The 72,089-nt window shown below is 42.9% G+C and overlaps 2 pseudogenes; one reads left to right on the forward strand and one right to left on the reverse strand.

Moving 5' to 3' along the window:
* Positions 1-26,178: 26,178 nt before the first annotated feature.
* Positions 26,179-26,298, reverse strand: LOC134930673 (5S ribosomal RNA; annotated as a pseudogene).
* A 3,282-nt stretch (positions 26,299-29,580) lies between these two features.
* Positions 29,581-29,700, forward strand: LOC134929947 (5S ribosomal RNA; annotated as a pseudogene).
* Positions 29,701-72,089: the final 42,389 nt, after the last annotated feature.

Consider the following 72,089-nt stretch of genomic DNA (forward strand, 5'->3'; position numbering starts at 1 on the left):
TGTGGATGGATGGACAGTTAGGTCAGCTCAGCACTGGAATGGAGTCAGCACAAATGTCAAAGACACACAGCTCTCTCTGGCATCTGCTATGAAATGATGCCTGCACTGGAGGCACTTATATTGAATTAAAAACCTGCGAGATCCGACACTGGAATGATGATGTTTTGAAATGTTTTTGAATCTGAGCCTGGCAGGAAAACCCGAGTTGGGGCTCAGATTCCCACAGATCTCTGAAGTTCGGGTGGGCTTGGTTTTCGGAAAACCATGCCCGCTCATTTCTAACCTGATGGCAGAGCCGTAACTAGGTGTGTGCATAGTGTGCCTCTGTACATAGCACTACAGGATAGGAGGCGCTGTTGGCAGCACTTGTCAATTAAAATTCTAAAAAAGAAGCGCTTGTAAACTAATTATGAACGTTCATAATTAGTTTACATAATTAGTTTACAAGCGCTTCGTTTTTAGAATTTTACTGCATTTGTTTTATTGAAGCCGCTGACACATATACAAGCGCAGTGTGAATTGTATATTTAAAACAGCACTTGTTAATTATCTGTCCTAATTATTTTCACTTGTAGCTTACCCCCTTTTTGAAGCCCAGCATCTTCTGACCGCCCCTGTCTCCTTCCTCCACTCCTTTCGTCACTAATACCTATACAACATTCATGGATTTGACTTGAGAGCTCTTTGTTATTTAGTCACACTGTCCTTTAGTACATTGTAAGATGCTGACATACCCAGGATAAGTACCCACTGCATGTGGCTTTGCAGTCAGACACATTATTCATTGAGCTATCTGCTTTTACATAGAAAGCTAAGAGAATTCTAGCTATTTGAAATTTTCAAGTACTTAAGTTATCAATGTAACCGTCAAGATTTAAAAAAATTATTAGCAGCTTAGCAGCTCTTCCAACACACCCATGAGGTGGTTGCCCAATGTTATTTTTTTGGGGGGTGATGTCGCCAGTAGCCCTAATCCCCAGCTTTCCTTTCTGTTTAAGTATATTGGTTTATATTCTTTCTGTACAGAGTAACTACTAGCTGCTTTTACATGTAATCCAAAAATGTTAGCTTTATTTTTACACTGCAATTTACTGTAGATTTCAGTTTCAACACCCCCCATCCAAGGTGCTTGAACACAAATTTATCCTCCTTTTCAAAAAGGAGGTGTGTCAGGGACCACCAGAGGCGGGGTGGGGAATGTAACAAAAAGAAGAGGCAGAAAACCGAAAAACTAAACATAGTGTTTAATTTATCTACACATGTACTTAGTGCTGGTCAGCGGTGAGGTTACTTTCGGTCAACCGCTAACCACAAAGTTCCCACCATTGGTTACAATGGAGCGCATAGGCGCTACATTGTATCACTGCCGTGTGCTGCCTGACAGACACTACAGAAACACACAGCCAATCAGGAGGGTGCCACGACGTGGCGCTCCCTGATTGGCTGAAGGAACCCTCTTAGACAGAAGTCAGGGGGGGTTCCTGGCAGTCGGGGAAAGGGGTCCCATGTGAAAACATGGGGCCCCTTTCAGTGCGTGGTCGGGTGTGCGTTTTTTTATTTTGCAAAGTACGTGGATTACAAAAAGAACAGAAGAGGACCGATCTACACTGGATTATGTGAGTATAATTTTTCCCACAGGTACCCCATGGATTCTACATGGAGAAGAGGACCGACCCTCGTGTGAACATAGGTAAGTATGTATGTTTGGAGGTGTGGATGTATGTAATAAACTATTACTTTCAAGGTGTGTGTGTCTTGTTTTTATTGGGGTATTTTTTTAGTAGTAGTACTACAGGTACCAGCGGGCCCGGTTTTCCTCCGCATGCTGGTACTTGTGGTTCTCCAAGTACCAGCTTGCGGGGGAGGCTTGCTGGGACTTGTAGTACTGCTACTAAAAACAATATTCACATTTTGACAAAAAGGCTATCAGCCCCCCATCCGCCGCCCTTGGATGGGGGGGACAGCCTCAGCTTCACCCCTGGCCCTTGGGTGGCTGGAGGGGGGGACCCCTTGATTTAGGGGTTCCCACTCCTCCAGGGTACCCCGGCCAGGGGTAACTAGTTGGGTATGTAATGCCAGGGCCGCAGGGACCAATATAAAAGTGTCCCCCGGCTGTGGCATTATGTACCTGGCTAGTGGAGCCCGGTGCTGGTTTCAAAAATACGGGGGACCCCTACGCTTTTTGTCCCCCATATTTTTGGAACCAGGACCAGGCGCAGAGCCCGGTGCTGTTTGATTAAATATGGGGGAACCCCTGTCATTTTCCCCCCCATATTTTTTCAACCAGGACCAGCTCAAAGAGCCCGAGGCTGGTTTTGCTTAGGAGGGGGGACCCTACAAAAATTTTTTCAACAAATTTAACACTTCCCACCCCCCCTTCCACTGATAAACATGCACGGATCTCATGGATCCGTGCATGCCTATCAGAACACGGTAAAAAAAAGCAGGTCTGTTTTATTTTAGCACTTTTTTACGATTTGTATTTTTTCACGGCAGTGTTTGGCTATTGCCGACAGTGTTTGTGAATTACACTTTTTTGTAAATTACCGAGTTCTACCAAATTACAGGCGTATTTGACCGATGGTGTATTCATTCGTAATTTTTTTCTTTGAGTTCCAAAAAAATACGAAAGCCCTCATCACTGCCATGATTTGAGTTTAGTAAATTCCCGAGATGACACTTTGAAGAAAAAATACCATCTCGGTCAAAATCGGGAGCTTAGTAAATTTCCCTATTGGTTTGTCTATTTAGGAGGCACAAGTATTATTTATATATTTTTTAAAATATATATATATTTTTAAATGGAATGGGTTAAAAATCAGAAAAAAATGTGTGGGGTCCCCCCTCCTAAGCATAACCAGCCTCGGGCTCTTTGAGCCGGTCCTGGTTGCAAAAATACGGGGGAAAAATGACAGGGGATCCCCCGTATTTTAACAACCAGCACCGGGCTCTGCGCCTGGTCCTGGTGCAAAAAACACTGGGGACAAAAAGAGTAGGGGTCCCCCGTATTTTTTGTACCAGCACCGGGCTCCACTAGCTGGACAGATAATGCCACAGCCAGGGGACACTTTTATACCGCTCCCTGCGGCCGTGGCATTAAATACCCAACTAGTCACCCCTGGCCGGGGTACCCTGGAGGAGTGGGGACCCCTTCAATCAAGGGGTCCCCCCCAGCCACCCAAGGGCCAGGGGTGAAGCCCGAGGCTGCCCCCCCCATCCAAGGGCTGCGGATGGGGGGCTGATAGCCTTGTTGAAAATGAAAGAATATTGTTTTTTGCAGAAGAACTACAAGTCCCAGCAAGCCTCCCCGCAAACTGGTACTTGGAGAACCACAAGTACCAGCATGCAGGAGGAAAACGGGCCCGCTGGTACCTGTAGTTCTTCTGAAAAAAAATACCCAAATAAAAACAGGACACGCACACCGTGAAAATACAACTTTATTTCACACATGCCGACACATACATACTTACCTATGTTGACACGCCGACTGCCACGTCTCCAATGTCGAAGAATCCGGGGTACCTGAAAATAAAATTATACTCACCTAAATCCAGTGTCCTGTGATATTTGTGATCCACGTACTTGGCAAAAAAAAAAAAAAAGGCATACCCGATCCACACGGACTGAAAGGGGTCCCATGTTTACACATGGGACCCCTTTCCCCGAATGCTGAGACCCCCCCCGTGACTCCTGTCACAGAGGGTCCCTTCAGGAAATCAGGTAGCGCCACGTCGTGGCACTCTCCTGATTCCCTATGCGCGTCTGAGCTGGCAGACAGCGCATCGCACAGCACCTCCATTAGTTTCAATGGTGGGAACTTTGCGGTCAGCGGTGGGGTTACCCGCGGTCAGCGGCTGACTGCGGGTGACCTCACCGCTGACCGCAAAGTTCCCACCATTGATGATAATGGAGGGGGCTGTGCGATGCGCGTCTGACAGCTCAGACGCGCATACAGCCAATCAGGAGAGTGCCACGACGTGGCGCTCCCTGATTGGCTGAAGGGACCTTCTGTGACAGGAGTCACGGGGGGTCTCTGCATTCGGGGAAAGGGGTCCCATGTATAAACATGGGACCCCTTTCAGTCCGTGTGGATCGGGTATGCGTTTTTTTTTTGCCAAGTACGTGGATTACAAATATCACAGGACACTGGATTTAGGTGAGTATAATTTTATTTTCAGGTACCCCGGATTCTTCGACATTGGAGACGTGGCAGTCGGCGTGTCAACATAGGTAAGTATTTATGTGTCGGCATGTGTGAAATAAAGTTGTATTTTCACGGTGTGCGTGTCCTGTTTTTATTTGGATATTTTTTTTGCAGAAGAACTACAGGTACCAGCGGGCCCGTTACCCCCCTGCATGCTGGTACTTGTGGTTCTCCAAGTACCAGCTTGCGAGGGAGGCTTGCTGGGACTTGTAGTTCTTCTGCAAAAAACAATATTCTTTCATTTTCAACAAGGCTCTCAGCCCACCATCCGCAGCCCTTGGATGGGGGGGGGCAGCCTCGGGCTTCACCCCTGGCCCTTGGGTGGTGGGGGGGACACCCCTTGATTGAAGGGGTCCCCACTCCTCCAGGGTACCCCGGCAAGGGGTGACTAGTTGGGTATTTAATGCCACGGCCGCAGGGAGCGGTATAAAAGTGTCCCCTAGCTGGTACAAAAAATACGGGGGACCCCTACTCTTTTTGTCCCCCATATTTTTTGCACCAGGACCAGGCGCAGAGCCCGGTGCTGGTTGTTAAAATACGGGGGATCCCCTGTCATTTTTCCCCCCGTATTTTTGCAACCAGGACCGGCTCAAAGAGCCCGAGGCTGGTTATGCTTAGGAGGGGGGACCCCACGCAATTTTTTTTCGGGTTTTTTACCGTTTTTGTACCACCTGAAAAGTCGATTCAAAATCCGTCAATTGGTCCATTTTTCGACAGCGGGACTGTGGAATCCGTTTTTTATTGAATATGTCGAATTCCGGCACCCGCCGGCCGGAATTCGACGGTCGAATTGTGTCAAATTTAAAAACGGGCGAAAAATTGCCGCAATTCGCCCGGAATTGCATATACCCCATAGTGGTGCAAAGATTCCAATCAGACACAATCTGACTTGCACAAGTGCCTTTATCATATACTTCATCACATGTCCTTGTTGATTATATTATATCGGGATGACCAAGAGACCCTTCAGGGAGAGAATGGCCAATCACCGATATTCAATAAGATGTGCTATTGATACTAGAGAAATAGATAAGCCGGTGGCTAAACATTTCGTTCAGCATGGCCATCAAGTCTCGTCCTTGCATTGCATGATTATTGATCATGTACCTAAACCACTGGGAGGTGGGGATCGAGTTCTAACTCTTAAAAAAACTCGAGTTTAGATGGATTAATAGACTGGAGACTGTCGCTCCACGCAGCCTTAATGAGAATAATCCTCTCATTATTTTTATCTAGATAGGAAGTGCGATAACTAGGTTCTATTGGGAACCTCTATCCACTGGAGGGCTTGTTCATGCATTTTTCCCAATTTTTGTGAGAAGTACTATGTGGTTAAATAAGATTTTGTTTAACAAAAAGATCTCCTACGAAGGGTATTTTCTATTTATCTACTTTTGTAGAATTTTTTTATGTATTTGTTGTATTGTGATTCAGTATCTTTAATATGTGTACTGTATTGATCAGCATGATGAGTTCCTTCCAGGTTCCCTGCTTAGCTATAGCTATTGGGACAGACATTAACTGACAGGCCGCTGTGATAAGAGTGTTTAGTGTATCAAACTTACATATAAATCTATATAAAATGTTATATTCTACATCCACTGATCACATGACACTTTCTGATGCTATACACACCAATTTAGCTTTTTAATTACACTCTATATAGGTGGTATTGTTAATGAGTATCATTTATTAATATCGATGTTGTATTGATTGATACACGGGTCATAGGTATCATTGGGCTTATTATGACATCACTAATGGTAGAGTTATTATAATATATCAGCAGGGGTGATGTGGCATCAGATTGTGGTCATGTATGGGTGCTGGCATTGTTAGGTGATGGGATGCAAGCTCCGCATTCAGTGGAACGCATAGTCCCATATCCGCTGACGTACTTCCAGTTGACGGTCTGTATTGATACTGCACTCACAGCCCAATATGCTATTTCTGGTGTGACAGTGAGTGGTGCTGTTACTGGGCATGGACATGTTCAGCTATTTTTATAGATGGATTTAGTGTGTATATTGTTGTATTGACAGGAGCGCGGTGAAACGCACATTTCCTGTTTCCTTATGTGGCCGGCTACGCACTTCCGGCCAACAGCTAACGCTCTATGATGAAGCTCTACACGTCAGGTGTATATCCATATCAGTGCAGACACAGGTGTTTCATTATGTGTGTTATCTATTAATTATGTTACTAAGAGTGTTATAGTGCTTATATGTAAATAGCATGTATGATTGGCTGTGTTGTGCTGTCGATTTAATGCCTGTCCCAATGACATCTTATTCTATAATGTTTTTGCTATGGAGTGTTTTATTCCTGATGTTGTTGAAGTGGTAATTGTAATTAAGCTCATTAAGCAATTGTTGTATGCTTTATAATGGAGCCTGGAGGCTTTGTCAGTATGCCTACAACCTGCATGCTGTGAGGATGTCTCATGTGTCTGTCTTGAAAATGACCCTATAGGGTCGAAATGTCGACATATATTTGCTGATGCTGATGTCTGAATAAAATGTAGAAAATATCTATTGGATGGTGAGTGCCTTCTGTTTAGTCTGTGGACTTTTAAAACCTGTACTATTTGGTAAACCCTCCAGCATTACCTTAAGGAGCACCCCTGAGATGACCTACAATTGGATGTGAGTGTGGACACCTATATGGAAATATAATATATAGATAGATAGATAGATAGATAGATAGATAGATAGATAGATAGATAGATAGAGATATGCAACTAAACTTATCATCCACTCACTGGTCATCTCATGACTCGACTACTGCAATGTTCTCCTCACTGGCTTCACTTGCTCCCATCTTGCTCCCCTCCAATCTGTCCTCAACTCCACAGCTAGGCTTATCTCCCTCTCCCGTTGCTCCATATCTGCCACTCCCTTTCAACAAAATCTGCACTGGTTCCCATTCACCTACAGAATCGTCTTCAAACTCCTCACCCTCACATCTCTAATTCCACTGCTCCCTACATCTCCAACCTCCTCTCCCTTCATACTCCCTCCCGCCCCCTATGGTCGGCCAATGGCTGTCGCCTCTCCTCTGCCCTGGTCACTGCTTCCCATGCTCGAGTTCAAGATTTTGCCCGTGCTGCACCCCCTCAGTGGAATGCGCTCCCACGCTCCATTAGACTCTCCCCAACCTTGCTTAGCTTCAAACGGGCACTAAAACCCACCTATTCGTCAAAGTGTACCCTTCCGATGCATGACCTAGTCCTGAGGCTGCTCCTCCATCCCCCTGCCTCATGCCTTGAACATCTCTGCTTTGCTTATGTGCTTACATTCTGCCATCAGGCTACCTACGGCTTGCTTGCACCTCATGTCATCTTTCTGTCGCCCCTTTCCCACTAAATTGTTAGCTCTTCAGAGCAGGGCCCTCTTTCCTCCTGTTCTCAAAGCCCTCTTCTCGACAAATTTTACTTACAGCTCTCTCCTACTCAGCGACCATCTTTACCTGCTTTTTCTTCTGCTGGTAATGGCTCATCTCTATCTATGGCCCCAAGTAGTACAATGATTACTCCCTCGCTACTTACATATTAGCTGTATTATGTTTTGTGAATTGCGGTGCTCTTTGTTACCTGTACTCTATTTTTGTTATTTATTTACTGTAATGCTAAGTTTTGTCTCCCTGTACTGTCCTTTGTACAGCGTTGCGAAAAACTTGTAGCGCCTTATAAATAAAATGTAATAATAATAATAATATACACAAACATATATATGTATAATATATATATTTTTTGATCTTACAACAGAGAAAAAAGGGAACAAGCTTACTGTTATGTACTTTTTATGTTTAGATTGGGGCTTCTGCTTCTGTTTGGGGCCCTTCAGATAAGATGGCACCTTTTGTGGCACACAAGACAAACGCTGTTCATCTGTAGCCATTGTGTCAGGCAAAGGACATGGAAGGGATGGTGGCAAGATGATACAGCCATATCCATTCCAACTTCAATGTCAGACATGGAGATTGTATAGTTCTCTATATCCTCTCCTTCTGCAACAGTGCATCTGCTGTAGGTGGAAATACTGGGTAGAATGGGCCCCAGGATGTTTGCCAGCCTCAGGAGTATGTCCCACATTGTTACTGGCACTGGGCTCATTTCTTCCTCTTTCTGATGATGGTCCAGCACTTTCTCTTCCCGTTGATGGTGCCATTCTTCCTGATGAGTGGCCAGCTCTTCCTCTTCCAGATGATGGTCCAACTGTTCCTCTTCCCGATGTTGGTCCACCATTGGATGGTGGACAAATCCTATGAGTGCCGCAGCCTCTCTCTTCTCTCTATATAGCATACTGTACACCAGAGTCAACACTGACGAAAATGAAATATCATTAAACCGTTTGCTAAACACTGCATTGTGATATTTGTTATGAGCCTGTGAATGCCGCACATAGGGTATACTGTTTATCCACATAGGTATGTGAGGGCACCTGGCCCATAATCTCAGTATATGGACTTTCAATCCTCTTACAAGTACTGTATATGTATATACACTATATATATATATATATATATATATATATATACAACAATATACTTGTCTTGCGCACAGATGAAAGCAGCACTGTGGGAGAGATCTCTGTTGTAAGACCTCAAATACACATAGAAAAAACAAAAATTCCGAAGTGCGCTATATTCATTGGATATTAAATCTTTAAATCTTCCAAAATAACGGACCTAATTGGTGCTGACTGTAGATTGAAGATATCTTTGTACAGTTCATTCTCCTGGGATCCTAGAACAGATATCATCTCACCAGAAAAATCACCCAAACAGAAGGCGACAAAGGCCAATAAGGAACAGATGTAATTGGTTACCACCAACCACCCTAGTGTGTGAGCTCAGTGGTGGAGGTTCCTGTGGAAGAAATATGGGTCCAATCACCCAATACCCTATGCGTTTCATCCTTTGCACAAGACTTCTTAAGGGGTAAAATCTTAGAAAAATAAAAGGATGTCATATAACTTTGTCATTATTCTATTTAGATTTAAAGTTGAGGTTATAAAATAAGTCTGATATATACCACATTTAAAAAAAAAATGTGTGTAACAATAGACTCCACTGGCCAAAGAAATGTCCTTAGGCAAATCAATAGGGCCTAGAACTAGAGACAAGAAAGGAGGGAGGGTGGATGAACTAAGTTGTTGATGCTCTATGGTAGAGTTTTGGGGTTCTATATAAAGAAGGCTTTAATACCTACCACAAATTGCACCTATTAAAGGGTAAGAATAGGATAATCCCTAGTAGGAACCACTGGTCAGACACGTGCCTTAGCGGATCAGTGAGTATCTATACATTAGACTGCTCCATCAAAACCATAATACATAACTTGATGGCCAATGTATATGTGTATACAGGTATATACAAGAGATCACATATAAACAAACATACATTACTAAGGTTGTACCAAAATATTGTAGAATACATTTGCATAATTTAAGACAGTAAAGACCAAATTAAGGAATTCCAAACAGAAAAAAATGCTTACATAGGATCCTTCTGAGGACATATACTTCAGCAGAGCTCCTACTCCTTCAGTTGCTGCAGTGGAAATGATCAAATCATCCCTTGGCAGAGATTTATACCCATTGGGATATGACATCATTTCCTATGTGAAGTGTGGTTGACCAGGACTGTTAAGTTAATAAACAACTCAGCTGAAATAATTTTTTTAAGTATTGAAACTCACTTATAGGTTGGCATAAAGCCGCTGAATTGTGGGGATATTTTGTAGCTATTTATTTTTAAACTAGGGCTACAAACAGAATGGGAGTGCATAACCACCCGCCAATGCTGTTTCCGATATTGTTATCAGGTGCAACGCACCTTTTCTTGCTGTATGACCTACATTCTCTTGAGATGCAGCTCATGGACAGATATCCTGACATTTTCCTTTAGAATATTTTGGTATAATTCAGAATTCATTGTCCCATCAATGATGGCAAGTTTTCCTGGGCCAGATGCAGCAAAATAGGCCCAAACGATGATTCCACCATCACCGTGTTTCACAGATGGTATGAGGATTTTATGCTGGAATGCTCTCCTTTCTCCAAACACCACTAGGTAGCTGCAGCTATTTCTCACATAGGTAGCCAGGCAGCCCTACAGCTTCCCGTCCCTAGATACATTCCACCCCTCCCAGCTTCCCCTTCTGTGTCTGCAGCATCTGAAGAGCTGCAGTGTTTGGGCAGGAGGAGGCTGATGGAAGCTGCTGCTCCGGAGCAATGTAAGTATGACCTAGCGCACACACGCACCCCTCCCCTCCCCTAGTGTATTGTGTGCAGGGGCTCTGCCTGGAGTAATGTGTAAAAGGGGGCTCTGCCTGGTGTAATGTGTAAAAGGGTGCTCTCTCTAGCATAATGTGTAAAAGGGGGCTCAACTTGAGTAATGTGTAAAAAGGGGGCTCCACCTGGAATAATGTGTAAAAGGGGCTCTACCTGAGTAATGTGTAAAAAGGGTCTCTACCTGGAATAATGTGTAAAAGGGGCTCTACCTGGCGTAATGTATATAAGTGGCATTACTGTGTGGCATAATTTTAATAATGGAGACTGCTGTGTGGTGTAATATGATTTGGTATTATTTTGTGACCACACCGCTTCCCCATGAAGCCATGCCCTATATTTTTGCTGCACTGTCCCTGTTTTAGAAGGATGGTTGTGCTGCGCTGGTTTCTAGATTGGTGACATAAAAATATGAGGTTACTGCAGGAAAGATTAATGTATAGGATAAAAAGTTTCTAATGGGGAGAGGCTAAAAAAGTTAATCCTACTACCGGTAAACGGAGATGTGGACACAAAACATGTAGTAGACCAATAAACAAAGTGGCAACAAAAACAAAGAGAACACACAAAAGTTCTGAGTTGCCCCAATGCACAAGTCTTTAAGTGGTGATAAATCGGATTCCCAATTTGCAGTGGATGCGTAAACTGTGACTTATTCCTTTTATCATTACCAAGGGATCCTGCCATGTGAAGTTACTGATGGGTTTTAGGTTTAAAATCCTTGCATAAGGTTAGTTCAAATTGCCCTCTTCAAGTTTAATGAGACATAATATATATCCGTGCTCCCTGGGATTATCTCCCTAGGTAGAGACAGGCAAGTCCTACCTGATGCGAATCCTATACATTTATTTTTAATAATCTTTAGGGATGAGCGGGTTCGGTTCCCAGGGAACTGAACCCACCCGAACATTGTGATCTGAGCCGGGATTCGAGTCTGGCTTGGGACTTCTCGCCTTTCTCGGATTCCAAAACTAGGCCGAACGTCATCTTCCTGCTGTTGGAGTCTTGCAGGTATTGGATTCTATGTAAGTCCCATGAATCGACGCCATCTTCACTTCGGCTGTGGAGAGTGTACTGGATGGACGTGTCTGTCTCCAGTACTTTGTTGTCTGGCATGGCGGGGGACAGGTGCCCTGTCTGCTGTATCTGAAAGGGGTGCCCTGTCTGCTGTATCTTAAAGGGGTGCTTTCTCTGTCTGCTGTATCTGAAAAAAGGGGTTCTCTGTTGTATCTGAAAAAGGGGTGCTCTCTTTCTGTCTGCTGTATCTGAAAGGGGTGCTCTCTGTCTGCTGTGTCTGAAAAAGGGGTGCTTTTGCTGTCTGCTGTATCTGAAAAAGAGTGCTCTCTCTGCTGTATATGAAAAAGGGGTGCTCTTTGTCTGTTGTATCTGAAAAAGGGGTGCTCTTGCTATCTGCTGGATCTGATAAAGGGATGCTCTCTATGTCTGCTGCATCTGAAAAAGGAGTGCTCTCTCGGTCGTCTGTATCTAAAAAAGGGATGATCTCTCTGTCTGCTGTGTCTGAAAGGGGTGATATCTCTATCTGCTGTATCTGAAAAAGTGGTGATCTCTCTGCTGTATCTGAAAGGGGTGCTCTCTGTATGCTGCATCTGAAAAAGGGGTGCTCTTTCTGTCTGCTGTATCTGAAAGGGGTGCTTTCTGTCTGTTGTATCTGAAAAGGGGCGCTCTCTCTGCCTGCTGGATCTGAAAGTTGTGCTCTCTATTTCTGCTGTATCTAAAAAAAGGTGTGCTCTTTCTGATGTATCTGAAAGGGTTGCTTTGTCTGCTGTACCTGAAAAAGAGGTGCTCTCTCTGTCTGCTGTATCTGAAAAGGGATGCTCTCTCTTTGTTTGCTGTATCTTAAAGGGGTTCTCTCTCTGTCTGCTGTATCTGAAAAAGGGGTGCTCTCTTTGCCTGCTGTATCTGAAAAGGGGTGATGTGTCCATCCATTCAGGGGCTCTGCCCCAGCATAAAATTAAAATAATAAAGCTAAAAACCAAAAGCCTAAGGTTATAAAAAAAAAATTTTTTTTGTTTGTGCTGTACCCCAGTGTACTATAACATTTTTATTGTATTTTCATAAGTACTTTTACACTGTTGGTCAGACCTCAGTATATTATTTCCTACTTATAAATGTATTGTGCGACGCTGTCAGTGAAGGTCACCTACAGTGTGTAATTATATATATTTCTGACTCATTTGTGTGACACTGACACCGCCAGTGTGTGATATAAAAAAAAGGTCTACATATTTCTGACTCATTTGTGTGACACTGTCGGTGAACTTAAACACAGTGTGTAATTATTGTATATATTTCTGACTCAGTTGTGTGATGCTGTCGGCAAAGCCAACCACAGTGTGTAATTATTATATATATTTCTGACTCATTTGTGCAACACTTTGGTGAAGTCAACTGCAGTGTGTAATTATTATATATATTTCTGACTCATTTGTGCAACGCTGAAACCACTGGTGTGTGCTATAAAAAATACTTCTACATATTTCTGACTTATTTGTGCGACGCTGTCGTTGAAAGTCAACCACAATGTGTAATTGTTATATATATTTCTGACTCATTTGTGCAACACAGTAACTGCCAGTGTGTGATATAAAAAATACTTCTACATATTTCTGACTCATTCTGCAATGCTGTAGTTGAAGGTCAACTGCAGTGTGTAATTATTATATATATTAGTGTGAAATTATTATATACAGTATATTTCTGACTCGTTCGTGTGACACTGTAACCGCAGTGTGTGATATAAAAAATAATGTTAGGGGGGCGTGGCTTGGACGCTATCCTGACTAGTCACGCTGGGCTGGAGCTCCTAACTATAAGTCCTCTAAAACAGCCAAAATCTCCCTTTATCAGCTTCTGCTGGCTCCTGATCCCCCCCAGTGAGCTGCTGCCTGCTGGGGGCTGCCCGGAGTGACCTCAGGTAACGCTGGGAGCTGATTTCTGCAGTTCCGAGATCGGGGCCTACACATCCTCCAGAAGCCGGGGCCACGATTTTGGAGACAGCCCGGCGCCGAGCTCCGGGACCCGCTCGCGGCCGCGGCGGGACCCGGCGGACCTCCTGTGGGCTCAGAACACCCAGCCTGATCGGCGGAGACCCTCCCCAGACCCTCAGGTACCTTCCAAATAACGTTGGCTCCCTCCCTGTGCATGTTAAAGCCAGTGATAGTGGAGTCCCTGGCCTGATGATTCTGGCGGCGGCCATCTTGGATTTCTCCTAACAGCTCCTGAGATCACAAGCAGCATAATCCAGAGTTACTACATAGCTGCTCTGTGACATCCTCTGAGCCCACTTATCCTGCATGCTATATAGCTGTATTCACCTCTACCTATTGAAGACATATAATAAGCTGCTGACTGCAGCCTCTGCAATACGCTCTGCAATTTAATTGTGCCTTACCATACTAATCTGTCACTACTCTCAGCCCTGCCTGGAGACTTCCTACCATCATTACCGAGCTTGAAGCAACCCTCGTCTCTATACTCATACAGCCCGGCAAGATGTGACCCCTAATATGCGCTATCTCCGCCCAGAGTCTTACCGTTTAACATGGGAATACGTCTGAAAAACAGCATCCTGTCTACTTTATAACACATCAGCCTAGAGGGACCCAGCTGCTGCATTATCCTCAGAACATTTATTTTTCTCAATTCTTTTTTTTCTTTTCCCTTTATCTCACTATGGCACCTAAAAAAGCAAAGGGCACGCTACCTCCTCAGGTATCTCTCCCGATTCGGAAACAGAATCAGGCGTCCCCGCCGCCTCGAAGAGTGTCGGCCCCCTCCATGAAAAGTCCGAACGCATCCGATCTGCCCAGTTCGCTCTCAATGTCGGGCGTAGACCCGAGCTCTGACGCTCCCCTTACCGTGAAGACCCTTTGCCAAGTCCTGTCGGCCTTCAAATCGGACTTAACTCGCGACCTCACAGCTGCCATACGGGAAGTTAAGGAGGAGCTGACAGCCATTGGTGATAGAACCGACACTCTAGAACGTAAACTGGAAGAATTGGTGACGTCACATAATGAGCTCATAACAGCTCACGACCAACAACAAAACGAGTTGGACATGGTTAAAAACAAAATGGCAGATATGGAAGACCGCTCCAGACGGAACAATATTAAAATACGTGGAATACCCGATTCGGTTGATAACTCCGATCTGACGAAATACGCAATGGCCCTGTTCCGTAAACTACTACCTGAAGCATCTGATGCGGAGCTGCTTATTGACAGAATTCATCGCCTTCCTAAACCTCGGTTTCTCTCCAGCTCCTTACCTAGAGATACACTACTCCGGGTGCACTTCTTCACCGTTAAGGAACGTATTCTCCAAGCTACTCGAGATGCAGAGAACTCTGATACCCTAGGAGGCTTGCAACTGTTTCCGGATTTTTCCGCAATCACCCTTTCTAAAAGATGCAGTCTAGCCCCGATTACCACCGCCCTCCAAGCCCAAGATATCCGTTATCGGTGGGGCTTCCCAGTGAAGCTGATTGTATTCTATGATAGCTCTACGTTTATTATATCAGAACTGGAAGCCGGAGTGAAGCTGCTTGAAGACTGGGACATCTCAGTGAAACTACCAGCCTCACATGAGAGACGTCCTCCTCCTCGCTCGGAATGGTCCACTGAGTGATCATAATACATAATTAATGTATTGTTCTAACATGCCTTGTCGTATTTTGTTAGACTTACCGTCTATATTATATTCTGTCTATTGTAGCCCTTACGGCTCTCGAACCCCTCTAGGTGAGATACACCGTGTTCCCACTAATTCATATAGCGCATACTCTTCTACTTAAATGTGGTCGCTCAACTCTCGCCCCAGTTTACCTGTTTACCTGTTTACTGGCCTGTCTTTCTAGTATTCGCTAAATGCAGCAGACGGCGGCCTTCCCGCTGGCAAGATACGCCAGTACACTTGTGATATATTTGTGTTATTCTGATAGGTATTTATACCCCACGTTCCACATATGTTTAGATGGAGATGTGCAGTTATTCCCCTTATATATTAGCTGTTTGTTCTCTTACTGACTCTGGGCGGATTGAAGAGTCCGCCTACCCCTCGTTTCTCTACTGCATTAATTTTTCCCCTGCAGTAGCTATGCAGACCCGATGTACTGGGTCGATTTACTTTTCTTTCCCTTTTGCTTTCCTATATCTATGCATATCGCCCCGTTTCCTTGATTTTTGTATTCCCCCCCTCCCCCCCCCCCCCATCCGGATGGGATGCCGTCACTTGCATGATATTCTAACTGAATAAGTTTGGTTGGTATTCTCTCATTGAACGTTAAGGGCTTAAACTCCCCTAATAAACGTAGATTAGCTCTATCCTCCTTCCATAAGTATAAAGCCGATATAGTCGCCCTACAAGAGACTCACTTTTCCTCACATAACCCCCCTGTATTGAAGGATCATAGGTTCACTACTGGCTTCTTTGCTAACGGACCCTTTAAAAGAAATGGAGTAGCTCTGCTGTTTAGAGAGGGTGTCCCCTTTATTCTCCACTCACAAATTGCAGACAAAGCAGGCCGGTACTTAATTCTCACAGGTATTTTGGAGGGTAAATCCGTCACAATAGTATCTCTGTACGCACCGAACTCGAATCAAGTGGCCTTTATTCGGAAGCTATGCTTACTTATCCAGAAGGTCCGGGTCGGCTCCCTAATCCTCCTAGGAGACTTTAACTTAGTACCAGACCCCAAACTGGATAAATCGTCCCAGCCCTCTTCAACTACACCTAAAACTCGCTCTGGCCCCTCACTAGCGCTGCGCAATGTGGTAGCGGAATTTGACTTATATGACATTTGGCGAATCAGCAACCCCTCAGGCAGAGACTACACGTTCTTTTCAAGCAGTTCACAATTCATACTCACGAATTGACCTCGTGTTATGCGATAAATGGACCTTGCAGGAATCTGGCGGGGTGGATATCCTACCTATCACCTGGTCCGACCATGCTCCGTTATTTTGGAAGTGGCACATTGGACCTGCCCCCGCTCCCCCCAGACCATGGCGACTATCTCCCCATCTGTTACATGACGCGTTGGCCAAAAAGATTATCTCAGACAGCCTATCCCTATATACAGATACCAATTCCCCTTCGGACACATCATTACCAAATTACTGGTGTGCGTTAAAAGCGGTTGTCCGTGGCTCTGCTATTCAGGCTGGAGCAACGCTTAAAAAGCAAGCCAAAAGACTCCAACTAGACTTGGAACAAAGACTTAAAATAGCTGAAGACAGAATAAGTTACGCCCCTCTCGACTTTTACGTAAGGAACTTGCTGACATCCGCAGCCAATTACAAAAACTCTTGGTTTTTAGAACCCAAATAGCTCTCAATAGACTACGGCAGAAATTCTATTTAGTAGGTAACAGACCCGGTAAAATGCTAGCCCGCAGACTTCGTGCCCAACAAGCTCGTAGCAGAATTAAATTCATCCTTTCCCCTACAGGCTCTAAGCTTGCTAACCCATTAGATATTGCTAAACAATTCGCAGACTATTATACTAAACTGTATAACTTACATTCTGACCCCCTTACATCCCAACCTACCCCCGACACTATTCAAACATTCCTTTCTTCTATCAATCTCCCTACCCTAACCCACGACCAACTAGACGCCTTAAATGCTCCTTGGACCGTAACGGAGGTCGAATCCACTATTAAAGCTCTCCCTAAGAATAAAGCCCCAGGCCCCGATGGGTTTATTAACGACTTCTACGCTTCCTTTGCAGACCGCCTCTCCCCCACTTTGACCGCTCTGTTTAATGAGATAACTAATACTGCTACCTTCCCTAAAGAAATGCTGGAGGCTCAGGTAGTAGCTATCCCCAAGCCTGGGAAAGACCCTGCCCACTGTCAAAACTACAGACCAATCGCATTACTTAATAGTGATGTCAAGATATATGCTAAATTGATAGCATCCCGACTTAGTGTTTATCTACCGCTATTGATTCACCCCAATCAAGCTGGGTTTATGCCTGGCAGACAGGCCTCTGACAATACCCGCAGAGTTTTTAACCTGATAGATAGGGCCCCTGGCACAGAGGGATTCTTACTACTCTCATTGGATGCTGAGAAGGCGTTCGACAGACTGAATTGGCTATATATGCGTACTGTTTTGGTTAAATTTGGTTTCTCGGCCCAGATTCTGGCGTCAATCTTAGCATTATATACCCTACCGTCAGCTAGAGTTTTTAGTAATGGATTTCTGTCGGATGCCTTCCCAATCACTAATGGTACCCGCCAGGGCTGCCCTCTCTCACCGTTGATATATGCTCTTGGTATTGAACCCCTGGCAGCTAAAATTAGAGCAGATGCTGCATTCCCAGGCCTGACCCATGGCGGACTCTACCATAAATTGTGTCTCTTTGCCGACGACGTTCTCCTCTTCGTATCTCAACCCTCCTCCTCTCTCCCGAAACTACATTCCATACTACACGACTTCAGTGAGGCATCATACTACAAACTGAATACAACGAAAACCGAAGCCTTGCCGGTCCAATTACCCGATACACTCACGGCCGCTTTACGTTCTCAATATCCATACAATTGGAAACTCAACTCACTTACATACCTCGGGATACATATCCCCCCTACCTCCTCGGCTGTGTTCGATTTAAATCTCCCCCCCCTGATACTCACTCTCCAGACCCTGACATCCTCATGGTTGCTGTATGAGATATCCTGGCTGGGACGTTTATCTGCCTTTAAAATGTCCTTACTACCCAAACTCATGTATTTATTTCGCACTATACCTTATTCTTTTCCCAAACCGTACCTCGATAAATGCAAAGTAGTTCTGACGAAATACCTATGGAAATCGCACCCCCCAAAACTGGCACACGCTAGAATGATTCTTCCCCGACATAGAGGAGGCCTTGCATTGCCTGACCTAAGTATGTACCAGGAAGCATGTGTGCTTGCCCAATTGAAATCTTGGAACATATCCAATCCCGCTCCCCTCTGGGCTCACATTGAGGAGGTCGGGTGCATAGGATACCCCTTAGCAGATTTGCTATGGACTCCTAAGGTCCTCCGTCCAAATGGTTTGAATGTTCTTCCCTCTACGGCTTCTTCCTTACGAATATGGGAAAATTTGATGAGTAAACTTCCTAGCATTACTACCCCCCACACGACCCTTTCACTTAAAGCAGTGAGTAAGTTAATTCCCAACTTACATATCTCTACGTGGACTGCTTGTAATATTCATACCCTTGGAGACTTATTGGACGGAACTACCTTCCTTACATTCGCCCAATTGCACGATAAATTCTCCCTCCCAAGTGCTGAACTGTTTCACTACTTCCACATCAGACACTGGTTCCAAAGCCTACCTACAGTACAAACTCCCCCCAGCTCTCTGGCTCAGTCTATCCGATCCCGCATAGTATTATCTTCATCAACTAAAGATATAACTTATTGGTACAACACACTCATCTCATTAGTCCCATACCAAAAGTCTAATGCTCAGAGGCGCTGGGAGGGAGACTTGGGTATTCCCATAGCAGAGGCACAATGGGAGAAATTATACCGTTTAACATTTCGCATGTCTCGCTGTTTAAATCATTCAGAAATGCATGTTAAACTACTGAATAGATTATATCTGACCCCAGACAGACTGCACACCTTCTGGCCCTCCTGCTCACCACTATGCTGGAGAAATTGCGGAGAGATAGGGCATGTATACCATATTTTCTGGCCATGTCACCTTCTCCAAACTTTCATTGGCAGAAGTATTTACGCTAATAAATAAAGTTCTAGGCCTATCTTTAAGCCCATCCCCAGATCTGGCTCTCCTACATATGTATCCCCTGGAGGTATCATCCTCCCAGGGGTACTTGTTGGGACACATCTGTATAGCAGCAAGGGCAACCCTGGCCCAAGCCTGGAAGCAGGTGGCGGTCCCACCTGTTCTAAAGGTGTTTCATAAAGTTAATTTTCATTATACTATGGAAACCGAATGTATGCCTTATTCCTCCTCTGCTTCCTCTCCCATGGTGAAATGGTTCCATTGGCATGAATACGTCACGGAGGGGGAGGGCTCCACCTTCATATCACACCCGGGGCTGTCGTCCCCTATACAATTCAGTCTGAATGAGGAACCTTCTACTTCCTGAGTGCTCTATCTCCCATACTTTCCCCTCTGGTCCTTTTTACTAGACATTACATTTATGATGTTATCAACCGATTCCCACCGGTTTCTAGAGATGGAGTAGAGAATCCATATTGAACTACCTATGCGCATTTCAAACTGTTAACATGTCTAGGATACCTGTATACCTACTTAGTGTTATGCTATCTGTTCTATATGTCAGTTGCATTTTATTGACGTGTACATCCCTCCCCACCCTGGTTTTTTTTCTGTACCCCGCTCCTTTTTTTTATTCCCTTTTTGCATTCAATATAAAATTCAATAAAAACTATTGATGTTAAAAAAAAAAAAAAATAATGTTAAGATTTTTATTTCAATTAATATTTTGTGCTGTGTCATCCCAGTATATATCCAGGGACTGCAGCTACTCCATCCATCTAGGGGTGTTCTGTCAGTCCACCCAAAATAAAAGACATTCTTTTTTTTAGATTTTGTGCTGTATCCTCCCAGTATACATCCAGGCATGCTCCATCCATTTCAAGGTGATGTGTCCATAGCTCATATTCTTATGTTATACTTATTGTCCTATTTTAATAATTCTTCCTATCACCACATTGTGATTCATTCATATTAATATTATTAATAATAATTATAAATTAACTAAACGTTAATGAAATTAATATAAATAAACTCTCTACACTTGTATAGCGAACCTTCTGCATATCAAATATGTCTTTGAGGAACAGAAGAATTTGATCAAAAATAAATTCAAATCATGATTACAGCATCTAAAATATTGTATTTTTTTATTCTTCTTTGCCTTAATTATCTTTTTGTGAACTGAAATCTTGAGCTTTGCCTAATGCATCGTTTTTTAAAAAAACATTCTTTTTTTCTAAATATTTTGTGCTGTGTCCGTCCTCCCAGTATATACAGTACATCCAAGGTCTGCTGCTGCTCCGTTCAGCTACCTCGGTGCAACCTTGTGGCCTAAACTGGATAAAAACAATATTGTGAACTGTGAGGTATTCAGAATAGACTGGAAATGAGTGGAAATTAATGTTATTGACTGTAATAATACTGTAGGAACACAAAACCAATACAGATCCAAAACATGAAAAAAGAGATCCAGATCCAAAACCAAAACACAAAACCCAAAAAAATGGCCTGGCACACACCCCTAATAATCTTAAGTGATTACCCTCATTATATTCCACTGTGTCCTTTAACAATTAGACATAGTTTTTTTATACCAGTTATCTTTTTCAATAAAATAATAAGTTTAACCCTCCATGAACATGGGTCTAACTTTACTTCATATATTGAGGTAGTGCGGGAATATCCCACTGTCCCGGTTTTAGTTATAAGGGGAAGGGGGATGGGGTGGGGGGTGGCACCAATTTTCTTTCTGGCACAGGGCACCAACATATCTAGTTACGGCTCTGCCTGATGGCATGTGGTGAGGTCTGATAACATTTGGTGAGGTCTTTTAGGCTTTTATGAAGCAGATGTTAAACTACTGTAAGTTTGGAAACTGGCAGAAAGCATATTAGAGAGGTTTGATGAGCATGTTGAGGAGGTTTGATGGACATAAAGAGGCATATGAGGATGCCAGAAGATATGTGGTGAGGTCTGATAATATTTAGTGAGGACTTTTAGTCATTTAAGGAGCAAATGTAAAACTAACTGTGGGAACAGCCAGCAATTAGAGAGGTGTGATACTGTGATGGGCATGTGTAGAGGTGTGATGGGCATGAGGAGAGGTGTGATGGGCATGTGGGAGGTGTGATGGGCGTGTGGAGAGGTCTAATGGTCATGTGGTGAGGTGTGATGGGCATGTGAGGAGGTCTGATGGGCATGTGGCGAGGTGTGAGGCATGTTGAAAGATCTGGAGGGCGTGTGTAGAGGTGCGATGGGTATGTGGGGAGGTGTGATGGGCATGTGGAGAGGTCTGGTGGGCATGTAAGGGGCATGTGGGGATGTCTGATGGCATGTAGGGAAGTCAGAGAATTGACAAAAGTCCCACTGAGTTAAAAAGGTAAATGAATAAACATTTGCATTGTTATGTCTTAAGATATTATGGATTGTTTATTTACAATGTGTATATTAAAGCTACAGTATATAGGTTTTTTATTTAATTGACAGTGAATTACAAAGAGCACATATGGTATACAGATATGCCCAGCCTCATCTTACACGTGACTGCGACTATTTGCCTCAATGCAGGTGTGATAATCATGCCCACGAATGGGCACGTGCATCGCATTTGCACCAACATCCCATAGGGGATACATGGTGCATAATTATGGCAACTAAGCATGCGGCTGCGAATAGCCGCAATGCATGCTGGAATGTGCTCCCATCGCCGCAAAGATGAGGGTGGACATATCTGTATTATGCAGGTCTTTACAGAGAATATTTCAATCATTGACATAAATCCCTGTCATAGTGCAGCTTACAATCTATATTCCCTATCTCACGGGCCACTTTCCCATTAGGTTTAAAAAAAATGTAGAAGCCAATTAACCAGCTGTGCTGCCCGTATTTGTGTGGATAAACCTGGCTTGTTGCAGTGTCTACAGATATTCTGTGGCTCTTTGCCTCTGGCTAGTTGGTCTTTCCTGGTCTAGACAACATTTATAAAATAAAACTCAGTGCACTGTATTGTATTTACTGTGTTAAATAAGTAAATACAGCATATGGTACACAATATTTATTACAACCAGTCTAGTGAAAAATGTTTATTGTATGTGCTTGCTTGGCTAACGAAGTAAGGCTGTACTTAAGACACCGCCACATACTGGAAGTCCAAGCATAGGGACACAGAAATGTAAATAAAGGTAGAACAGAGAAAAATGTCCCAGAGAAGAGCAACATTTTTAAAACCGTAAAACAAAAACTCCATAACCCCACTGTAATAGAAAATGATTTACAAAATTCTGACATGTCACATAATGACTGCAAAATTTTGCACGTTTCACTCTTTTTTTTTTTTTAAAGAAAATTTTTTTTTTTTTTTTTACAGAAGGGAAGGAGGTATGAAGCTACCTTCTGTAAAGAAAAAAGGACTTGGGAAAAGAAAAAATTCTAAAAGCATTAGTATAATAGAAAATATAGCTCATACTCAGTTACCCAAGTAGCAACTGTTAGTCAATTTTATCAATAATAAAGACTTTCTGTCATTTCAAAAAGATTCAGATATCGTTTTATGCACGTTTTGGTCTTCAGTGTTCAGACCTGCTTTTTGCATCGATCTCTGAGCCTGGGTGGCAGGTTTTACAAGTACAGATTTTTGCGTAACTCCAGAAGTGTAGCCTAAGCATTTTGGGCATCAGAGCAATATTTTGTTTTTTTCCCAATGTTCCTTGAGAAATACCTCTCTGCAACAGTTGCTAATTTTATACCCCATTACCCATTGTAAGGCTACCAGTACACATTATGCCACATTATTGTGCCCCAGTGCATATTACCGGTATATAACATTGTAATGCCCTCCAGTTCATTTTATAACACATCACAGTAAGTAGGTCCATGTGCATAACTAGATATATTGAAGGCCACAAAGCAAAATTTTGTAAGGGCAATTATGCACTAGCCATTGGTGAAAATGTTTATAACACTCAGTGGAGCCAAGAGGGGGTATGGGTAGATACAAATTACCTGGGCCAGAGTTACTGGAGGGACCTGGAGGGGTGGTGGGGGGGAGGGTGGTGGTGGTCTTTGCTCTCTAGTGGCCAGTGTCATCTTCCCAAATATCACTAGGAAGGTGGCGCTGGCTGGGGAGGAGGGACCGCTTCCAAATCAAGTAAGGTAAGAATTGGGTGCCCTTCCCCATGCCCCCTTCCGCCCACCCACGTTAAAATGATGCCCCCTTGTGGAGCGCGTGGGAAGCGGCCCCACAATTATTTAATAATTAAAATATTTTTATATTAAAGGGTATAGTCAGGCCCACTTTTTTAAGGCATGCCCCACCCGTTTACCAGGGCCTAGTGTGGCTCTCTACACCCCTGATAAAACATGGAACTTTGACAGGGAAGGTGGGACCCTCTCAGCTCTGGGCCCCATAGCAGTTGCACCCTTTAGGTATGTCCTTCCTATTCATACAGAACTTGGTATGATATGTTTTTCTGTGAAATTGGGCATTTCGGTGTGGCAATAAACCAGGTGCATGGAACCTCCCTGTCTTGTGGGAGTGTCATTGGAGTGTCATAGGTATGCATTAATGCTCAGGATGATTCTAAGTTGTGCATATGGGAAAAGGAAGCATGTTTTTGCCAGAACTCTTGCACCTAACTTGGGGCTGGTGTAAGTGCTTATACTAATGGCTGCCACAAAATCAGTGGACAATCCGGGTTTTCACTTGCCGAGGCACAAACCCCTGCATTAACCCTAAAGATTCTAGCGATAACACAAGGTAGTATATCAGGCTCCCACAGCTGCCTGCAACTACAGCCACTTTGCTTGCGATTCAGGTGAACCCCACAGTGCAGAATAGCTTTCCATGGAATAGTCAAGCTAAAATGAACATGATGATTGTATTAGTGCAATACCACACCTTAGCATAAATGTTCTTGTCCTCTGTGAAGCTCAATTTGAAAGACATTTTACATGACTTAGCTCATTTCCAGGAAGGGGAAGCCAGCTGGGCAATGCGGGGAGTCATTGAGCAAGGAAGAGAGAGGGGTTGGGCAGGGTGGTGCTACAATCGAGTCCCATTCACTTGGGAAATGGAAGGCATCAAGCGGCATTGATGGGCTGCAAGTAGACTTACCTACTTTTCCAGGGGTCTGAGAGAGTTACACAGGATTAGGGAGCTGAATGGAATGTCATAAATCAGACATCAAATAGCCTTATCTTGGGAACACTTTATACATACTGTACAGTACTTGCATAATACTGTAAGTATAAAGTGTTGCCAAGTGTAAGGCTAATTGATGTCTAATTTATGCTTTTGTAGACAAATAATTAGTCACTAAACTTCATAATGTGACAGAATCCTCATTTCCAGATGTTTTACCTAATGTGACATTTGTGTTTTCCACTGAAGAAAACCTTACATATGAGGATTTTGCACAATGAGTGTGGTCTGTTTTTGTGTATATATAAATGACAAATTGAGCAAGTCCAAAATATAATATGGCTTTAATATTTACTGTAATTTTATTTTTGAATTTGAATATACTGTATATTGTATATTATTGGAATATTATATAACACTGCGTTGACATGACTGTATTTTCTTAAAACATCTCCACCTCTCAGTACTCAGAGTACTGTGAAACCACCTTGTCTGCAAGCTTACGTTTTGCTTGCCACTTCCTCTTCTTAGTATATTTTTATTAGAAACCAGAATATTCCTCAACTGTGCAGTTTGCTGGTCTGACAGAGTGCGTGACTGTCTAATTATGTTTAATAGTCGTATTTTTCATTGGATGATCAGTGTTTGGCTTGGAGTCAGCACGAGGAACAGATGTAATCTGAAACAGAGCAATGTTTACCTCTTGTTTAACAGATATGCCGAGCATGTTTAAACCCAGAGGGAGGGAAAATAAACACTTGAAATGAAGGTACCTGTGTGCACTTCACTCTCCAGGCTGCCTCTTTGGTCTGTGTCCAAACTCTGAAAGCTTTAACTTCAGGCTTTCAAAAGTATCTTGCCTGTGCTGTGTAGATTTAAGAGTTTTGTATAACATGTCACTAATGAATTATGCATACAGCGGGAAAAAAATCTAAAATATAACTATTAATGAAATGCATGGATGGTGAAATTCTTGTGAAATGTTCTGACTTGGTAAATCAGCAGCTTCCAATCTACCACATTTAATGATTATATGTCACACTGTAGATGTTCTGATCAAATTTCACAAGAACTACTGTATTAGAACCTATTTGACAGAAAAGGTGATTCATGAGGGTGCAGTAGCTCAGAATTCAGCATGTAACTCTCCATCAAGCCACGAGTTATAAGGATGAAACTTCTGCATTTAAAAATTGAAGCTATAGGTTTCAAATTTATGCAAAATGAAAGCTTACAAGTAGAGATGTGTGAACAAAATAGAAAGAGGAAAGAAGACTCTTGTGTGGGCGCACTCGTTATTATAATGATAGTGAAAATGTATAATGAATGGTGATTTAAAACTAAATTTTATTAAGTACGTAAAATAATGTAGTATCCTACAATTACACAAAAATGATTAGTTTAAAATATAAAATTAAATATGTTCTGGTAAACTATATGTGTTATAGATTGATGAGACACTGCAGACACTGACAGTACTGCAGTATTATCCCATCACACCAGCCCAAGCAATGCTTGTGTTTAATGAAACCACAATGGGTTAAAGTCACAAAAGTCAAAATTTAGGACCTTTGGTGTCCAAAAACCATTATCCTAGTCATTATGTATTTCACATAGGAGAGCCCTTAAAATGAATATGACTGGTCTTGGGCCTATACCCAAAATGAGGTTAGGTACAATCTAAAGAATCCAGGCACAAGTTTAGAATTAGATGGGAAGGAAGAGGCAGTGGTGAGCCTGCTGTTAGTGTGAAATCAGGAAAATATTGGTGTTAAATTACTACATGTAGTATTCCCTGGGGGGTCACCCTTCCAGGTACTAACCAGGCCCAACATCGTTTAGCTTCCAAGATCAGACGAGATTGGGCATATACGATGTGGTACGGTAGTACTGTAGATCAAATAAACCATATCCTGCAACACTAATGAGAGTGCACCTAAAATACTGTCTCAAGCTGTACCTGAGAAAGCAGATGAACAGAATGAATGGATCTGCTGTCCGTGTTAGACAAAGGATTCCCTGAATCGCGGATGAGAGTCCACAGAGTGGGAAAAAAGTGGTGCCAGAATCCTGGATGTATGGAGAAGTACCATGAGTAAATTGGATAGGCTAATACACATTATGTAAGACCAAAACAAAAAACTGCAACAAACGAGCGCCTAATCATCAAAATAAAAAGTGAAAACCAATACGTGTTTCATAGAATTAAATAATCACAATTTTATGTTCCTGATAGTCTGCGCTTGCCGGAATACTATGTGTAGTATTGTGGTGATAGCATAGAAAAAGAACAAACGGCTGCGCTGAATATCAGGAACGAAACATAATGTACAGAGAGCCAACGTAAAAAATAACAATGTTTATTAATAAAACATATAAAAAGATTAATTATCAAATAACCGGTGAATAATATATATAAATATATATAAGAACAATCACTAGACGTGAACTAGTGGTATATTGTAATAACTCAGCTTATTGGGGTGAAAAGTTCCGTGATTCACTTGTTAGATAGTTGATAAATACCAGGTGTGTTGGTAGGATCCTAATGAATTAAAAGTCCCTCAGTTGAAATTGATATTCAATACCTTTCCAAAATGGGCTGGTAAGAGCCGAGCGTCCTCGGCTTCAATGTCCTGCAATGCCCATATACGCTGTGCAGCGGAAAGGAATGGACCGTCTCTCTCACAACCCGGTCGTGGCGGCGTGTGCGCTGAAGCCGCTGATGTCGGATGCTGTAGACGGAGGGTGCAGCGGGGACCAAGGAACACCTGGAAGATTTCACCTGAGCTGAGTGTGGATAGGGGCGGGTCCTGATGCGTTTCGTCACGTTCACGTGACTTTCTCGAAGGTAGATACCTGCCTCCTAGGTCATCCGGTATTTAAAGGCTGAGTTGATTAGTGTGGACAGGTGAATGTCATCAGCAATGTTAAAAGCAATAAAAATGCATAAAACGAAGGCTCTCATGTACTAACACATAACATTATATATAGTTGGCAGAAATGACTAGAGAAAGATACATTTATAATAGACTTATTGGTGTCAGAGAAAGGTGTAAATTTAATGTGGTTATACTTTATATTGTAGTAAATAGTAAGCCATTGCAGATCATGGTTTCAGTTCAGGTGTCATGACAGGTGTATTGATTCACCACAAATTAGATCACCTAATAGCTTCACCTATAATGAGTAGCAGACATTTATCACAAGGTTCACTGGACAAATATTATTATCCGTGTATATACTAGTGGTGCCGTTTTAGGTTAAGAGAAGTTTAATCAAAGGTAAAAAAGTATATCTATTTATATAAATCACCTCTGCATAAAAAATCGGACCAAGAGGGAAAACTTTTTAAATGTTGGTATAGACATGATTCGAACTCTAGGATTCAAAACTAATGCTGGTCTGTCCTCTAACCTGATGCGCCACTGAGTCTGATGATTATATAGAGGACAGACTGAGAGATAAACACAGTAATTAGCTTGTTTCAATATATTGTAACAAGGGTAAGAGTAGTCTAACAAATGGATATCTCATATAGAAGGACATATTCCTAATTCTATAGATGAATCTGATTAGTGATTAGAACATCCTTTGTATGCAACATCGTTATTAGATATAGTAAAAATATCTTCTTTGTTGTGTTATGATAAAACTAAAAAATAAAAGATAAATATAAACAAAAGAAAAAGGAAAAAATATATAAACAAAAAATGAGAAAAAAAGAAGAACAGTCCTACATCAACTATCTAACAAGTGAATCACGGAACTTTTCTCCCCAATAAGCTGAGTTATTACAATATACCACTAGTTCACGTCTAGTGATTGTTCTTATATATATTTATATATATTATTCACCGGTTATTTGATAATTAATATTTTTATATGTTTTATTAATAAACATTGTTATTTTTTACGTTGGCTCTCTGTACATTATGTTTCGTTCCTGATATTCAGCGCAGCCGTTTGTTCTTTTTTTAATACACATTATGTGTCTCAGGTAATCCAAGAGCAATTAGTGAGATAAGGTTATATACCAATCGCTTTCACAAAGGACTCACATGTGCAAGGTATCAGATTTATATACACTTATACCTGCAAACTACACGTGCTCAGAAAATATACACATGCTCAAAAGAAATACATACAAAAAGGGCATAATCCCACAGGGCATATATATAAAATTATAGCATGCTTATCTCTGCATTTGAGATGATAAATAAGGGAAAATAATGATGTAAACCTGGCTGAAAATGGGCAGAATTGCCCTGAAAAAAGGGGTAAACTTATGCATATAATAACGGTACTGCTGTTATATTAATTACCATTATAGAATGTAAATACCAGCTGGATTGCGGTAATAATGAACATAACAGTCTGAAAATAACAGGAAAAGATAACAGTTACCACCCAGGTCCCTGAGTGGTGTCTATAGCAGAAGTCCCTCTGGATGATAGGGAGAAATAGAATCCACATCTATGAAATAAAGGATGTTAGGTCCATATTGTGAAGGAAGACGCGTTTCCCCGTTCAGCCGGGCTTGTTCACTTCCAATTGCACTGTGGCAAACACAATCTGGGATTTAAATATGGTGTCTCACTATTATTAACCAATCAGTGAGGTCGGAGGCTGGGTGCCTGTATCCACTGGCGTAAGTGACCATGCTCACCTCCGTCAGTTTGCTAGGTAACCAGTATTATATCAGATTCAGATATCAGATATCTGATATAATACTGGTTACCAAGCCCTGTGGGATTATGCCCTTTTTGTATGTATTTCTTTTGAACATGTGTATATTTTCTGAGCATGTGTAGTTTGCAGGTATAAGCGTATATAAATCTGATACCTTGCACATGTGAGTCCTTTGTGAAAGGAATTGGTATTTAACCTTATCTCACTAATTGCTCTTGGAAAAAAACTGAGACACATAATGTGTATTAGCCTATCCAATTTACTCATGGTACTTCTCCATACATCCAGGATTCTGGCACCACTTTTTTCCCACTCTGTGGACTCTCATCTGCGATTCAGGGAATCCTCTGTCTAACATGGACAGCAGATCCACACCTCACAAATCTGTGATTCATTCTGTTCATCTCCTTTCTCGGGCACAGCCTGAGACAGTATTTTAGGTGCACTCTCATTAGTGTTGCAGGATATGGTTTCTTTTATCTACAGTACTACCATACCACATTGTATACACCCAATCTCGTCTGATCTTGGAAGCTAAACGGTGTTGGGCCTGGTTAGTACCTGGAAGGGTGACCCCCCAGGGAATACTACGTGTAGTAGTTTAACACCAATATTTTCCTGATGTCACACTAATAGCAGGCACACCACTGCCTCTTCCTTCCCATCTAATTCTAAACTTGTGCCTGGATTCTTTAGATTGTACCTAACCTCATTTTGGGTATAGGCCCAAGACCAGTCATATTCATTTTAAGGGCTCTCCTATGTGAAATACATAATGACTAGGATAATGGTTTTTGGACACCAAAGGTCCTAAATTTTGACTTTTGTGACTTTAACCCATTGTGGTTTCATTAAACACAAGCATTGCTTGGGCTGGTGTGATGGGATAATACTGCAGCACTGTCAGTGTCTGCAGTGTCTCATCAATCTATAACACATATAGTTTACCAGAACATATTTAATTTTATATTTTAAACTAATCTTTTTTGTATAATTGTGGGATACTACATTATTTTACGTACTTAATAAAATGTAGTTTTAAATCACCATTCATTATACATTTTCACTATCAATAACGAGTGCGCCCACACAAGAGTCTTCTTTCCTCTTTCTATTTTGTTCTCAACTACAGTACTGACTCTGGGTGCAACACCAGTAGGATTTAATTAGAGCGCTTATACTCCCCAGAGATTACCCAATTCTGGTTCTCAAATTAACCTTGCATTACCTTTAAAAGACTTGTGCGGAATCATCAACCTCAAGTAGAGATGTGTGCCGGACCATTGTTGCTAGTTTTAGTTTTGGTTGTACTTTGTCTCTGGTTTTTGGTTTTGGATTTCGGCCGTGATTGGTTTTGGTTTTGCCTTTTTCCAAAAATTTCCAAAAAAAGAGCTAAAATCACATAATTTGGGCCTATATTTTGTTCCTAGATTATTTTTAACCTCAATAACATTAATATCTACTCATTTTCTGATAATTTTGACCACCTCACAGCTCACAATATTGTTTTATCTGCTTTAGGCTAAAGGTTGCAGCAGGCTGGCTGGTAATTAAACAACAGAGAAGTGACACAAATACACGGCAGTTTATGGCACATCTAAGAAACATTGCCCCACAGCAGTGGCAGAAATGAAAAGTGGTGCAAGATGGAGTTGTCCTTTGGTTCTTCCATCCACCCTTATGTTGGATATTAAAAAGGACAAACACAGTTTTACAGACCAAGAAATTCAGTGACAGGGACTGCCACTTTTGTTGCTGAAGTGCTTGGTTTGTTTGGGCCCCCCCCAAACTACCTCCGGTCACTAATGAGATTGTTGATGAGGGTATTAATCACTATACATTATAATCTTGTAAAATAAATTTCATGAACTCGCCGCATATGACGTAACATGGAGGAGGTGCATGGATGGCTAATGTCCTTACCTCTACAAACTTTGGCCTCACAAATAGAGCAGATTCCTTCACAAGCATTGTCTGGATTTGGGTAAATATAATTCCACATCCAAGAGGTGTCTTTTTTGGTCTTATGCCCAGGCATCACAATGGCTTTCTTCTTATCATAGGTAAGAACTTGACAATGCTGATTTATATACAGGAATGAAAGCTATACCTTAAACACACTTTACGTACACTTTACCATGGAGCCGCTGCGGCCGCTGTACTTAACACACACACTCTGCACACTTTGTACGCTATTAGCATACAAAGTCCCGTACTGCGTACGGACTTCGCGTACAAACGCTGCACTGATGGTACAAAGTACACACAGCGCGTACACACCCAATGAATGCACTTTAAACCTTATGCAGCAATGCAGTGTGATGCTATTACACTTTAAACCTTATGCAGCAATGCAGTGTGATGCTATTACACTTTAAACCTTATGCAGCAATGCAGTGTGATGCTATTACACTTTAAACCTTATGCAGCAATGCAGTGTGATGCTATTACACTTTAAACCTTATGCATCAATGCAGTGTGATGCTATTACACTTTAAACCTTAGCAGGGAAAGAAATACACGACACCAGTCTGTAGTTAAACCACTGGGTTCCGACACCACAGCGTATTATTGCTGAAAGGGGGTTACAATACAAACAATACAATACAATATAACAGAGTAAATGGCTACAGTCAATGTTACATACGTGAGTGGATTCGCTTGCGCAACCCGGTCCGGTCCTCGGTCATCTGATAGATAACGTTGTGAGCCTTGTGTCTGACCAGGCCTGCTGCAGGCTCTCTTTATTCACTTCATCCAAAACATAACACAATGGATACTGTAATCTCTTTGTCCATTGGACACAGGGATGGTCATTTACAGTACAGGAGAGGTCATAGGTCTGTTTGAATAGGTGGGCAATGTCTATTTTCACTGCTCTTGTGGGTGGTCTCCTCTGGATTCCTGCCACATACATACTGTACAGTAAATACAGTTTATATCTATATTCTGCTCTTGCACATAACTATCCGCAGGAGCATGCAATCTTCCTCAACCCAACACCGGAATGTTTCCCTTAAAATACCCTACAGCTGGATACCAAACACCACCTTGTAACCTTGTTCTGTTCCCTCCTATCCTGTAAAGGTGAATCCCTTTGTTCTGTTACCATTTAAACTGCTGTTAATTTCTGATGTGGTGCAAGGAGACTATGTGTACATTGTGCACTATTTGGATTAAATATGTAATGTGTTTTGATAGCCTTGCATGCGCTCACAAACTCCACCGTAAATACTCATACCACGCGCTAATGCGCAGGACCGCGGGAGTGACCATATGCAAATTGCGAATATGCACACGCACAGCAGAGCAAGTACGCGCACGGAGGCCACTTGTGTGTAGTTTGTACATGATGTGTGTACTGCAATATTTTTTGACTTTGACAAACTGCTTACACAAACAACATCATCAACATCTTCATCTTCAGTGTCAGATAACAGTAGTACACATATATCTCTCTCATCCTGTTCCACTTTCACATAAGAATCTAATTCTATTATGTCCTCATCACCATCTTCACTTGTACTGCTACACACATGTACAGATTGTACAGAAATTGTGGAAGAAGGAGAAAGAAGGCTTCTCTATGAAGACATTGTGAGAAATGTCAGACTCACACATAGCTAACGTGGACACTCCTAAACTCTCCTCGGGTATGTAAGATGGTTCTGAACATATAGTTTGTTTTACTGCCTTAGTGATTTTCATTTTTTTAACACCTCTTCTAGACTCTGAGTAAAAAATGATTGCATCTTCATGAGAGGCAGAAGAAGATGCATCACTGACAGTTGCAGAACCACCACTCAGAAAAAAAGGCAAAGGCCTGAGTCTTTAATTGCCACGGCGTGTGTTGAATTGCATGCTGGCAATTCTAGGTTTTTCTGCACCAAACTTTACCTTTATTAGTCTTTTTTTAACTACTGTATATTTTATTTTAGATGCCCTGATGTAGACCCGCTATGCCCTTGAGCATTGGATTTAGTAGATGACTTTGAAACATAAGGGTAGCCCCTTGAGATCCACCTAACAGAGAGCAATGTGACTTCTCTTCTGGATTTCAATAAACAATTTAAATCACCCATAGGCCACTGACCATTTTGTAACATCCACACCACACATCTGGTATATATAGTAATAATTCAACTCTCCCCCTTCCACTGCATTCCCCTTGTTTCTCCTCTCTTCACTTTTTACCATTCTTATCCCCCTCCCCCATTTTCTTTATCCCTACTTCCCTTTTCAGTCATATCTCTCTGAGCCCCAGAGCTGTGCTGTATCACATCATATATACTGTTTACTTTTGGGAATCTGGACACCCCAAGATATAGCAGCACCTATGTTATACACCTTTCTCTCTTGAGGTGAGCACAGTACACAACTTTTTAATGACATGGAGTTGTAACTAAATTAATTTAACAAAGAGGCAAATTCAACAAAACTTTTTAAGCTGTCACTAATTAATACTTAATTAATACTTAAAGGACCCAAACAATTAATAAATATATTTATAGGATACAATTATGACATTAATTTAATATTGTGGACATTAATATTAAAAAAAAATAGTTTTATAACATGAACAATGCAATATTAAATAATTATACAGCGGACCATAATATTTATAAATGAAATAGTAGGCAATAATATATATATGTTTTACTTTTTCTTTATTGGAATACAGACAGTTCTTAAAAAATAAAAAATAAAATAAAATAATTAGTAATAATAATAATAATAATAATAATAATAATAATACAGCAATAGCCATATGGCAATAATCAATAGACAACAAACGAATCAGTAAAATTTCAATATCTGAAAAAAAATAGCAAAAATAATATATTGCACACACTATATAACTAAAAGTCAAAAACAGAAAAAAGCATGTGGCTCTGAAAGTGCAGGAGTCAAAAATGTCCAGACCTGAATTAAAGAGTCTACATACAGAATGTTGGACCTGTAAAACAATAAGAGAGTCTTCTAATAAATTCCTTCTATAAATAAAAACAATTATAAATTTGCATCCTCAAAGTAGTTGGCAGAGCATTTATAAATAATATTTTTATGTTAATTACAACCATATAAATTAATTAATGAATGAGAAACTAAATATATTTCACACTTGTGGCGGTTTTAGTACCAGATACATGTGCCTCTATCTTTAATTAATGATAAAAATCATAGGACAGAAAGAAATTGAACATACCATATTAGGAAAGTGTGTATAATCAGTATTAATGTGAATTGAATGTGCTTGGCAATCTCTAATAGGATGAGGCCCTACACAGTCCAAGAACATAAGCAGTATCATTCTATTCATTTATTGGCTTTGTTTGCAGAAAGGCATACATAACATATTACCTCCCTTTTATCTACTTGTCACATACGGTATGCTTCCCCTTTGTTTACAAATAATGTGGGAGCATATTACAATGGAACTCATGAGCAGGGCCCTCTTCCCTCATATACGTTTGCTTCCCTTATGGATACCATCATCTCCTCCCCAATGGGTTTGGCCTCCCCGCTGCTTATTTGGGTATTATGACCACTAATGGAATGTTGTTTATTAACCTTGTAGTCCATGTTCTGCAATGTTTTGTACTGTAATGTTGTATTGTATTCATGCTGTTTCCGTTTCTGTACTTAGTAAGGTACTGGTGCCATATAGACAAAGGATGATAATAATAATAATAATAATAATAATAATAATGTTACATATGCCCACTCCACTCTCTACTTGTCACATATACTCTACCTCCATTTATTATTGCAGATTACTTACTGCTGATGAAACCCCTTAAAGGGGGCTCTGGTCTCCACAACAGCTGTACTGCTTCATGTGGACAGGAACACTATAAGAGTGACTCCAACTGCCAATATCATCAGTGCTACAGTATGTCTGGTTCATCAGTATCATGGAGCAGCAGCGTGAGCATTTGCTGCTTAGCGCCGTGTAGCACTCTGACTCTTCCCCTACCATACCTGGGTAAGAACTGTTGCAAATGATATGTGTGCAGCTGTTGATATTGCAGAGTTATAAGGCACACACCAACGGATGACTTGAACGTTGAACAACCCAGTTACTTATCCAGTGGAGTTGGTTTATCGATAGATGGCAGGTACAGTTGTACTCACTGTTACATGTACATTGGTGATGGAGTGGAGCTTGAGTGAGTTGACTATAATTTTTCCTAAAATGTCCCAAATATTACTTAAACGTCTTCGGATGACTTTCTAAGCAATTGTATTAAGTCTGGATTATGATACTGTATATGATTATTCAAGCACACACCCCATTTATAGATATATATCATATTTACAGGGTTATTATTCATATGTTATGCAAAACGTTGTTAACATTCTTTTGTGCTCTTTTGGCTCTGTAACCAGTCTGCCAGCCTAAGCTTCCTACCCTAACGAACAGGCGCTGACTGATCCCCAACGTAAGCAGCAGGATGTTTAATTGTTGCCCCATGCAGTAGACCAGACCTAGAGAAGATATTAAGGCCAGGGCCAGCCTCTCATAGCATAAGTCTGGTATGCCCAGGGACATAGCCAGAAAATTAAGAGCCCCATAACTACATTTTGAAGGGGTCACAGCCTCAGTGCTTCTAGGAGACACCTGTTTCTGCAGCAGTTTTTATGCCCTATAGAAGTGCCCTAATCAATGTTATACCACGTTGTAGTGCCTTAGTTGAGGTTAAGCCCCATATTATTTCCCTAGTTAACTTTTTGCCTCTCATGTTTCACTGTATTTGTTATTGCGACACTTCAAGTGCTCCATTCCTTTTGGCAGCTTTTGAATTTTAGACAATAGCCCCACATTTGCAGGGCATTCAGAACTGAGAGCATTTCTGTTTACAGTGATTGTAAAGTCAGGGGAGGAAGGTGGGGGGACCAGTCAGTTACTACCTTCCTAATGCAGGAAATGCCACTTTTTTTCATTTTGAAATACTGCCTCAATCCTCACCCCCAGATCACTTCACACAGGCTGTACTCAAAAAGTCAACTCTCCGACAGTACTAGGCTGTCACTGAGAGGCAGAGACAGAGGCCTCCACCTATTTTACTGCTGACGAGTGTCTGTTTTCAGGTCAAGCAACAGAGTAGACACATTAGCTTATCTGCTAATTCCGGGAACTTGGTAGACAGCTATATGACTGGGCTTCCTAAGTCTCTGGGCCCAATAGCAATAGCACTTCCAGGACCCACTACAGCTGCACCCATGCTCAAGAAAACAAAGCAGGGCTCTGGGTCCCTCTCTGACTCCAACATTACTGTGGATACAGAGGGGGACCTTAAGTCATGGGACACTCGTGATTTGTAGACCTACAGATATGTCCAGACTAATCTTGCAGGTTTTTGCCCTGCCTTGATGCATACATACGAGCAGCAATTACCCATGCCTTGCTGTGTATGCTCGCACCCTCGATTTCCAAATGTATTGTCTTTGGTTGCTGGTGTGAATACATAGACGCGCCTGTTCACAAGCACTTTTTTTTTGCGATCCCTTTGCCACGATGCGTACACATCCCAGTTAAGCTGACCGAGGACACATCTGTATGCACACCTCACAGCTTGGTTGATTTGCCACTGTACTTAACTCAACTTGCTGCCTAACACAGTAAACCCGCATTCAGTTTTTGTTTTTCTCTATATTTTTGAATTCTTGCAGTAAAGACAGCTTTATCTAAATCTGAACACGCTCAAGCAGCTACACTACTTCTCCAGTGCTTCATTGGATCCATTGGATGTTTAGACTTATAGTACATCACATAAGACAACATGAAAATGTATTCTTGTTACGTATTCATTTTAGTTATGTTTTGGGAAATCTCCCAGCAGTCTATGGAAAATGTAATGCTGCTCTTGATATATCTGATATATCTGACAGGTTGGCAGGATATGACATACTGTACACTGTTTTTTTTTATAAAATAAAAGTAAAGATCATACTGAAGGACATTAATTAGTACAGATACATAATACTTAAAGCATTATTATTGTTAAACAACAGAAACACTGTACACAGAGAAAATGGTCATATTGTACAAATAACAAATTGATTTGATCATTCACAATTTAGAAAACTCTGGGCGGGATGTATCAAGGCTTACCGTCGCGCTTTCATCCCGTTTTCGCATGTGTTCCGCTTTCGCGGATGTATCAATAAAGTTTTATTTTTAAATTTTCGCGTCACTTCCGCATTGCGCCCTTATCGCGGGCGGGCCGCACCGTTACTCCTCCCCATTGGCAGCAACAGAGCTTTCGCACTGGCCAATGTATCAACAGTTGGCTCGGTGCTTACCAATATATTTAGATTCGCCACATTGGAGTGGCGGAGTGTAATACATTTTTATTAAAGGTACACCAATGTGTTTGTTCTGGGAGGGTAGGAGGCACAGCAGGAGGATAGGAAAGGTGGATGGAGGCTCAGTGGACAGACATGCTGGGGGGAGGCAGGAGGCACAGCAAGGGGGAACACATCCTGGAGGGAGGCATGAGGCACAGCAAGGGGCACACATCCTGGAGGGAGGCAGGAGGCACAGCAAGGGGGAACACATCCTGGAGGGAGGCAGGAGGTACAGCAAGGGGGAGAACACATCCTGGAGGGAGGCAGGAGGCACAGCAGGGGGCACACGTCCTGGAAGGAGGCAGGAGGCACAGCAAGGGGGAACACATCCTGGAGGGAGGCAGGAGGCACACATCCTGGAGGGAGGCAGGAGGCACAGCAAGGGGGAGAACACATCCTGGAGGGAGGCAGGAGGCACAGCAGGGGGCACACATCCTGGATGGAGGCAGGAGGTACAGCAAGGGGGAGAACACATCCTGGAGGGAGGCAGGAGGCACAGCAAGGGGGAACACATCCTGGAGGGAGGCAGGGGGCACAGCAGGGGGCACACATTCTGGAGGGAGGCAGGAGGGACAGCAAGGGGGAACACATCCTGGAGGGAGGCAGGAGGCACAGCAGGGGGCACACATCCTGGAGGGAGGCAGGAGGCACAGCAAGGGGGAACACATCCTGGAGGGAGGCAGGAGGCACAGCAGGGGGGAGAACACATCCTGGAGGGAGGCAGGGGGCACAGCAGGGGGCACACATCCTGGAGGGAGGCAGGAGGCACAGCAAGGGAGAACACATCTTGAAGGGAGGCAGGGGGCACAGCAGGGGGAACACATCCTGGAGGGAGGCAGGAGGCACAGCAGGGGGAACACATCCTGGAGGGAGGCAGGAGGTACAGCAAGGGGGAGAACACATCCTGGAGGGAGGCAGGAGGCACAGCAAGGGGGAGAACACATCCTGGAGGGAGGCAGGAGGCCCAGCAGGGGGCACACATCCTGGAGGGAGGCAGGAGGCACAGCAAGGGGGAGAACACATCCTGGAGGGAGGCAGGAGGCACAGCAAGGGGGAACACATCCTGGAGGGAGTCAGGAGGCACAGCAAGGCGGAGAACACATCCTGGAGGGAGGCAGGAGGCACAGCAAGGGGGAGAACACATCCTGGAGGGAGGCAGGAGGCACAGCAGGGGGAACACATCCTGGAGGGAGGCAGGAGGCACAGCAGGGGGCACACATCCTGGAGGGAGGCAGGAGGCACAGCAAGGTGGAGAACACATCCTGGAGGGAGGCAGGAGGCACAGCAAGGGGCACACATCCTGGAGTGAGGCAGGAGGCACAGCAGGGGGAACACATCCTGGAGGGAGGCCGGGGGCACAGCAGGGGAAACACATCCTGGAGGGAGGCAGGAGGCACAGCAGGGGGCACACATCCTGGAGGGAGCCAGGAGGCACAGCAAGGGGGAGAACACATCCTGGAGGGAGGAGGCACAGCAAGGGGCACACATCCTGGAGGGAGGCAGGAAGGACAGCAGGTGAATTATATTTATGGTAGACTTACCATCGTTAAATATGTGAGGTACTCTGGGTTCCACAGGGAATAACAGATTGGAATGTAGCCCAGAACTTATAACCTGATCAATACGATAAAAGCAAATAATCCTCTGAACAATAAAAATACTTCTAAAGAATTGACACAATGAAATATACTAAACAGTATATTCAGTGTGTGTGTGTATATATATATATAAAATATATGTATAGCAGTGGTGCCCGGCACTCCTGGTCCTGCAGTTGTGGATTGCTTGGGTGCCCTCTGTGCTGGCTTAGATATGCATTCAGAAAAAAGACGGCGTCACTCCAGGTCTTTAAAGTGCTAGTAGTATATTTCAAATCAACGTCACGAAAACCAACGTTTCGGGGCCCGTAGCCCCTTTGTCAAGGTGTGTGTGGTGCAAAGAAGAAAAAGTCTTACCTTTTAAAGGCCCGTGTAACCATCAGTGAGGAGGAGCTTCACCGCGCCGTCACCGCTGTCGGTTGACGGGGGACTTCCGGCGTCTCGTGGACTCCTCGTCACGCGTAGGCGCCCGCCCGCTTCCGGTGTCCCGCAGTTGTGACGTGCCGATTGGGTCCCGGCCTGGTAGCCATAGCAACCCGTGCCGTTTGCCAATGCGCTTGCGCGCCGGGTTCTGCAAGAGTAAAGTGATTGAGTGAAAACGATTGTGTAAATAATTCAACGTATTTGTGCTAAGCTATATATAAATAAATAAACCAGGTTCGCACTTGTCCTCCCTAACTACAAGGCTATGTGTCCTATATTTACTAGGCCCTGCCAGGTTATTAAAGGTATACGGGGGCAATATTCCTTATGTCTACTATATTCCTATGTGGATGAATGCTATATGCAAAGTGGCACAGAGCTAAGGTAGGGAGGGGTTGGGAAAAAAGGGGAAACAAAAGGGGGGAGGGACCTATAATATTGGCAAGAGACTCACTGTACCAGCCAATATCACAATTCTTGGACTATGTACTACCGCCTCTCACGAAACAACACACACACACCTTGACAAAGGGGCTACGGGCCCCGTAACGTTGGTTTTCGTGATGTTGATTTGAAATATACTACTAGCACTTTAAAGACCTGGAGTGACGCCGTCTTTTTTCCGAATGCATATCTAAGCCAGCACGGAGGGCACCCAGGCAATCCACAACTGCAGGACCAGGAGTGCCGGGCACTACTGCTATACTTGTCATTTGGCCAGGGAATGCAGCCCGGGACCGCCCGAGCCAGGGCACCCATCAGAGTCCGATCTTATTGGAAAAATTATATTGAACCGAGTCAAGTCGTGTGACCCATTTAGATATTAGGAGCACAGGCACTTTATCACTATTGCACCTTAGCACTGATTGCACTTTTTCACTGGACAGCACCAGATAAGTACGGGACAGCACTTAACTGTAACCTAACCATGGAGTCTTCACAGGCCAGTGAAGCTTTTGGCTGACGGAATGTGACTAAACCCAAGGGGGGCACATTTAGCTACAATGAAAGTGACGCAGAGAGACTTTTATTCAAAGATCTACTCCCTGAGGCAGATATACAATTAGATGCCCAGGATACGTTTAATCAGCTTTTAAAATTAAAGAAAAAAGAAATTGACTACCTCATACATGGAATTTCCCTATCACAGTACCACCGGGAACAGATGATCCCGAGGGGATTTAGGATTAGAAACGTACCCACGCTGGGTAGGTATAATCCTGATTTTTGCCATAAATGGACGGCAATATTAAATAAATGCAGCCTTGACCTAGTCCTATTAGTAGTAGAGGAAGTGGGACGAGAGATGAAGGTGACCAGAGATAAAATCATTAACTTTGAAAAAGAGAATTTAAAGACACTCCAGGAAGATTCTTCACATGACTGGATATCCAAACTCCAAGGCCAATGTGATTCATACAAGAAAGAGCTCATACGTTTTAAGAGAAATAAGCACCTCATTGTCAAAAGTGACTATGAGGATAACCAAGTATATAAGTGGCTAATGGGAGGTGACACACATAAGACCGGTTCACGTAACTATACCTTTAAGAGGGAATGGAGGAAGAGAAGAGATGGAGGAAGATGGAGGATCTAAACCCAATTACTCCTCAAACAGCGATAGTGAGTTCCTAGCACCAGACTCAGACGACATCTCGACCCCTCTAAGTGATATCCCTTTAGGGGACGCACAAGCCAAGGCCAAAGGAACAAGAGGGCGGCCACCTGTAGAGGGGGCCAAAACAAGAGACTACAGAAGCCGAGCAGTCAAGAACAAAACCTAATATACAACCTCTCCTCAAGAACATTTACACCGTTAGAGATTAAGGTCCTCAATAAAGGTCTCTCATATGTCCCTACCAATAGACATGATGCGTTCTCCTGGAAAATGGACTTACACAAATTTTCACGTAAATTAAGGCTACAGGAATACTTCCAAGATCACATGGATACACAAACGAATGCTTCGGTATTCACTAAGTCTCTAACCACCCGTTCCACATCCACATTTGACCCTCAGTCATCCAATTCTTCATTGAAAACCTTTATACGGCTAATGGATGACTCCGTCACACGCTACACTAGTACCCCAATACAGCAAAGGAACAACATGTCAAAAGGTGAGAGGGATGCACTAAAGGATCTAAGTGGCTACAAAGACGTCGTCTTCCGCCCGGCAGATAAAGGTGGGGGTCTGGTAATTCAAGATTTACGTGATTACCGAGAAGAGATCTACCGTCAACTGGGGGATACACAGACATATCAAGTGCTAGAGATGGATCCGACACATAAATTCAAGCAAGAATTAGATGGAGTCCTGGAAGAAGCCAAATCCAAAGGCGACATCTCCAGTAAGATTCACAACGCACTAATACAGAAATTCCCAACAGTACCGGTTCTCTTCACCACACCTAAGATACACAAAGATAACAAAAAACCTCCTGGCAGACCTATAATATCGGCAAGAGACTCACTGTACCAGCCAATATCACAATTCTTGGACTGTGTACTACAGCCTCTGGTCACGAAACAACCAACGTATATTAAAGACACAACAGATTTCCTGTTAAGGCTGAAGAACATAGACACAATCCCACTGAACACACAAATGTGTGTAATGGACGTCTGTAGCCTGTATACAAGCATTCCCCATACGGAGGGGCTGGAGGCTGTAAGAGAGTTTCTACAGGATGAAAATATGAAGGTAGTCAATTTGGATCTATTCATGCATCTCCTCTCCCTGACACTTCATAGGAATTATTTCCTGTTTGACGGGAAATACTTCCTACAATGGAATGGATGCGCGATGGGAAGTAGTGTAGCACCAGCGTACGCAAATGTGTATATGTTTAAGGAGGAGAAGAAATTCTTCTTCAAGGATACGAACATAGCACAACATATACTACTATACTGTCGCTTTAAAGACGACGTATTTATGCTGTGGACAGGTGGAGCAAAACTTTTTAAAGAACTAATGGAAGATATTAACCTGAAAGCAGAACATATCAAATTTACATTCCAGAATGATACGGTTAGTATGAACTACCTGGATGTGATAGTTAAAATTGAGAACAGTAAGATCAGTACCACTCTATATTCTAAACCGACAGACAAGAATACACTGTTGAGGGCTGATAGCCATCATCCCAAACCACTCATCAGAGGACTACCAAGGTCACAAATGATGAGAGCAGCGAGGATCCACAGTGACCATGGCACATTGGACACAGAATTGAATAAAGTCGTGAACAGGTTCACTGAGCGGGGGTATGATCCAACCAAGCTCCAGGAACAAAAACAGGAAGTCCTTAAGCTCTAAAGAGATACTCTGCTGAGGAAAACAACAAGGGACACAAAGGAAATCATCCCATGGACCAGTAAATTCAGCACCTCCAGTCCGGTAGTTCAAAGAGCAACCAAAGCTCTGTGGCCAATTGTAACGACCGACAGCAAATTAAGATGCTTTAAATCAAAGAGACCGATGAATTGTTTCACGAGAGGCAAGAACATTAAAGACTACATAGTACACTCAGATATTACAGGATTTGATATCAACCCCCCGGTAAACTTTCTCACAAAAACACCTGGGTGTTATAAATGCCTGGGATGTACTACATGTAAATCATTACTAACAGGGTCTAAGTTTAAACACCCAAGCAAAGACCAATTCTTTAGCATCCGCCATGTTCTAACTTGTACAACATCACATATAATTTATCTTATTACATGCCCGTGTGGATTAGGATACGTGGGGAAGACCACCAGGGACTTGAGACAAAGGATGGCGCTACATAGATCGGCAATTACAGCAGCTATCAGGAATGGAAAATCAGATCAACCAGTAGCCCAACATTTCGTGAATAAGCAGCAGCAGCTTAGCGCGCTGAAGTATATGATTATAGATCACGTCCCTATGAGCCCAAGAGGAGGAGACATAAATGGAAAGCTACTGAATATGGAAGCACGATGGATATTTAAGCTGGAAACAATTCAACCGAAAGGACTCAATGAACAAATCCTGTGGAATGCCTTAACTAAAAAATAAGCCCATGACTCCATTCTGTTACTTGTGGATAACTGCTACACATATCCCTCTTTCCCTGTTTGTATAGAGTATATAGGGTGGTGGGCTCTATTCCTCTATTTCTCTATTTCTCTGTCCTGGCAATACTGTAATAAGACAGGAGGCTAGTGTATGGCAAACGATATATACAAGGTAACCCCTCTACATAGATGTTAAGGTAGCCAATAATCTTTGGACCCAATCCCCTCGACCACCTTTCCCTTCCTTCACCCCTAACCCACCTCTTTTCCCCTCCTCCCCTCCCCATCTCCAACCCTCCCCCCACTACCCCCACCCCCTTCACCCATCCCACCCCCCCTCCCTCCCCCCTTTTGTTTCCCCTTTTTTCCCAACCCCTCCCTACCTTAGCTCTGTGCCACTTTGCATATAGCATTCATCCACATAGGAATATAATAGACATAAGGAATATTGCCCCCATATACCTTTAATAACCTGGCAGGGCCTAGTAAATATAGGACACAAAGCCTTGTAGTTAGGGAGGACAAGTGCGAACCTGGTTTATTTATTTATATATAGCTTAGCACAAATACGTTGAATTATTTACACAATCATTTTCATTAAATCACTTTACTCTTGCAGAACCCAGCGTGCAAGCGCATTGGCAAACGGCACGGGTTGCTATGGCTACCAGGCCGGGACCCAATCGGCACGTCACAACTGCGGGACACCGGAAGTGGGCGGGCGCCTACGCATGACGAGGAGTCCACGAGACGCCGGAAGTCCCCCGGCAACCGACAGCGGTGACAGTGCGGTGAAGCTCCTCCTCACTGATGGTTACACGGGCCTTTAAAAGGTAAGACTTTTTCTTCTTTGCACCACACACACCTTGACAAAGGGGCTACAGGCCCCGAAACGTTGGTTTTCGTGATGTTGATTTGGTATATATATATATATATATATATATATATATATATATATAAAATGAACCATGACGCACCCGGCCTCACCAGGGTATAGACTATAGTGATTGCAAAATGTGTGTGGCATGAATGGAAAGTTACTGAACAGCTAGACAGATAACAGACAGACAGAAACACACACAGATTTTTTGGTTACGGGTCGTTGGTTCGACACAACTTAGGTCGACAGTCATTAGGGCGACCACTATAAGTCAACATGCTTTAGGCCGACATGGTCACTAGGTCAACTTGTACAATGTTGACAGGTCAAAAGGTTAGGTTTTTCTGGGTGTCATTTTTAACATCAAGTGATGGCGAACCCCAATTAGTGCACCGTGTGTCCACTCCCTATGCTTCGGGTAAGGTGCCATGCTCTGCTACCCCTGCACTTGGCTCAGGTTACTATTCCCAATCGTAGTCCACGTGGATCGTAAAGTAAGAACAGTAAAAAATAGAAAGTGTTAAAACCTCATGTTGAAATTTTGACCTGTCTACCTTGACCTAATGACAGTCGACCTACTGACCCTGTTGATATAAGTGTTATCGACCTAATGTCCGTATCCACATATTTTACATATCAACAATACAATGCACTGGACTAGTAATCACATATAAATATATATGACTATATGGATCTAACAAAGTAAACTGACATGTCTGGTAGTTTTCTTACAAAAGCTCTGTTTAGGGCTGCCTATTTCAGCCCAACCTGTTAGCTGCCTGCACTGCAGGCACCAACTTACTGAGCTCCAGTGCCTGTGGATATAGAGGAGGCGGTGCAATGCACCCATGGGAAAAGGCAAAACTTTAGCCAGTTGGTGCTTTGGATCAAGAACCATCTCTACACCCCTGATGTTTTTCCCTGTGGAACCCCAGTGTACCATGCAGCAGATTGTATTAATATTATTTTCACAAATTATTTTTAAAATTAATTTGCAGATGGATTTCAGCCTAAATTTCTTGAGGATAGTTCTGTCGATTGTAATGAGTAGGACAGGGGCAGCAACTTCATCTACAAATGCAGGGTGTAGATTCACTGATCGAAGGAGGAGGAGGAGGAGATTGTTTAATCATAGGAAAAATTTGTTCCGAATTCCTGAAACCAAAGTACGAAAACGGTACAGATTATACAGTGATGCAATACTTGAGCTATACAATAAAATCAAGGAACACATCACACCACACACTAAGAGAAGTAAGGCTAAAAGTGGTCTCACTAAACTTTTGGCAACTTTACATTATCTTGCTTCTGGCTCGTTTCAAAGTACAGTGTCATCAGTTGGCGGTGTGAGCCAATCCTCTTTTAGCCGATTTTTTGAGAAGGTGTTAGATGCCATCCTTAAGCACACCTCAGATTACATTCATTTCCCAAAGACAACTTCAGAGTGGATAAACCTAAAAAGGTTTTTTTTTTGAAATTGCAAAGTTCCCTAATGTGGTTGGGGCCATCGATTGTACCCACATTCCAATTTCGCCCTCACATGAGTTAGATGAGGTTTGCAGGAACAGGAAAAACTTCCACTCTATGAACATTCAGGCCATCTGTGACCACAATTATAAATTTTTAAACATCTTTGCAGCTTTTCCGGGGAGTACACATGACGCCTACATTTTAAAGCATTCAAATGTGTACCACAAGTTTGAAAATGGAGATTACCCAGACAGATGGTTACTAGGTGAGTTTCAGCATTATTTACAAAACACATATTTTCCATTGGGTGTTGCAGAGATGGGAAATGAGAAGACGGTAGTGGGGGTAGAAGAGAGGTTGCCAAGATAAAATGGGGTGCTAATTTTCAAGAGAGTCTAAAGGCTACCGCAAGCATCTCCGGTACTCAGAAATCACTCGACAAATACACGTTTATTTAGGTACACATTAAATCTAGCAGGCAGATGATATGTGTAACAGCAGTGAAGTAGTCAGGTTTTAAGACTCTGTGATAGTGTAGGACCTGCATGAATGTGGGGTACCTTGAAAATCGGTATGCAGGCTTCCGTGCATTGGCCAATCCACCAACTAAACCCCCATCATTTATTTATTGAATTGTTGAGGATAAGTGAGTTTACTTTGGTGAGTGCTGGGTTCTTTGTTTGTATTTATTAGAGCGATGTGGTCATGGGCTACATGCACCCCGCCCTGTGAGTGGTAAGTACAGCTGTGTACCCCGCTTTTGTGGTGGAGAGTGCTGTGTTACATGCACCCCACCCTGTGAGTGGTAAGTGCATGGCTGTGCCCCGCTTCTGGTGTGGTGAGTGCTGTGGTTTTTTCTCTGTGTGTATACGATGGGGTTAATCTATGGTTAGCTCTTATTAACCGTGGCCACTAGCTTTCTCATGCACCCCATGTGTGGACTTTATTATCCTGAACCTGTCTCAGCTGTTCCTTAGCAATCATCTTTGAGCCAGTGCAATAGGTGACTAGTGTGCCTTTAAAAGCCATAAAGTCTGTGGCAGGTACACATTAAATCTAGCAGGCAGATGATATGTGTAACAGCAGTGAAGTAGTCAGGTTTTAAGACTCTGTGATAGTGTAGGACCTGCATGAAGGTGGGGTACCTTGAAAATCGGTATGCAGGCTTCCGTGCATTGGCCAATCCACCAACTAAACCCCCATCATTTATTTATTGAATTGTTGAGGATAAGTGATTTTACTTTGGTGAGTGCTGGGTTCTTTGTTTGTATTTATTAGAGCAATGTGGTCATGGGCTACATGCACCCCGCCCTGTGAGTGGTAAGTACAGCTGTGTACCCCGCTTTTGTGGTGGAGAGTGCTGTGTTACATGCACCCCACCCTGTGAGTGGTAAGTGCATGGCTGTGCCCCGCTTCTGGTGTGGTGAGTGCTGTGGTTTTTTCTCTGTGTGTGTGTATATATATATATATATATATATATATAAAATGAACCATGACGCGCCCGGCCTCACCAGGGTATAGACTATAGTGATTGCAAAATGTGTGTGGCATGAATGGAAAGTTACTGAACAGCTAGACAGATAACAGACAGACAGAAACACACACAGATTTTTTGGTTACGGGTCGTTGGTTCGACACAACTTAGGTCGACAGTCATTAGGGCGACCACTATAAGTCAACATGCTTTAGGCCGACATGGTCACTAGGTCAACTTGTACAATGTTGACAGGTCAAAAGGTTAGGTTTTTCTGGGTGTCATTTTCTTCATCAAGTGATGGCGAACCCCAATTAGTGCACCGTGTGTCCACTCCCTATGCTTCGGGTAAGGTGCCATGCTCCGCTACCCCTGCACTTGGCTCAGGTTACTATTGCCAATCGTAGTCCACGTGGATCGTAAAGTAAGAACAGTAAAAAATAGAAAGTGTTAAAACCTCATGTTGAAATTTTGACCTGTCTACCTTGACCTAATGACAGTCGACCTACTGACCCTGTTGATATGTGTTATCGACCTAATGTCCGTATCCACATATTTTACATATCAACAATACAATGCACTGGACTAGTAATCACATATAAATATATATGACTATATGGATCTAACAAAGTAAACTGACATGCATGTTAGTTTTCTTACAAAAGCTCTGTTTAGGGCTGCCTATTTCAGCCCAACCTGTTAGCTGCCTGCACAGCAGGCACCAACTTACTGAGCTCCAGTGCCTCTGGATATAGAGGAGGCGGTGCAATGCACCCATGGGAAAAGGCAAAACTTTAGCCAGTTGGTGCTTTGAATCAAGAACCATCTCTACACCCCTGATGTTTTTCCCTGTGGAACCCCAGTGTACCCTGCAGCAGATTGTATTAATATTATTTTCACAAATTATTTTTAAAATTAATTTGCAGAGGATTTCAGCCTAAATTTCCTGAGGATAGTTCTGTCGATTGTAATGAGTAGGACAGGGACAGCAACTTCATCTACAAATGCAGGGTGTAGATTCACTGATCGAAGGAGGAGGAGGAGGAGGAGATTGTTTAATCATAGGAAAAATTTGTTCCGAATTCCTGAAACCAAAGTACGAAAACGGTACAGATTATACAGTAATGCAATACTTGAGCTATACAATAAAATCAAGGAACACATCACACCACGCACTAAGAGAAGTAAGGCTAAAAGTGGTCTCGCTAAACTTTTGGCAACTTTACATTATCTTGCTTCTGGCTCGTTTCAAAGTACAGTGTCATCAGTTGGCGGTGTGAGCCAATCCTCTTTTAGCCGATTTTTTGAGAAGGTGTTAGATGTCATCCTTAAGCACACCTCAGATAACATTCATTTCCCAAAGACACCTTCAGAGTGGATAAACCTAAAAAGGTTTTTTTTTTTAAATTGCAAAGTACCCTAATGTGGTTGGGGCCATCGATTGTACCCACATTCCAATTTCGCCCTCACATGAGTTAGATGAGGTTTGCAGGAACAGGAAAAACTTCCACTCTATGAACATTCAGGCCATCTGTGACCACAATTATACATTTTTAAACATCTTTGCAGCTTTTCCGGGGAGTACACATGACGCCTACATTTTAAGGCATTCAAATGTGTACCACAAGTTTGAAAATGGAGATTATCCAGACAGATGGTTACTAGGTGAGTTTCAGCATTATTTACAAAACACATATTTTCCATTTGGTGTTGCAGAGATGGGAAATGAGAAGACGGTAGTGGGGGTAGAAGAGAGGTTGCCAAGATAAAATGGGGTGCTAATTTTCAAGAGAGTCTAAAGGCTACCGCAAGCATCTCCGGTACTCAGAAATCACTCGACAAATACACGTTTATTTAGGTGCACATTGGGGGTCATTCCGAGTTGATCGCAAACAGCAACTTTGTGCTGCTGGTGCAATCAACTAATCTCCGCCTATGGGGGAGTGTATTTTAGCTTAGTAGTGCTGTGTTCACTTGCACATGCTATTGTTGCAGATGTGACATTTGCAGAGAGTTACATTTGGGTGGGATGTATTGTTTCTGTGCAGTGTAAATACTGTCTGCTTTGTTTCTCTTTACTCCGAGAGGATATTGGGGTCCACATAAGTACCATGGGGTATAGATGGATCCCCTAGGAGCCATGGGCATTTTATGAATTTTTTAGTGTTGGCTGGCTCCTCACCCCCCCCCCCCCTACAATAATGACTATAGAAAATATTTGGTTAGCATGGCTTTCCTCTTCTCTTCTCTGTCTCCTCGTGCAATGTTTCTAGGTTGGTCTGTTAGGAGGTGTAATGAGGGTGGAGCCAGCCCACACTATAAAAATCTTAAAGTGCCCATGGCTCCTAGTGGACACGAGTATACCCCATGATACTAAATGGAAACCCAGTATCCTCTATGGACTATGATAAAAATAATGAGCGGTAGCTAATTAAAATCTGATTTTTGACTTTGAGAAATTAGTTAGAAGTTATACACCCCAAACAAATGTTACTCTGTCTGCACATGTCACATCTGCCCCACCTGCATTGCACAGTTTTGCCCATTAGCAAACCAAATTTCATCTGCGAACAGTTATGAATTTTGTCATGTGTTGCTATCCTACCCACACAGCTACTCTTTCTCCTATGCCTTAATCCTTTGTGACCATTGAATACTTAAGCCCAGTACCCACGGGCCGATGCAGGAGAGATGTGTGCTGAGCGAACCGGTCAGCACACATCTCTCCTGCCGCTCAGCACAGCGCCATCTGTGCTGAGCGTGCGGGGGGAGACGGGGGAGGGGCGCTCATTTCACCCAGCGGGTGAAGTGAGCGACCCGTTAGATTGGCCTGCATGCAGGCCAATCTAGCAGCAGCGATAGCAATGCGCGGGGCTGCGCATCGCTATCGCTGTAGGGGGTACTCACGGAGCGATCAGTCTTAAATTCTAAGCAATCTAGTCAGATTGCTTAGAATTTCGCTTGGTGAGTACCCCCCTTTACTGTTGTTTCACCAGGTCATGGCATTAAATTTATTTCCTCAGCTAGCAGGCCTGCTGTAATTTGTAGTTTGAGATGCTAATGTTCTATGGTGTTCAATTCCTCTTTGTCCTTTGAGATCCTCTGGATTTTGCACAATGCCATCAAAAATTTTAGCTTAATTCCAAAATAAGTATCTAAACGTTTGAAAAATTCACTTATAGGAGTAGATGAATTATTGAAAAATAAACTAAAAAAAATTACATTTTATTAAAATATTAATACAAATAATTTAGTTCTATTTGTCTTCTTGTAGGGGATTCTGGATATGGCTGCAGGCCCTGGCTATTGACTCCTGTTCCAAGACCCAGGCATAGAAATGAAAAAAATATATAATAGAGCTCATATTGCAACTCGTGGAATAATTGAGCGAGCTTTTGGCATCCTAAAAAGTCGCTTCCGGTGTATTTCCCATTCAGGTGGCACTTTACTATATTCTGCTGCAAAAGTCTGTAAAATCTTCACCGTATGCTGCATTCTTCACAACATGTGTATTTCCTATAGCATTGAATGGGAGCGAAAAGTAAGGCTCACTGAGGTAAATGCCTCAAATCCCTCTGATGAATATCATGGTAGTACCTTACATGGTGCTGGTGCTGGTGTTCGTTCCCAATTGATTCAAAGTCATTTTAGTTAATGTGGACAAGAAACCTCAGCCTTTATGAATGCTTTCCTGATTTTTGTGTTAAATACAGTTGCTCAGAATATACAGTTAGGTTACCCATTGGTTCACTTGGCAGTGTTTATCAACTTTCTGTTGTTGTTAAAAAAAAAATGTTAAAAAAAACAACAAAACAGAATATGGACTTAAAAAAAATACAGTAAAATGAGTAAATGATAATAAATGTAAATAAAAAATATACAAAGGTCTTCTGGTTCTTTCAAATATGAGTTTTAATAAATGCAAAATTGGAAACATATTTATTATGCCAAAACAGCATTAGAAAATAAAATATAAGCAACAAAAACACCTTTGCAAACCAAATTTCCACATGTTGTAAAATTGGTAATACTATCAAACAATTTCAGTGGCACTTTGATCAAGCCTAGGAAAGTTTACACATAACCCATCTGTTCTTAGTTCCAATGTCACACCCTGACAATGTCAAAGAAGAGCAGAATGGTTTGTTTCGTTATCTGCAAGTAATTCCTCACACTAAAAAGGAAGCAAAATTCTGTAACTAGAACAACTGTAAAATATTAATCTTGAATAACAGAAAATTGGTGTGAGTGTCAGAGCGGTAGTGTCTATCTGCAGCAGGACTGCCAGAGCACTGGAGTTTTCAGAAATAAAATAATTTCCACTAGGAAGAACTATTTAAGCACTGAGGTCTGTCACTTTTGAGCTTGTTTTAAATTATTTTCAAAAATAAGGGGTAATAAAAATGTGTGGTTATGAAAAAAAATAAAAATTACACCTTGCTATCAGACTTGTGTAAAAAGGTATGTTTACTCCCAAAAATCCTGAAATTAGACCTAAAGAATCATTTCTTAGAGATGATTTTATACATGGACAGAAAGGAAAATTAACCTACTAGACAGGGTAGATCATACATCTACCTTGCCCGGTATGCTCATTTTACCTTAATATTACAGTTCTAAAATCATAATATACAGTATTTAATTATGTTGGATATTTCTAAATAATTTTTAAGAGTAAAATATATAATTCTCAACAAGTCACATAGGACATGTTTAAAGTAGAGATGAGCGGGTTCGGTTCCTCGGAATCCGAACCCGCCCGAACTTCAGCTTTTTTTACACGGATCCAAGCGACTCGGATCTTCCTTGATCGGTTAACCCGAGCGCGCCCGAACGTCATCATGACGCTGTCTGATTCTCGCGAGGCTCGGATTCTATCGCGAGACTCGGATTCTATATAAGGAGCCGCGCGTCGCCGCCATTTTCACACGTGCATTGAGATTGATAGGGAGAGGACGTGGCTGGCGTCCTCTCCATTTAGATTAGAAGAGAGAGAGTGAGATTGAGACAGAGACACTTGATTTACTGGAGCTTAGGAGTACTAGAGAGTGCAGAGTTTACTAGTGACTGACCACTGACCAGTGACCACCAGTGCAGTTTTATTTAATATAATCCGTTCTCTGCCTGAAAAAAACGATACACAGTGACTCAGTCACATACCATATCTGTGCTCAGCCCAGTGTGCTGCATCATCTATGTATAATATCTGACTGTGCTCACACAGCTTAATTGTGGGGGAGACTGGGGAGCAGTTATAGGTTATAGCAGGAGCCAGGAGTACATACATATTATTAAAATTAAACAGTGCACACTTTTGCTGCAGGAGTGCCACTGCCAGTGTGACTGACCAGTGACCTGACCACACTGACCACCAGTATAGTATACTATATTGTGATTGCCTGAAAAAGTTAAACACTCGTCGTGTGACTTGTGTGGTGTTTTTTTATTCTATAAAAAACTCATTCTGCTGACAGACAGTGTCCAGCAGGTCCGTCATTATATAATATATACCTGTCCGGCTGCAGTAGTGATATATATATATTTTTTATATCATTATTTATCATCCAGTCGCAGCAGACACAGTACGGTAGTTCACGGCTGTAGCTACCTCTGTGTCGGCACTCGGCAGTCCATCCATAATTGTATACCACCTACCCGTGGTTTTTTTTTCTTTCTTCTTTATACATACTACATCTCATTATCATCCAGTCTATATTAGCAGCAGACACAGTACAGTACGGTAGTCCACGGCTGTAGCTACCTCTGTGTCGGCACTCGGCAGTCCATCCATAATTATATACCACCTACCCGTGTTTTTTTTTTCTTCTTTATACATGCTACATCTCATTATCATCCAGTCTATATTAGCAGCAGACACAGTACAGTACGGTAGTCCACGGCTGTAGCTACCTCTGTGTCGGCACTCGGCAGTCCATCCATAATTGTATACCACCTACCCGTGGTTTTTCTTTCTTTCTTCTTTATACATACTACATCTCATTATCAACAAGTCTATATTAGCAGCAGACACAGTACAGTACGGTAGTCCACGGCTGTAGCTACCTCTGTGTCGGCACTCGGCAGTCCGTCCATAATTGTATACCACCTACCCGTGGTTTTTTTTCTTTCTTCTTTATACATACTACATCTCATTATCATCCAGTCTATATTAGCAGCAGACACAGTACAGTACGGTAGTCCACGGCTGTAGCTACCTCTGTGTCGGCACTCTGCAGTCCATCCATAATTGTATAGCACCTACCCGTGTTTTTTTTTTCTTTTTTCTTTATACATACTACATCTCATTATCATCCAGTCTATATTAGCAGCAGACACAGTACAGTACGGTAGTCCATGGCTGTAGCTACCTCTGTGTCGGCACTCGGCAGTCCGTCCATAATTGTATACCACCTACCCGTGGTTTTTTTTTCTTTCTTCTTTATACATACTACATCTCATTATCAACCAGTCTATATTAGCAGCAGACACAGTACAGTACGGTAGTCCACGGCTGTAGCTACCTCTGTGTCGGCACTCGGCAGTCCGTCCATAATTGTATACCACCTACCCGTGGTTTTTTTTTCTTTCCTCTTTATACATACTATATCTCATTATCATCCAGTCTATATTAGCAGCAGACACAGTACAGTACGGTAGTCCACGGCTGTAGCTACCTCTGTGTCGGCACTCGGCAGTCCATCCATAATTGTATACCACCTACCCGTGTTTTTTTTTTCTTCTTTATACATACTACATCTCATTATCATCCAGTCTATATTAGCAGCAGACACAGTACAGTACGGTAGTCCACGGCTGTAGCTACCTCTGTGTCGGCACTCGGCAGTCCATCCATAATTGTATACCACCTACCCGTGGTTTTTTTTTCTTTCTTCTTTATACATACTACATCTCATTATCAACCAGTCTATATTAGCAGTAGACACAGTACAGTACGGTAGTCCACGGCTGTAGCTACCTCTGTGTCGGCACTCGGCAGTCCGTCCATAATTGTATACCACCTACCCGTGTTTTTTTTTTCTTTCTTCTTTATACATACTACATCTCATTATCAACCAGTCTATATTAGCAGCAGACACAGTACAGTACGGTAGTCCACGGCTGTAGCTACCTCTGTGTCGGCACTCGGCAGTCCGTCCATAATTGTATACCACCTACCCGTGGTTTTTTTTTCTTTCTTCTTTATACATACTACATCTCATTATCATCCAGTCTATATTAGCAGCAGACACAGTACAGTACGGTAGTCCACGGCTGTAGCTACCTCTGTGTCGGCATTCGGCAGTCCATCCATAATTGTATACCACCTACCCGTGGTTTTTTTTTCTTCTTTATACATACTACATCTCATTATCATCCAGTCTATATTAGCAGCAGACACAGTACAGTACGGTAGTCCACGGCTGTAGCTACCTCTGTGTCGGCACTCGGCAGTCCATCCATAATTGTATACTAGTATCCATCCATCTCCATTGTTTACCTGAGGTGCCTTTTAGTTGTGCCTATTAAAATATGGAGAACAAAAATGTTGAGGTTCCAAAATTAGGGAAAGATCAAGATCCACTTCCACCTCGTGCTGAAGCTGCTGCCACTAGTCATGGCCGAGACGATGAAATGCCAGCAACGTCGTCTGCCAAGGCCGATGCCCAATGTCATAGTACAGAGCATGTCAAATCCAAAACACCAAATATCAGTAAAAAAAGGACTCCAAAACCTAAAATAAAATTGTCGGAGGAGAAGCGTAAACTTGCCAATATGCCATTTACCACACGGAGTGGCAAGGAACGGCTGAGGCCCTGGCCTATGTTCATGGCTAGTGGTTCAGCTTCACATGAGGATGGAAGCACTCAGCCTCTCGCTAGAAAACTGAATAGACTCAAGCTGGCAAAAGCACCGCAAAGAACTGTGCGTTCTTCGAAATCCCAAATCCACAAGGAGAGTCCAATTGTGTCGGTTGCGATGCCTGACCTTCCCAACACTGGACGTGAAGAGCATGCACCTTCCACCATTTGCACGCCCCCTGCAAGTGCTGGAAGGAGCACCCGCAGTCCAGTTCCTGATAGTCAGATTGAAGATGTCAGTGTTGAAGTACACCAGGATGAGGAGGATATGGGTGTTGCTGGCGCTGGCGAGGAAATTGACAAGGAGGATTCTGATGGTGAGGTGGTTTGTTTAAGTCAGGCACCCGGGGAGACACCTGTTGTCCGTGGGAGGAATATGGCCGTTGACATGCCTGGTGAAAATACCAAAAAAATCAGCTCTTCGGTGTGGAAGTATTTCACCAGAAATGCGGACAACATTTGTCAAGCCGTGTGTTCCCTTTGTCAAGCTGTAATAAGTAGGGGTAAGGACGTTAACCACCTCGGAACATCCTCCCTTATACGTCACCTGCAGCGCATTCATAATAAGTCAGTGACAAGTTCAAAAACTTTGGCCGACAGCGGAAGCAGTCCACTGACCAGTAAATCCCTTCCTCTTGTAACCAAGCTCACGCAAACCACCCCACCAACTCCCTCAGTGTCAATTTCCTCCTTCCCCAGGAATGCCAATAGTCCTGCAGGCCATGTCACTGGCAATTCTGACGAGTCCTCTCCTGCCTGGGATTCCTCCGATGCATCCTTGCGTGTAACGCCTACTGCTGCTGGCACTGCTGTTGTTGCTGCTGGGAGTCGATGGTCATCCCAGAGGGGAAGTCGTAAGCCCACTTGTACTACTTCCAGTAAGCAATTGACTGTCCAACAGTCCTTTGCGAGGAAGATGAAATATCACAGCAGTCATCCTGCTGCAAAGCGGATAACTGAGGCCTTGACAACTATGTTGGTGTTAGACGTGCGTCCGGTATCCGCCGTTAGTTCACAGGGAACTAGACAATTTATTGAGGCAGTGTGCCCCCGTTACCAAATACCATCTAGGTTCCACTTCTCTAGGCAGGCGATACCGAGAATGTACACGGACGTCAGAAAAAGACTCACCAGTGTCCTAAAAAATGCAGTTGTACCCAATGTCCACTTAACCACGGACATGTGGACAAGTGGAGCAGGGCAGGGTCAGGACTATATGACTGTGACAGCCCACTGGGTAGATGTATGGACTCCCGCCGCAAGAACAGCAGCGGCGGCACCAGTAGCAGCATCTCGCAAACGCCAACTCTTTCCTAGGCAGGCTACGCTTTGTATCACCGCTTTCCAGAATACGCACACAGCTGAAAACCTCTTACGGCAACTGAGGAAGATCATCGCGGAATGGCTTACCCCAATTGGACTCTCCTGTGGATTTGTGGCATCGGACAACGCCAGCAATATTGTGTGTGCATTAAATATGGGCAAATTCCAGCACGTCCCATGTTTTGCACATACCTTGAATTTGGTGGTGCAGAATTTTTTAAAAAACGACAGGGGCGTGCAAGAGATGCTGTTGGTGGCCAGAAGAATTGCGGGACACTTTCGGCGTACAGGCACCACGTACAGAAGACTGGAGCACCACCAAAAACTACTGAACCTGCCCTGCCATCATCTGAAGCAAGAAGTGGTAACGAGGTGGAATTCAACCCTCTATATGCTTCAGAGGTTGGAGGAGCAGCAAAAGGCCATTCAAGCCTATACAATTGAGCACGATATAGGAGGTGGAATGCACCTGTCTCAAGTGCAGTGGAGAATGATTTCAACGTTGTGCAAGGTTCTGATGCCCTTTGAACTTGCCACACGTGAAGTCAGTTCAGACACTGCCAGCCAGAGTCAGGTCATTCCCCTCATCAGGCTTTTGCAGAAGAAGCTGGAGACATTGAAGGAGGAGCTAACATGGAGCGATTCCGCTAGGCATGTGGGACTTGTGGATGGAGCCCTTAATTCGCTTAACAAGGATTCACGGGTGGTCAATCTGTTGAAATCAGAGCACTACATTTTGGCCACCGTGCTCGATCCTAGATTTAAAACCTACCTTGGATCTCTCTTTCCGGCAGACACAAGTCTGCTGGGGTTGAAAGACCTGCTGGTGAGAAAATTGTCAAGTCAAGCGGAACGCGACCTGTCAACATCTCCTCCTTCACATTCTCCCGCAACTGGGGGTGCGAGGAAAAGGCTCAGAATTCCGAGCCCACCCGCTGGCGGTGATGCAGGGCAGTCTGGAGCGACTGCTGATGCTGACATCTGGTCCGGACTGAAGGACCTGACAATGATTACGGACATGTCGTCTACTGTCACTGCATATGATTCTCTCAACATTGAAAGAATGGTGGAGGATTATATGAGTGACCGCATCCAAGTAGGCACGTCACACAGTCCGTACTTATACTGGCAGGAAAAAGAGGCAATTTGGAGGCCCTTGCACAAACTGGCTTTATTCTACCTAAGTTGCCCTCCCACAAGTGTGTACTCCGAAAGAGTGTTTAGTGCCGCCGCTCACCTTGTCAGCAATCGGCGTACGAGGTTACATCCAGAAAATGTGGAGAAGATGATGTTCATTAAAATGAATTATAATCAATTCCTCCGCGGAGACATTGACCAGCAGCAATTGCCTCCACAAAGTACACAGGGAGCTGAGATGGTGGATTCCAGTGGGGACGAATTGATAATCTGTGAGGAGGGGGATGTACACGGTGATATATCGGAGGATGATGATGAGGTGGACATCTTGCCTCTGTAGAGCCAGTTTGTGCAAGGAGAGATTAATTGCTTCTTTTTTGGGGGGGTCCAAACCAACCCGTCATATCAGTCACAGTCGTGTGGCAGACCCTGTCACTGAAATGATGGGTTGGTTAAAGTGTGCATGTCCTGTTTTGTTTATACAACATAAGGGTGGGTGGGAGGGCCCAAGGACAATTCCATCTTGCACCTCTTTTTTCTTTTATTTTTCTTTGCGTCATGTGCTGTTTGGGGAGGGTTTTTTGGAAGGGACATCCTGCGTGACACTGCAGTGCCACTCCTAGATGGGCCCGGTGTTTGTGTCGGCCACTAGGGTCGCTTATCTTACTCACACAGTCAGCTACCTCATTGCGCCTCTTTTTTTCTTTGCGTCATGTGCTGTTTGGGGAGGGTTTTTTGGAAGGGACATCCTGCGTGACACTGCAGTGCCACTCCTAGATGGGCCCGGTGTTTGTGTCGGCCACTAGGGTCGCTTATCTTACTCACACAGCTACCTCATTGCGCCTCTTTTTTTCTTTGCGTCATGTGCTGTTTGGGGAGGGTTTTTTGGAAGGGACATCCTGCGTGACACTGCAGTGCCACTCCTAGATGGGCCCGGTGTTTGTGTCGGCCACTAGGGTCGCTTTACTTACTCACACAGCGACCTCGGTGCAAATTTTAGGACTAAAAATAATATTGTGAGGTGTGAGGTATTCAGAATAGACTGAAAATGAGTGGAAATTATGGTTTTTGAGGTTAATAATACTTTGGGATCAAAATGACCCCCAAATTCTATGATTTAAGCTGTTTTTTAGGGTTTTTTGAAAAAAACACCCGAATCCAAAACACACCCGAATCCGACAAAAAAAATTCGGTGAGGTTTTGCCAAAACGCGGTCGAACCCAAAACACGGCCGCGGAACCGAACCCAAAACCAAAACACAAAACCCGAAAAATTTCCGGCGCTCATCTCTAGTTTAAAGTATTTTTTTTTTTTTTAACACACACCACTGTTCTATTAGACCCTCCTAAGTTTTTTTTTCACCAAGGTCACAGGTGACAGGCTTCATCACTCGAAGGATGAGAGTAAGTTTTTCTTTTTATTCAAATGAACATCTGAGTTGCTGAAACATATGTCAAACAAAACAGTGTGAAATCTAAACCAGTCCCTTAACGGAATATAAACTTCTGGAACATTAATTGCAAAAGAAACATAAATTTGGGATTCTACATTTTACACTTTAACAGTCGCTGTATTTTCCAAAAAATCTGTAACCCAAGCGTAGAGGATTCTAACTGAATATTTGGATGTTAAAAGAAAAATATATCTTCTTGCAATACAGATCTCAAAAAGAGAACCGTCACCTGTAGAAAAAAAAAGGATTTCAACAAGACAACAGAACAATAGTCTTTCTAGTGGCAGCCAGTGGCGTCAGGTTTTCACAGCAGGGCAAACGGGTATTTTCTGCGCATGCGTGACAGTCACTTTGCGCAGGTGGCTGCAACGCTGCTAATGAAGAAAGCGGTTACAGCAGCGGCCGCAAGCAGATTGACAGGACTTTGCATCTGCAGACCATTGCCATAGCCAAAGTTCCCTGCATGCTAATAACGACATGGAAGATATATGCGCAGTCAGCATACTCAGGCCCTTCATGGATTCCACCTTGATGGATTTCACCCTTGTGCCGCCACAACTCACTACCTTATCTTCTGGCTCTGTCAGGGGGTGGCAGCATGCTGTGGGGGTTATTGGACACTATCGGATGATAAATTGTGAATAAAGTTGTACTACTGTGAGCCATAATTTGAACTGGGGGTACTATTGTGTGGTCATGCCCCTTAGCAGCAAAAACACATACCTTTTTGGGGCGTGCGCCGAATGTGCACACTGTTCTTATTTAAATTACAGGGGGTGTAAAAAAAAATAAGGACTGCTATGGGCGGGGGGTGATGATGCTGGGAAAGGGGTGCAGGGTAAGAGGCAGAACTAGCGGTGGTACTAGGGGGCACCAGCCAAATTTTATCCTAGGGCATCATATTGGTTAGGGCCAGCTCTGTATGTATACACATATATATACACCTCAAAAGATGCTGAAGTTTAATACGTAAAGATGTAAAAAAAATTCCAAATATGCACAGACATTGATACACATCCACTCTAACAGACACTTACCTCAAAAACTTTTAATCCTCGTTATCAAAAAATTTTCTCGGTCTTTTGAACAAGCGTTTTGGACGAACTATTTGTGCCATATCCCCAATCTCCTGCTGTTTCAAACGACCAGACTCTGGAATCTCTGAATTCAGATAATTGGAGTCCTCATCCTTTCCTGCCGGAAATTGATCATTCTCATCTTCATTCTCCATTTGTTATTGATAGGATGGGACGTGTTCTACATCAGGATTTTTTGTTGCCTTTACTTTTTCTGAAATCATTTCAAGATAATATATCATGGTTTCTTGATTTTTGCAGATTTCTTTGCCAAGCTCAGATATCACTCTTATTATTTCAGTTGAATCTTTGTGTAAAATTTAAAATTCTTGATTGACCACATTCTTATTTACGTTAAGGGCAGACTCTATTAGATTATTAATATTATCATTGATGGGAAATACTCCTGTTGCCTTTATCTGAGATTTACTCGTCATGTCTTTCAAACATTCGTATCTTCTTCCTTTATTTTTTGTAGCTGAACACTCAGGTTTGCCTTCTTGACTGTTTTCAGAATCACATGCTGAAGAGTCTCGAATCTCCAAAGTCTCCATTAGTAGATTACTTGCATTTTCTGATTTATCCAAATCATAACTAATATTTGTGGAGGAGGTATTCACTTTAAAATGAAAAAAAAAAAAAAAAAAAAGATCAAAAAATAAATTTAACTTAAAATAAAATTAAAAAAAATAAACACCATTTTAAAAATTACATTTACAGTATAAAAGACATACAAATTTAGCTTTAAAATTTTAACCATATGCATCTCAACCATCTTGCATTGAGAGAATATAGGAAAACAAAGGAATGTTACAATTTGCAGATGGGACAGGGCTTGTGAGCATACTCTTTCACTGGGATGAGTCTCTGCAGTATCATTTGAAAACCATCCTCCTGACAAAGGGCCCCACCACCCACACCAGTGTCCACTGCTAGTCCGGTGTCCGCTGCTTGAGAAAACGCCGGATGGCTGGGCCTTCATTAATGCTGTGACCCAAGGTGCAGTAAAATGAGCTGCTGGTTTGCATCATCACTAAACTGCACCATGGTCACAGGGCAGCACATGGGGGAGACAGTGCCCATCAGTGCTTACCGGGTCACCAGAGACCAGCTGATGTGGCTAGTAAGGATAGTTATTGTGGTTTATTATTCACACTTATTTAGTTTTCGTAAATACATTTACATCACATTTCCCATTATAAGTATGGGTAATGTAACTTGGAATTACTGAAAAAGTGACAACTAAAGTGCCTGAACTAAAGATGCAAAAATAATGTGCCCTTTAATACATTGGGAAAAGATTTACCTTTGGAGGAGTGGCTGACATCCATATTTTGATTCTTGTGGACCATTTTTTTGTTTTTTAACAGAGATTTTGCAGAATAAGATTTCATAGATTCGGTTGTTTGAACAGATTTCTTGCTTTGTTTATGTTATTTTTTTCCCCCTGTATACAGAAACAGAGGATTTAAAAAATCAAACCAATACAATGTTAAATTCATATGTATTAAAACTAAAATGATAAACACAACTAATACAAAAACAAACCTAAAATTGCACAAGATTATAATACTTACCTCTCCTGAGTCCATCGGCGGTAAAATCTTTCTCCACAATGACAATAGAGTCTCAGCACATACTCTATTGCACATACACATACCTCCGTGAACACGGCACAGTGGCCATCTTCCTACAAAATTTCACAATGTGCATGCACGAAAATCCTGAGAAATGTCCACTGTGCCATGTTTTCAGAGTTTACTGCAGGCACAAAAGGCATTTGTTCCCCCTACTGTTCAGACTCTATTGCACTGGCGAGAAGTGATGTATCCGACGAGGGACTACATAAAGTTAAGTATTAAAAAAATGGTTGCATTGTGTGTGCGGTGGGCCCCCCTGAACCCTGGGGCCCATGTGCATCCCACATACTGCGCCTATTATAGATATGCCAATGGGCGTATCTTTTTCCGCTCTACGTTGAAATTTAATTACTGCCACCTGGGCATTATATTTTACATGGTTTTTTGGAGTGCCGGCCTTTTTTTTCCTTGAACAAATTATTATATCTATCTATCTATCTATCTATCTATCTATCTATCTATCTATCTATCTATCTATCTATCTATATATCTATCTATCTATCCATATTTATGTAAAAACAATTACCGAATGCTTTTGGTGGAGATACTGGCGCTTCCGTGTCAATAGATTCTTCAATCCCCCTTACAGCATTTAAAGACAACTTTTCAGATAACCTTTGCTCCCATGGGCACATGTCGATTTTTAAACAAGAACCTCCTCCAGTTTTTTTGGCATGAAGATGCATCATTGACATTTTTTTTTCACCGCAATTTTGCAATCTGAATAACGTTTCTTGCAAACATATGCAGAACGAGGAACCTTTCCAACAGAGGAAACTAATTGGGCAATTTTTTCCCACATTTTTTCTTTCCTTTCAAAACAATATTGCTGGCCACCGAGTTTCCCAAAAATAATTTTATAATTTGTCAGGACGCCATCAATAAGTGACTCGTTTTCGATATATGTGAAACGTGGAGCCCTTTTTGGAGTTGCTTTCTTTTTATCCAATTCAGACTCCTCATCCTGTGTAGATGGGTCATATTCAGTGGATTCATTGGAAATTTCTTCATCATTACTCGGAGTATCAGTCATTTTTAACATAAAGTGAAATTATCTAAAAATGGGAAAAGATAAAACAAAATCACTGCAACAACACAATAACAATGTTTGTAATAAAGACACAGAAATGGTTTGCCACATCTAAACCGAAAGACCCAATTAAGAAAATGTATTAAAAAAAATGACTTTCCACACTCCTCAAACACAATACTACCCAGAAAGTAGGAGGGCACACATTGATCCTCTGGATGCACCACAATTCATTACCCCAAAAATCAACAGTACAACAATCTACATCAAAATAGATACAAAAACCATACAAATAAACTATAGGAATCCAACTAAAATCCAAATTTTTAATCCTTTGGCAAATAAAACAAATATGATTAAGTTTATAAAAGTGTGTGTATGTGGTGCTTCTCGGGTACAACTACTGGGGGCACAGCTAGAGGGGGTCACAACTACTGGGGGCACAACTACAGGGATCACAAATAGCCACTTACAACAGTGTAAAGACCGCCCATAGGGTGCAATGAATCACTAGTATGGCATATATACATATATATATATATATATATATATATATATACACACACACACATAAAAACAAAATACACATTAAAAAAAAATCCAAAAAAACATGATGACATATTAAAATATATCACAACAGCGCTTGTTGGGCTATTCAGATGCAGGAGATTGGAGTGCAGCACCATATTCTAACTTAACAGCTGATACCGGATTCCTAAGAAACTTATTAACATTGGTTTGCACAACACAGAAAGGTAAGTATATATATATATATATATATATATATATATATAAAGCCAAGTCATGAATACTCAGGTGCACGGTAACAAATTTCTAAATATTTACATTTATTAATATGTAGAAAGTCCACATGAACCAGCACACCTGGGGGTGTATTTACTATGCTCATGATTTTGGATGGTTTAAAAAATATATATTTCAGTGTCATCTCGGGAATTTACTAAACTCAAATCTCGGCAGTGATGAGGGCATTCATATTTTTTTGAGGGCTGAGATAAAAAATATATGAATGAATACACCGTCGGTTAAACACGCCTGATATTAATATATATATATATATATATATATATATATATATTACAGAACTCGGTCATTTACTAAAAATTTGTATTCTCAATCACTGCCAGCAATAGCCAAACACTGCCGGGAAAAAGTACAAATTGTAAAATAATAAAAATTTCAAATAGACCTGTCCCCCCCCCCCCCATATTCTGATAGGCATGCACAGATCAGTGAGATCCGTGCATGTTTATCAGTGGGAAGGGGTGTTGAAAGTGTTAAAAATCCTTAAAAAAAATGCGTGGGGTCCCCCCTCCTAAGCATAACCAGCCTCGGGCTCTTTGAGCCGGTCCGGGTTGTAAAAATATGGGGGGGGAAATGACAGGGGATCCCCCGTATTTTAACAACCAGCACCGGGCTCTGCGCCTGGTCCTGGTGCCAAAAATACAGGGGACAAAACACGTAGGGGTCCCCCGTATTTTTCACACCAGCACCGGGCTCAACTAGTCAGAGAGATAATGCCACAGCCGGGGGACACTTTTATATCGGTCCCTGCGGCCGTGGCATTAAATCACTAACTAGTCACCCCTGGCCGGGGTACCCTGGAGGAGTGGGGACCCCTTAAATCAAGGGTTCCCCCTCTCCAGCCACCCAAGGGCCAGGGGTGAAGCCCGAGGCTGTCCCCTCCATCCAAGGGCGGCGGATGGGAGGCTGATAGCCAAGTGTCAAAATAAAGAATATTGTTTTTTGTAGCAGAACTACAAGTCCCAGCAAGCCTCCCCCGCAAGCTGATACTTGGAGAACCACAAGTACCAGCATGCGGGGGGAAACGGGCATGCTGGTTCCTGTAGTTCTATTACAAAAAAAATACCCCCAAAAAAACATAAGACACACACCGTGACAGTATAACTTTAATTCACATACATGCACACTTACAAACACACATACTTACCCTATGTTGACACGGAGCACATCAGTCCCCTTGTCCAGTAGAATCCCAGGGTACCTGTAAAAAATAAAAAATAAATAAAAAAACCACATACACATACATAAGAAAATAAACAACACACACACCACACACATATACATGGCAAAAATAAACATTAATAGATAAACCATGTGGACTAGGCCGAAGGTACAACAACAAGCAGAAAGCCAGCTAATTTACCAGACCACCCGTCCCATAAGCAATAACAACTGGGGCGTCATTATGAACCGCTGATCCGTACTCCTGCATCCCCATTGCCCACTGTCGGCATTACGATGCTATTGGCAGCCCTGAAAGAAAAATATAGACCAGACTCACCTGTCCGCGCAGTACTCTCCATGCAATGGCGCCAAGACCCTCGGCGTCCAGGAAACACGACTGCGCATGTCCGGAAAGCACTGCGTCCCGGAAACACAACTGCGCATGTCAGAAAGCTCGTGCAGCCTTGCATATGCGCAGTACGAATTACCGGGACACCGCACCTGTATCGCGGGGAGGGTGAGTTTTCGCAATGACTGATTGCAAATTAAAAAAATGATACATGGGACGGAATTATCGGGATTTGTGCAGCGGAACAAACCCGAAAAAATCACGATAATTCACTACTTTGGCCACGAATATTAGTACATCCCGCCCACTATCACTGAAATAAGTTGCAAATCTTATTGTTGTATATTAATAACATGTTATAGCTGTGTTCTCATACACCAGGACCTGTTGCTCTGAGAGGGGCTGTTTGGCGTGACTGTGGCCATGGTGTATGTATACAGGTTGAGTATCCCATATCCAAATATTACGAAATACGGAATATTCCGAAATACGGAATATTCCGAAATACGGACTTTTTTGAGTGAGAATGAGATAGTGAAACCTTTGTTTTTTGATGACTCAATGTACACAAACTTTGTTTAATACACAAAGTTATTAAAAATATTGTATTAAATGACCTTCAGGCTGTGTGTATAAGGTGTATATGAAACATAAATGAATTGTGTGAATGTACACACACTTTGTTTAATGTACAAAGTTATAAAAAATATTGGCTAAAATGACCTTCAGGCTGTGTGTATAAGGTGTATATGAAACATAAATGCCTTCTGTGCTTAGATTTAGGTCCCATCACCATGATATCTCATTATGGTATGCAATTATTCCAAAATACGGAAAAATCCGATATCCAAAATACCTCTGGTCCCAAGCATTTTGGATAAGGGATACTCAACCTGTATTGTATTTTTTTCCTTTAGTTGTTATTTTGTACTTTCTATTGTTTCAGAATATTTGGATTTGATTTGATAATCACAATAACCAATAAATTGTGAATCATGCCAACTGTTTTTGACTTATTTTAATTACTGCATGGAAAATATATATATGATCGTAAAACATCCTAGTATGTTCGGAAAAGTAGTCAAGTGTTTTGTGATGCCATTTTATAGTCCATTTGGCTACCAGAGTACAGCAGAGGACAAAATGGACCTACTGCACTCTAATCCATTCTCAGGGGCTGATTTATCAACAAGTTTTATAATACACAACAAGTTTTAAAACTCATTGATAGATAGTGACCCAGCCAATCAGCTCCTAACTGTCATGTACTTGAAAAATGACACTTTGGAGCTGATTGGCTGGAGTACCATTTATCATATTGGGGCAGCACGGATGGTGTAATGGTTAGCGTTACTGCCTCACAGCACTGAGGTCATGGGTTCGATTCCCACCATGGCCCTAACTGTGTAGAGTTTGTATATTCTCCTTATGCTTGCCTCAGTTTCCTACAGGGTACTGCGGTTTCCTCCCACAATCCAAAAATATACTGGTATGTTAATTGGCTCCCGACAAAATTAACCCTAGCATGAGTGTGTGTGCATGTGGTAGGGAATAGAGATTGTAAGCTCCACTGGTGAAGGGACTGATGTGAATTGCCAAATACTCTCTGTAAAGCGCTGTGGAATATGTGTGCGCTGTATAAATAACTGGTAATAATAATAATAATAATAATAATATTAATAATAATTAGTGATGTGCACCGGACATTTTTCGGGTTTTGTGTTTTGGTTTTGGATTCGGTTCCGCGGCCGTGTTTTGGATTCGGACGCGTTTTGGCAAAACCTCACAGAATTTTTTTTGTCGGATTCGGGTGTGTTTTGGATTCGGTGTTTTTTACAAAAAACCCTAAAAAACAGCTTAAATCATAGAATTTGGGGGTCATTTCGATCCCATAGTATTATTAACCTCAATAACCATAATTTCCACTCATTTCCAGTATATTCTGAACACCTCACACCTCACAATATTATTTTTAGTCCTAAAATTTGCACCGAGGTCGCTGGATGGCTAAGCTAAGCGACACAAGTGGCCGACACAAACACCTGGCCCATCTAGGAGTGGCACTGCAGTGTCAGGCAGAATGGCCCTTCAAAAAAATAGTCCCCAAACAGCACATGATGCAAAGAAAAAAAGAGGCGCAATGAGGTAGCTGTGTGACTAAGCTAAGCGACCCAAGTGGCCGACACAAACACCTGGCCCATCTAGGAGTGGCATTGCAGTGTCAGACAGGATGGCACTTCAAAAAAATAGTCCCCAAACAGCACATGATGCAAAGAAAAATGAAAGAAAACAGAGGTGCAAGATGGAATTGTCCTTGGGCCCTCCCACCCACCCTTATTTTGTATAAACAGGACATGCACACTTTAACGAACCCATCATTTCAGCGACAGGGTCTGCCACACGACTGTGACTGAAATGACTGGTTGGTTTGGGCCCCCACCAAAAAAAGAAGCAATCAATCTCTCCTTGCACAAACTGGCTCTACAGAGGCAAGATGTCCACCTCATCATCATCCTCCGATTCCTCACCCCTTTCACTGTGTACATCCCCCTCCTCACAGATTATTAATTCGTCCCCACTGGAATCCACCATCTCAGGTCCCTGTGTACTTTCTGGAGGCAATTGCTGCTGGTGAATGTCTCCACGGAGGAATTGATTATAATTCATTTTGATGAACATCATCTTCTCCACATTTTCTGGAAGTAACCTCGTACGCCGATTGCTGACAAGGTGAGCGGCTGCACTAAACACTCTTTCGGAGTACACACTGGAGGGAGGGCAACTTAGGTAGAATAAAGCCAGTTTGTGCAAGGGCCTCCAAATTGCCTCTTTTTCCTGCCAGTATACGTACGGACTGTCTGACGTGCCTACTTGGATGCGGTCACTCATATAATCCTCCACCATTCTTTCAATGGTGAGAGAATCATATGCAGTGACAGTAGACGACATGTCAGTAATCGTTGGCAGGTCCTTCAGTCCGGACCAGATGTCAGCACTCGCTTCAGACTGCCCTGCATCACCGCCAGCGGGTGGGCTCGGAATTCTTAGCCTTTTCCTCGCACCCCCAGTTGCGAGAGAATGTGAAGGAGGAGATGTTGATGGGTCACGTTCCGCTTGACTTGACAATTTTCTTACCAGCAGGTCTTTGAACCTCTGCAGACTTGTGTCTGCCGGAAAGAGAGATACAACATAGGTTTTAAATCTAGGATCGAGCACGGTGGCCAAAATGTAGTGCTCTGATTTCAACAGATTGACCACCCGTGAATCCTGGTTAAGCGAATTAAGGGCTCCATCCACAAGTCCCACATGCCTAGCGGAATCGCTCTGTTTTAGCTCCTCCTTCAATGTCTCCAGCTTCTTCTGCAAAAGCCTGATGAGGGGAATGACCTGACTCAGGCTGGCAGTGTCTGAACTGACTTCACTTGTGGCAAGTTCAAAGGGTTGCAGAACCTTGCACAACGTTGAAATCATTCTCCACTGCGCTTGAGTCAGGTGCATTCCCCCTCCTTTGCCTTTATCATGGGAAGATGTATAGGCTTGAATGGCTTTTTGCTGCTCCTCCATCCTTTGAAGCATATAGAGGGTTGAATTCCACCTCGTTACCACCTCTTGCTTCAGATGATGGCAGAGCAGGTTCAGGAATGTTTGGTGGTGCTCCAGTCTTCGGCACACGGTGGCTGAATGCCGAAAGTGGCCCGCAATTCTTCGGGCCACCGACAGCATCTCTTGCACGCCACTGTCGTTTTTTAAATAATTCTGCACCACCAAATTCAAGGTATGTGCAAAACATGGGACGTGCTGGAATTTGCCCAGATGTAATGCACGCACAATATTGCTGGCGTTGTCCGATGTCACAAATCCCCAGGAGAGTCCAATTGGGGTAAGCAATTCTGCGATGATCTTCCTCAGTTTCCGTAAGAGGTTGTCAGCTGTGTGCCTCTTCTGGAAAGCGGTGATACAAAGCGTAGCCTGCCTAGGAACGAGTTGGCGTTTGCGAGATGCTGCTACTGGTGCCACCGCTGCTGTTCTTGCTGCGGGAGGCAATACATCTACCCAGTGGGCTGTCACAGTCATATAGTCCTGAGTCTGCCCTGCTCCACTTGTCCACATGTCCGTGGTTAAGTGGACATTGGGTACAACTGCATTTTTAGGACACTGGTGACTCTTTTTCTGAGGTCTGTGTACATTTTCGGTATCGCCTGCCTAGAGAAATGGAACCTAGATGGTATTTGGTACCGGGGACACAGTACCTTAATCAAGTCTCTAGTTGCCTCTGAATTAACGGTGGATACCGGAACCACGTTTCTCACCGCCCAGGCTGCCAAGGCCTGAGTTATCCGCTTTGCAGCAGGATGACTGCTTTGATATTTCATCTTCCTCGCAAAGGACTGTTGGACAGTCAATTGCTTACTGGAAGTAGTACAAGTGGTCTTCCGACTTCCCCTCTGGGTGACGATCGACTCCCAGCAGCAACAACAGCAGCGCCAGCAGCAGTAGGCATTACACTCAAGGATGCATCGGAGGAATCCCAGGCAGGAGAGGACTCGTCAGACTTGACAGTGACATGGCCTGCAGGACTATTGGCTTTCCTGGGTTAGGAGAAAATTGACACTGAGGGAGTTGGTGGTGTGGTTTGCAGGAGCTTGTTTACAAGAGGAAGGGATTTAGTTGTCAGTGGACTCCTTCCGCTGTAACCCAAAGTTTTTGAACTTGTCACTGACTTCTGACGAATGCGGTCCAGGTGACGTATAAGGGAGGATGTTCCTAGGAGGTTAACGTCCTTACTCCTACTTATTACAGCTTGACAAAGGCAACACACGGCTAGACACCTGTTGTCCGCATTTGTGTTGAAATAATTCCACACCGAAGAACTGATTTTTTTGTATTTTGACCAGGCATGTCAATGGCCATATTCGTCCCACGGACAACAAGTGTCTCCCCGGGTGCCTGACTTAAACAAACCACCTCACCATCAGAATCCTCCTTGTCAATTTCCTCCCCAGTGCCAGCAACACCCATATCCTCATCCTGGTGTACTTCAACAGTGACATCTTCAATTTGACTATTAGGAACTGGACTGCGGGTGCTACTTCCAGCACTTGCAGGTGGTGTGCAAATGGTGGAAGGCGCAACCTCTTCCCGTCCAGTGTTGGGAAGGTCAGTCATCGCAACCGACACAATTGGACTCTTATTGGGTATTTGTGATTTAGAAGAACGCACAGTTCTTTGCTGTGCTTTTGCCATCTTAACTCTTTTAAGTTTTCTAGCAGGAGGATGAGTGCTTCCATCCTCAGGTGAAGCTAAACCACCAGCCTTGAACATAGGCCAGGGCCTCAGCCGTTCCTTGCCACTCCTTGTCGTAAATGGCACATTGGCAAGTTTACGCTTCTCCTCAGACGATTTTGATTTAGATTTTTGGGTCATTTTGCTGAGCTTTTTTTGGGGGGAATTGTACATGCTCTCTACTATGACATTGGGCATCGGCCTTGGCAGACGACGTTGATGGCATTTCATCGTCTCGGCCATGACTAGTGCCAGCAGCTTCAGCACGAGGTGGAAGTGGATCTTGATCTTTCCCTATTTTACCCTCCACATTTTTGTTCTCCATTTTTTAATGTGTGGAATTATATGCCAGTATCAATAGCAATGGCCTACTACTATATATACTGCGCACAACTGAAATGCACCACAGGTATAGAATGTAGATGGATAGTATACTTGACGACACAGAGGTAGGTACAGCAGTGGCCTTCCGTACCGTACTGCTATATATACTGGTGGTCACTGTGTCAGCAAACTGCACAACTGAAATGCACCACAGGTATAGAATCTAGATGGATAGTATACTTGACGACACAGAGGTAGGTACAGCAGTGGCCTTCCGTACCGTACTGCTATATATACTGGTGGTCTGTGTCAGCAAACTGCAAAACTAAAATGCACCACAGGTATAGAATGTAGATGGATAGTATACTTGACGACACAGAGGTAGGTACAGCAGTGGCCTTCCGTACCGTACTGCTATATATACTGGTGGTCACTGTGTCAGCAAACTGCACAACTGAAATGCACCACAGGCATAGAATCTAGATGGATAGTATACTTGATAACACAGAGGTAGGTACAGCAGTGGCCTACTGTACCGTAATGCTATATATACTGGTGGTCACTGTGTCAGCAAACTGCAAAACTAAAATGCACCACAGGTATAGAATGTAGATGGATAGTATACTTGACGACACAGAGGTAGGTACAGCAGTGGCCTTCCGTACCGTACTGCTATATATACTGGTGGTCACTGTGTCAGCAAACTGCAAAACTAAAATGCACCACAGGTATAGAATCTAGATGGATAGTATACTTAACGACACAGAGGTAGGTACAGCAGTGGCCTTCCGTACCGTACTGCTATATATACTGGTGGTCACTGTGTCAGCAAACTGCAAAACTAAAATGCACCACAGGTATAGAATGTAGATGGATAGTATACTTGACGACACAGAGGTAGGTACAGCAGTGGCCTTCCGTACCGTACTGCTATATATACTGGTGGTCACTGTGTCAGCAAACTGCAAAACTAAAATGCACCACAGGTATAAAATGTAGATGAATAGTATACTTGACGACACAGAGGTAGGTACAGCAGTGGCCTACTGTACCGTAATGCTATATATTATATACTGGTGGTCACTGGTCAGCAAAACTCTGCACTGTACTCCTCCTATATATATATTATACTGGTGTTCCCCAGTCCCCACAATAAAGCAGCACACTGAGCACAGATATGGAGTGTTTTTCAGGCAGACAACGTATACTGGTGGTCACTGTCAGCAAAACTCTGCACTGTACTCCTGCTATATAATACAGCTGCTCCCCAGTCCCCACAATTAAGCAG

Source organism: Pseudophryne corroboree, chromosome 5 (assembly GCF_028390025.1).
Source record: "Pseudophryne corroboree isolate aPseCor3 chromosome 5, aPseCor3.hap2, whole genome shotgun sequence".
Taxonomy (NCBI): Eukaryota; Metazoa; Chordata; class Amphibia; order Anura; family Myobatrachidae; genus Pseudophryne; species Pseudophryne corroboree.